This window comes from Cupressus sempervirens, chromosome 3 (assembly GCF_028749045.1).
Source record: "Cupressus sempervirens isolate cs-2001-9-10 chromosome 3, ASM2874904v1, whole genome shotgun sequence".
NCBI lineage: Eukaryota > Viridiplantae > Streptophyta > Pinopsida > Cupressales > Cupressaceae > Cupressus > Cupressus sempervirens.
In genome coordinates, this window is record NC_143120.1 from 807,376,120 (window position 1) to 807,448,208 (window position 72,089).

Sequence of the window (72,089 nt, forward strand, 5' to 3'; positions counted from 1 at the left end):
CAATGTTCTATTTTTGTTGACATCTACTATCTCATTTAACCATTACTACATTGGGTCACTACTACAACTTTCTTGGCAATAACTATCACTAGGCTTATACTATTTTGTTCAGCTCCTACTTAAGTTCCTTAATCTTCTATTCTGACTCCTTCTTTGACCAACCAACACTAATACTTAGTAAAGATTAGAGTTGAATTCAACTTCTTATCATCTCTCTTAGACATCATTTCACTTATCTTCTTTACTTCTTGTAGTGATTAGAAAACACATTATCTTGTCAGTGACTAACTTATCAAGTGTCCATTGTAATTCCATGATACATAACTTCTCTATTATCAACAACTTGACTAGCTAACCTTTCTATCTCTTCTTTTCAAATCATCTTCATCAATAAAATGATATGGTACACTACACTATTAGTAAATGTCTCTCCAGTAGGTTTGACAATGTCTCACTTGTAGGTTTGACAACATACTTCAATTATTCCAATTGTAGTTTCTAACAATATTGTATGAGGTGATTTTTCCCTTTTAATGGAAAAATTATATATTTTATGAGGCATTTTTTTCCCTTTCAATGGAAAATATATATAATGTGTTGGTGAATGTGTACTATGAGACAATGAATAAGGGAATATTATTTGCAAATGGTATGTGATTACATATGAGTCAAAGGGGGTCGTAGGGTGACCTATGACCCCCTTTGACCCATTAAACGACGACATATGTCCCTAGGGGTCCTAGGACCCCTAGGGACATATTCAAATCGGTAATATGGGTCAAATGGAGTCATAGGGTAACCTATGACCCTCTTTGACCCATTAAATGATGACATATGTCTCTAGGGGTCCTAGGACCCCTAGGGACATATTCGAATTGTTCATATGGGTCAAAGGGGGTCATAGGGTGACCTATGACCCTCTTGACCCATTAAACGATGATATATGTCTCTAGGGGGCCTAGGACCCCTAGGAACATATTCGAATGGGTAATATCGGTCAAACGGGGTCATAGGGTGACCTATGACCCTCTTTGACCCATTAAAAAAAGACATATGTCCCTAGGGGTCCTAGCACCCTAGGGACATTTTCGAATGGTTCATTTGGGTCAAAGGGGGTCATAGGGTGACCTATGACCCCCTTTGACCCATTAAATGATGACATATGTCCCTAGGGGTCCTAGGACCCCTAGGGACATATTCGAATGGGTAATATGGGTCAAATGGGGTCATAGGGTAACCTATGACCCTCTTTGACCCATTAAATGATGACATATGTCTCTAGGGGTCCTAGGACCCCTAGGGACATATTCGAATCATTCATATGGGTCAAAGGGGGTCATAGGGTGACCTATGACTCTCTTGACCCATTAAATAATGATATATGTCTCTAGGGGTCCTCGGACCCCTAGGGACATATTCGAATGGGTAATATGGGTCAAAGGGGGTCATAGGTCCTCTTTGACCCATTAAACGATGACATATGTCCCTAAGGGTCCTAGGACCCCTAGGGACATATTCGAATGGGTAATATGGGTCTACCCTATGACCCTCTTTGACCCATTAAATGATGACATATGTCTCTAGGGGTCCTAGGACCCCTAGGGACATATTCGAATCATTCATATGGGTCAAAGGGGGTCATAGGGTGACCTATGACCCTCTTGATGCATTAAATGATGATATATGTCTGTAGGGGTCCTAGGACCCCTAGGGACATATTCGAATGGGTAATATGGGTCAAAGGGGGTCATAGGGTGACCTATGACCCTTTTTGACCCATTAAACGACAACATATGTCCCTAGGGGTCCTCAGACCCCAAGGGACATATTCAAATGGGTAATATGGGTCAAATGGGGTCATAGGGTGACCTATGACCCTCTCTGACCCATTAAACGATGACATATGTCCCTAGGGGTCCTAGGACCCTAGAGACATATTCCAATCATTCATATGGGTCAAACCCTATGACCCCCTTTGACCCATTAAATGACAACATATGTCCCTAGGGGTCCTAGGACCCCTAGGGACATATTTGAATCATTCATATGAGTCAAAGGGGGTCATAGGGTGACCTATGACCCCCTTTGATGCATTAAACGACGACATATGTCCCTAGGGGTCCTAGGATCCCTAGGGACATATTCTAATGGGTAGTATGGGTCAAATGGGGTCATAGGGTAACCTATGACCCTCTTTGACCCTTTGAATGACGACATATGTCTCTAGGGGTCCTAGGACCCCTAGGGACATATTCGAATTATACATATGGGTCAAAGGGGGTCATAGGGTGACCTATGACCCTCTTTGACCCATTAAACGATGATATATGTCTCTAGGGGTCCTAGGACCCCTAGGGACATATTCGAATGGGTAATATTGGTTAAAGGGGGTCATAGGGTGACCTATGACCTTCTCTGACCCATTAAACGATGAGATATGTCGCTAGGGGTCCTAGGACCCCTAGGGACATATTTGAATGGGTAATATGGGTCAAAGGAGGTCATAGGGTGACCTATGACCCTCTTCGACCCATTAAATGATGACATATGTCTCTAGGGGTCCTAGGACCCTTAGGGACATATTCGAATGGGTATTATGGATCAAAGGGGGTCATAGGGTGACCTATAACCCTCTTTGACCCATTAAATGATGACATATGTCCCTAGGGGTCCTCGGACCCCAAGGGACATATTCGAATAGGTAATATGGGTCAAATGGGGTCATAGGTCACCCTATGACCCTCTTTGACCGATTATAAGGATTCTAATATGTCCTTAGGAGTCTTAGGACCCCTAGGAACATATTTCGTCATGTAACAGATCGAAGGGGGTTATAGGTCAACCTATGTCCCCCTTTGACCCATAAGAACGATTCTAATATGTCCTTAGGGGTCTTAGCACCCCTAGGGACAAATGTCATCATTTAATGGGTTGAAGGGGGTCATAGGTCAACCTATGACCCCTGTTGATCCATAAGAACAATTCTAGTATGTCCCTAGGGGTCCTAGAATTGGTAGGGACATATGTCGTCATTTAATGGGTCAAAGGGGGTCATTAGTAAACCTATGACCCCCTTTGACCCATATGAATGATTCTAATATGTTCTGAGGGATCCTAGGACCCTTGGGGACATATGTCATCATGTAATGGGTCAAATGGGGTCATAGGTCAATCTATGACGCCCTTTAACCCATATGAATGATTATAATATGTCCCTAGAGATCTTAGGACCCCCAGGGACATATATCGTCATGTAATGGGTCGAAGATTCTAATATTTCCCTAGGGCTCCTAAGACACCTAGGGATATATGTTGTCATTTAATGGTTTGAATGGGGTCATAGGTCAACCTATGACCCCTTTTGACCCATATGAAACATTCTAAAATGTTCCTAGGGTTCCTAGGACCCCTAAGGACATACGTCGTCATATAATGGGTCAGAGGGGGTTATAGGTCAACTTATGACCCCCTTTGACCCATAAGAACAATTTTAATATGTCCCTAGGGGTCCTTGGACCCCTAGCTATATATGTCATCATTTAATGGGTCGAAGGGGGTCATAGGTCAACCTATGACATCGTTTGACCCATATGAAGCATTCTAATGTCCCTAGGTGTCTTAGGACCCCTAGGGACATATGTCATCATGTAATGTGTCGAAGAGGGTCATAAGTCAACCTATGACCCCCTTTGACCTATAAGAACAATTCTAATATGTCCTTAGGGGTCTTAGGACTCCTAGGGACATATATCATCATCTAATGGGTTAAAGGGTGTCATAGGTCACCCTATGAGCCCTTTTGACCGATAAGAATGATTCTAATATGTCCCTAGGGGTCCTAGGACCCCTAGAGACATATATCATCATTTAATGGGTCAAAGGAGGTCATAGGTCAACCTATGATGCCCTTTGACCCATATGAAGAATTCTAATATGTCCCTAGGTGTCCTAGGACCCCTTGGGACATATGTCATCATGTAATATGTCGAAGGGGGTCATAGTTCACCATATGACCCCCTTCAAACCATATGAAAGATTCTAATATGTCCCTAGGGGTCTTAGGACCCTTAGGGACATATGTCATCGTGGAATGTGTCGAAGGGGGTCATATGTCACCCTATGATCCCTTTCGACCCATATGAATGATTCTAATATGTCCCTAGGGATCTTAGGACCCCTAAGGACATATGTCATCGTGGAATGTGTTGAAGGTGGCCATTGGTCACCCTATGACCCCCTTCGACCAATATGAATGATTCTAATATGTCCCTAAGTGTCCTAGGACCCCTAGGGAAAAATATCATCTTGCAATATGTCGAACAGGTTCATAGGTCATCCTGTGACCCGCTTCGACCCATATAAACTATTCTAATATGTCCCTAGGGGTCCTAGGATCCCTTAGGGGCATATGTCATCATGAAATGTGTCGAAAGGGGTCATAGGTCATCTTGTGAGCCCTTTTGACCCATATAAATGACTCCACTAGAAATAATATTGTAAAAATAATAATAATATAGTATAACAATCATATATATATAATTTATAGATTATTATAATAATAACATAATATATTATATATTATAATTTACATATGATAATAATAATAATAATAATATATTATAGATTATAATTTATATATGATAATAACAATAATATGTATTAATAACATATATATAATATATTACGTTATTATATTTAATAAAAATATAGTAAAAATAATAATAATATATTATAATAATATATATTATATTTATAGATAATAATAATAATAATAACATAATATATTATTATATATTAATAGATTATATATTATATCTTTACATTATGTTATATATATATCTATATATATATATATATAATATTATATTATATTATTATATAATATATGGATTATATATTATTTTATATATAATAGTTATGTTATTATATTATATATTTATAGGTTATATATTATATCTTTACATAGTTCATAACTCAAATTAGTTATATCACTTACAAATTTGTTTTTCCCTCTAATTTTTGTGCCTTTTCCCTCCAATTTTTATGCTGCCGATATCGGATATCGGATCTCATATCCGATATCTGATATGAGATCCGATATCCGATTTCATATCGGATATCTGATCTCAAATCGGATATCCGATAAGGCTTGGGCCTTACTTTCCAGGTTTGGTACCTGGATAGGTGAAAAAAAGTCAAAGCGGATTTTGAAGTGCTTTTAGACGTGTTCAAACTCTATTTTTTTCACATTGCCACTTTTTGGCACACCATGATCCTGCACATACCCAAAAATTTCTAGGCACCTAAAATTATTTATATCCAATCAACCTTCTTTCTTCATCATTGTTCATCTTATCTTTTTAGTCCCTAATCTAGTAACTTGGTATTGGTTAGTAAATTATGCTCTAGTTAACTTTAATTAGTCTATTAGTCATTACTCTATAGGTAATTTAATTTGTACCCAATTAGTCTAATTTAATTCATTTATCAATAGTTAATTGTTTCCTCCTTGTTACATAAGTCAAGAATCAAGATGGACACTCCAATTCACCTGACATGCAAATTGGAAGAGACCTAGAAGGATTTTTAAGGCCCTTGCACTAATGAAAACCTCAACTCTATTTGCAATGAAAGATGTCCTTTCATATTTCATGCTTTGAAAATAGTACTAGGCTATGAGTTTCAAGAAAATGTTAACAAGTACCATGTAAACAAAGACGTTATGTCCCACTTTTTTGGCCTCTTTCCTCAACCTTGAACGAGATTAAAGGCTTGAAATCATGATGCTCCTAAGGAATTTATTTAAAGTAGACTTCTTGGGAAATGAAATTAAAGTTTCTATTTACTCAAGATTTGGGGTGGGAATATCTTTGCAAAGTAAACTCCACAAGCTTATACAACCTAGCCAAAAATGTTACCATGCAACCATTATTATTGGGTCTAAATGTTGGATAGTTGAAGTGCAATAAGAAATGAGCACAAATTGAAAGGGATTTTCATTGAAAATAGTTTTATCTAGATGAAGTGGAGGAGGGAAACCAATGACTTCAAGAACTCACATATTTAATTATATCTAATTCTTTCTACACATGTGCAGGGGGAAATCACTAGGATTTTCCAATAGCTCATCACCCCTATTGACATTTTTTTAATTTCTATTTTGCTATATAAAATTATAATTATTGTGCATACATCTAGCTATAGATTATAATTTTTTTTAAATATCAATGAAAATTTTAGAATTCATTTTAAAATTGTGTTTTATTGTTCTATTAACTTCTTTAATATTTTGGCATTTCAAAATTTTGTTTTGAATTTGTAAGGAATGAAATATAACATTTAACATTGAATTAAAATTAAAAGGTTGAGCTTTAAAATGTAATATGTAATTACATTTAATTTAACTAATAAATCATTGAATTGATATTTTAACTAAGTTTATGGTGATATTGGCAAGGCTAGACAACCCATAGATCATTGATCCACAATGTTAGTTATATTTCAGATTGAAGGCGAAATCCAAAATTGAAATTCCCAAAACACTTTTGAAACATCTACACATGTCCACAATAACTTAGATCAATGACACGTGATGAATTCTAGGCCAATTGGAGGAAAGCTCATTCATTTTTGTAAATGTGTCCTAGAAAGAAGACATGTGTCAACTATAATAACTAGCTATGCAATCATCTTTACTTAGCATGTTATTAGTAATCACATTATATTTTTAAATTCATTAGTGAATCTATTTTCAACTAATTAGAATTTATTATTTTTTCATAACTCAATTGAGGAATGTCAAAATGTTATTCCTTTTATTCAATAAACTATAAAATTATTTGTTTTAAATCTAATTGGTTCAATTTTTTTAGGGTTATAGGGGTGAATTTTAAGGACACATATCTAGTAACTACTTCTAAATGATTTTCTTCCCTAGTTTATTAATTCTTCCAAGATTTCATGCATCTTAAAATTAGGATATTTATATACTCTCATTATGATTATAGATTTTAAGTTTTAATATATTCATGTATAACCTAATTTATTTTAAAAATTAGAAAAATAATTATATTTAAGAAAAATAATTATATATTTTTAAAAATATTAATATTATATTATATATTTTGCAAATATAATAAATTTTATTATTATTATTTAATTCTTTTAAAAGTAAATGCTGACATTTTTAAGGTCTTTTTTTGGTTTTTTGTTAATTCAATTGAAAATATGAAAACTAAATATCTTAAATTTGCAAAACAAAAATATAATAGTTATAATTATATATTAAATAATATCTATAATATTATTTATCTTATGATGAATACCAATTCTACATTTGCTTACTGACTACAACAATCAATATTTGTTCATATAAATAATTATTATTAACATAATATCCTACTCCTAATCAACCTAATTAAATTTCAAGTAATTATTGTTATACAATTTCATTATTATAATAATTATTATTATTGTTATTATTATGAGGGAAAATATCAAACCACTACATGGGCCATGACACTTGTTAATATTCATACAAATTTGATCCATGTAATGAATGATATTTTATTTTATAATTACTCATAACTTATTACTATATTAGTGTTAACATCACTATCATTAGATCACAATTAATGAACAATATACTATGTATTCTAGGAAGTTGGGAAAAATAAATTGAAATTTTGTAAAACCCTTCAAAAAATGTCACACGTGTCCACTGTAACTAATCACTATTCATAAGGATATGGTAAATATCATAAGATAAGAATATTTTTCTTTATCTATAATCTAAAAAGAAAAGGGAATGCACCAACCATCATTAGATCAGGAAAGATAAATCGCTTGAGTTGTGTTTTGAGCCAATTTGGGCAACTCTCAATTTTTTTTCCAAATGCCCCTAAATAAATGACACATGGCATAAAAAATATCCATTGTAACTCATAAATATTCATAATGATGTGGTAATTATCATGGGGACATGTGACATCTACATCATCTACAAAAGAGGTGATTCACTGAGTCATCGACCACCATTGGATCAACAAATATTAATGATTCTGGCATATTTCAGGCCAATTTTGGCAACAAATGACATTCTTCCCAATTACTCCCAGAAAGAAGACACATATATCGTGTCATAGATGTGCTTCCAAAATAATTCTTCAACTCTTTAGAAAGTAGCAAAAATTATAAAAGTTAGTAGTGAGTATAGTGCATGTTTCTCCAAGAATACAAGTTTTACAATGTGCAATTTTACTTAGTAAAACTAACAAAAATTAGTATCAAACACAATCTCATGTTTCTATAATTTGTACAAAAATTCCTTGTGTAGACTATAAAGTTCCAATTTCATTGTATAATCTTAGATCTATGTGTTTGAGTTCTATCAAGATGATAGAAAATTAGGTTTTTAAGGTGATGGTAGGATGGACATAGAAGGTCAAGGAACTTAGTATCCACTTTTGACACCATATCCAAAAAAACATGGTTATAAACCAATAATTGGAGGTGAATCATCAAGATCATTAAAAAATGGTGCATTCCTTATCTCCCATCTTCAATTTTGATCCACTATTTCCAAACACTTTGACTCAATCTAAACCAAGTGCCACTCCCACTTCCATTGGTAAGGATGACATGGGTAGTTATACTGGTCCAAAAAGGACATTAATATTAGACATGAATAAAATAGGGGATTGTGGAAAATAAGGTAGTACAAATAGCGAAAGGGTTATGGATGTAATGCCAATCATAATTCCTTCAAGACAAAACCCTTAGCATAGTCCAAATACTCCACTTGCAAGTGACAATGGAAAAAAAATAGGAAGGGGTGAGCTCATTGCTGATCCTCATAATGCAATTATTAGAACCTTGGGAATAGATGGAGGCAAGTACATTTTTAAAAGTTTTCTTTCTCATTTCCAACAATGTATTGTGTTAGAAAACCCAAATTTTGAATTCAATAGTTTCTTAAAAAGTTTTGAACAAACCAAAAAAATGAATAGATAAAATGGAAAGGCATTGAAGAAGGATGTACAAGTCATGTCTCATTTTGAATAATCTACATTGAGAAAGGTATTTCCCACATATGACCCAAATAAAGAAATTTTATCTTTCATGATTGTTACACTCACACTTAGAGACAATCATCCACCAGAGACTGAGATAAATCCATTAGATTTCATGTTAGCACCCTATCAATTGATATATCTACAAAGTAAAAAATGTGGGCAAAGTCAATATGGCAAGAAAGACTAACTTTGAATGATCTATAGTTCCATGAGAGAGAGAGAGAGAGAGAGAGAGAGAGAGAGAGAGAGAGAGAGAGAGAGAGAGAGAGAGAGAGAGAGAGAGAGAGAAGTTACAAGAAGACATAAAATTTAAAGGAAAATGAGAAAGCAGTAGATTACAAGTGCAAAGAATTTGAGAAAAGGATAGGAAATTATTCCTTCCAAGAAGTAATTGTGTAGTAATAAAATATGGAGGAAGAACTTAAAATTCTAAGGGAAAATATGGAAGAAACAAACAAAAAACAAGGTGATGTAAATATTGAGAGAGAACTAGAACTCAAGAAGCTAAAGGAAAAATTAGAAGAAAGAAATGAAAAACTTAGTGCTGTAAATATGGAGGAAGAAGTAAAATTCAAATACTTGGTACAAGAAAGAAACAAAAAACTTGAGGATGAAAAAGCCTCCTCATTAAGTATTATCAAAAATATGGAGTCTACTACACATGCAAATATTAACTTAAATAAGAAATTGAAGAATGAGAGAGAAAAAGAAAAAGAATGGGAAGAGAAAGAAGAGAAAATAAAGAAACAAAGTAAAAATTAGTTGTCATCAAAATTGGTACATTAAGAGATATATAGGATAAATAAAAAAATCACAACCTACAAAAATTGTTTGAATGAGTCAAATGAAAAACTAAAAAATTTATTCAAGCAAACAAAACAAAACATGTCGAGGGAAATTATAGAAAATGATGATAGGTTGTGTGATTGGTTTTAATTTCATGAAAGGGTTAGATTTTTGTATGGGAGTAGAAAAAAGTGGTTTGAGAAGAATAGAGACATTTTTAAGCATGAGAGCATTACAAGACATATTATACACATAATCAACACAAGCAATGATAGGCATTAGACAAGAAATAGAATTCATGATCATTCATGTCATAATAAAGATAAAAACTATCATGCAAAAATGACAAAGAATAAGGGAAGAAGACAATATTTGAACTCATTTGTGAGAAATCTTGCCAAGGTGAAGGACCAAGAAAAATTAATGGTAATTCATGGTTTTTGAATCCTTGTCCTAGTAACTCATCAATGATGTTTGTTGGAAGGGAATCTTACCTAAAAGAGTTGGACAACAAAGTGAGGTCTAAAGTAGTCAAGTTCCCTTAGGACACAACTCCTAATGGAATTGTGAATATCGTTAAACTATTGGAAAATCTTAATCCACTATTGGATTTAGCATTATTCTCAAGTAATTATTCCAAATATGGATTGTTGGAATATTTACTAAAGGAAGGGTGCTAAGAGGGCAAGAGGTGAATCAATATCCTCTAAAATTTATATACCCTTTTAAATTTGATTAGCCCTTTGTACTTTATCCACTTGGTAGCCATGGACAAATACTAAAATGGAAATAAATGTAACTAATCTACTTCAATGTATGCATGTAAACTTAATTTATAACACCATTACACATGATGCTAGAATTTTCTTATGTAGAAACCATTGGTTAGAGGAAAAACTAGTGGGGATGATAGCCACAAATACTTCACTTTTGTAGCAAGAGGTTTCCTTGTTAGGGCTTAATATGTTTGTCACTTCTAGTTACTTACTCTATTACGAGTAACACAATAGATATATAAATATATATATTTCTCAAGGATTTTACAACACACAAATAATGTGTCTTCTTAGTTAAGTGATTTCCTACCAAACTATTAAGTCTAACCAATTAAAGGATTTATCTACTACATTAGTAAGAGAATAGTACTAAAACTAATATTCTTGAATACAAATTACTTTTCTTGTTCATATATCTGATATGCTTAGTTACGTATCACCTACAATTACTGATATAACAAATCCTTCCTTTCTTGGTTGAATCTCTAATCTACAATAGAACTATTATTACATTCATCTAGCACATCCCTCTCATACCTTCAGTAGTAGTAGCTTCAATCAACTTCAACAACAACATCAATAACTTTAAACTAGTCTTTTTAGGTCCTTGAATAGAAAAACATTTTCCTCTTTTGATCCTTGACCTAATTAGGGTTTAGGATTTTTTTGGAATTTTCTTTTGATCTAAATAAATGACCTAGAATCATCTTTATCTCTTCATGTTCCTTTACTTTCCTTTCTTTTATTTCATTGGTCTCCATCCTGCCTTGGAATCATACACAATCAAATTATTCTTCCCAATGAATCTTACCAAATACTTTCCTTTATCTGTGCAAATGAAGTTCCCACCTTGGTGGAATCATTACACATAGTAATCTATACCATTTTAAACTCTTATGTGCATCCTATGTAACTTAGTGTATACTCTATTCATGTTCATTAATAATGTTTAAGGTCAACAACCTTCTGATTGATTAAGCTTTAACTAGCTTGGTAAGTTTGTGCTCAACAAGCATATAACTTCTTGGTGTACGTAGAGATCAAATACTAATGACTCATACTAATGTAATGTTTAGTCTAGGCTCAATTAAAACTATTATTTGATAGCTTCATTCATCTACTAAATATTTTCACTAATGACAATAATGAATTTGAATAGCAATAACATTCTCTCCCTTTGGCATTAGTGGAAAAAACCTTCTGCATGATATCTTGAAATTGACTTAGTGAACATTAGTTTGACTCCCCCTGAATTTTTACTTCCTTCACACAATGTTTAGATACTTAATATAGGATGCATTTTACTAAATCTTCTTCAAAATATTTTTCTATAGAACTTAGACATTTGCATTGTATTTTAATCCTTATCTCTACTGACATAGTCTATACTCCCCTATCAATACATAAACATATACATATGCATAACCATATACATAATTATCCCCCCTTTTTACACTTATGTCAAAAATATATTTGAAATTTGAGTGGTGTCCCAATTAGTCTTCAAGATTTTGAGTGTGTTTCTCCACTTTCAATTTGGCTTCAAGTTCAATCATATGATCTATAATAAATAATCTAGTAGTAGTTATCAAGGCCTTGGCCTTTTCTATATGTCTTTGCATAACCTCAAGGTGAGGTAATGACAAATCTTGCATTTCATAAATAGTATACCTTGTCTTGGCTTCTTCTACCAATAGTTCATGTTGTACACCTATGTAGAAATTCACTTGAGAATAGTGAACCATGTAGAATGTTGGGTCAAAATTCAGCCTATCTACACATGACTTCATGTTTCACCAACTTAATACCCTATGTAATATTTAAAATGTTCCAAAATTTCTTAAATAATGAAAGAATTTTTTGATCGATTATGTCCAATTCAGTAACTAAAGTGGAAAATTCCACTTATTGTAGTGAAATTATTTAAAAATCCATTTCCAATACTTTATTCTCAAACTTCTTCTTAGATCTATCCATCATCTTTCATGTGCATCTACATCAAGCTCATTCATCATTTTGACTATTTGTACAAGTTTTTACAGTATGGGGGGGTCTTCTCATCAATTGTGGCATAGGGAACAACATCCAATAACATATCCTTAATATTAAATAAAACTTTTCTTTCTCTTTTTCTTCTTTCTCAAATGGTATTACTCTTCTTTTTCTATATATCTCTCCATATATTTTTAGATCATATGGATTTAATTTTTTTGGGTCAAAATCACATATAACAATCTCTTCATTAAGAGAAATAGGATAGGAGTTGACTATTGTTGAATTCTTATTCTTAGGCTTCTTATCCTTAGAAATTACATTGCTTTCCCTTAATGATGTCTTTGGTGGAAAAGGAGCCTTTAGCTCTTGATTTATCTTGTTGGGATCATTCTATTTCTTTTATCTCCTTCCTTCTTTTCTTGATTTGGAACTAACTAATTAACCAATTTCACTAGGTGGTAAGTTAGGCTTAACCTCAATTTTATCTTTTGTTGATTCATCTTGTTTTTTCTTCTTTGGCTGACATCCTTTTCTTTTCCCTATTTTTCCATCACATAGAGTACCTTGGGCATCTGGCTAGTTTCTAGTAGAAGAATCATCTAATATATTATCCTTTATATATCCTTAAGTCTGATTAGTACCATCATTTTCATTTCCACTTTGCTTCTTAATACTTTTATTTCCTTCTAGAGTAGCTTAACCCTATTTCTTGGGTTTTGTAACATTTGTGTCCATTGGAAAAATAGTAACAAATGGATTGAAAGAATCAATAGGATTGGTATTTATATTGTGATTCAATTTATGTCCCATTCTTCTTGTACTCCTTAATTCCTTGTACTCCTTAATTTTTACTATGATAGGCATATATACTGATATGTTCATGTGATGACTCGGTAAGTGGTCGTTCAACATTGTGCTTGATGTCATCAATCACATCTTCATCCTTTTTTAGTTTATCTATTGGTTCCTCTTTGGGTAACATCTTCGATAAATACTTCATCATCATTTTTGGTCATGCCTTTAACCATGTCATGCAAATCATCAATAATATTTCAAATTATAACATTTTTAAATTCATCCTCTTAATTATCAAGTTCAAAATTTTATTTTGGCTTGGAATCTTCTACTCGTATGGTTTCCTTTGGGTCTTTAATTTGGAATATTTTCTTCCACAAATTTTGACCATTTATATCTACCATTTTCATTAGTCTAGTCAAAATTTGTAATGTCCTCCACTTTTGCACAAAACTATGCTTATGTGTCTTCATTGCATCATTAATAATTTATGTAGTGTCGAATTCTAGCATAATAGGTTAGGGCTCTCTCCCTCATATGGTATTTGATTTTCAAAGAATACTTTTATTTTTTGTCAATCCTTTTATAATGTTCATTTGGGATCATATTTCTAATTTCAATAGGTGCATACCCACATTTCTGCATCATATCAATCAAATCATCTTCAATTATCTTCTTGTCTTCATGACTCATTGTTTGATAGTTGATGTATTTGAATGTAGATAAACTACCATTTCCCCTTAGAGAATCTTCCATCTCATCAACAGTTTTAGATTTCTTATTTATAGGAAGTCTGAATTGAGTGACATCATCCAATTCAGTCTTATCACTATCCTCTTGTACTATTAGTTTCCTCATTCTCCTTATATGTTGGCTCAAGGATAAAAGAACATCCTTCCTCTTCTAATATACCTTTGTTTGTTATTATGCAACTTGGGTTATTTTAGAAACTTCTTTTTCCATAAAAGGGGTATCCAGCATAGCATATTTGGTTCTTGACCTTATAGCCTTAGGACTAGATTGATGTAGGAGCATCCTAGGTTCCACTGCTATCTTCCATGTTTCAAATTTTTGAGTCATTTTTACCTTGCTGTTGGAACTATGTTTTATGGTTTCTGGGTACCTATTGTGGGCCATGTAACTAATTTTTTGCAATGAATTAGAGGCTGAAAATTTCATTAGTTCAATAGGTGCTAGAGAACTCCAATTTTGAAAAAGCTCAAGTCCTAATTCATTATAAGTTGGGAGATATGACAATTCTCCTGGAGTATCAATTTAAGACAGTTTTGCACGATAGTTTTCTGTGCTTAACTTCTATGATGGATGCACACTTATCCTTGGAAAATTATCCCTTTCCAAATTTAAGGGGTTGTAGTGGACCTAAAGGAATACATTTAGTATGAACCACAAGTTCTAATTGAATCAAAGCGAGGAGATATCACAATTTCTCTCAGACGTTGATTTTTGGACATTTAATTTCTGTTGGATCCTAACTTATGGCTCTTCAAGTATTTAATGTTAGTTTTTAGCATTCTAGGCAAACTTGTGGCTTAGATTAGTATAAGTAGGAATATTGGGTAGATTCTTAATATAATTTTTGGCAGAGGAGTCTTAGGTGGAGTAGCTTAGACGTAGAAGTTCACATATGTGTCTAGAAATCTAAACTTGAAGTTAGATCTTGGGTTTGAATGTATTTTGTATTTGGCTGTAACCCAAAAGGCCTTATAGCTGGGAATGTATGATGATATTTTCATGAATCAATAAAGAATATTTTCCTCTCTATCTTTGGTGTTGTTCTCTTTTGTGTTTTCTTCCATTGTGTTAACTCTTGCAAGGTGGTTTGGGTAGTTAAATGTGCTAATTGGCCTTAGTTACTCACATGTCCCTATGTCAGATGGTATTAGAGCTTGATGTTCATCCTTGTGAAGATTGGATTGTGGAGAACCCTAATTTGGATTTGGTTGTAGGGTTGTAGATCTACAAATTTGACCTATAACTTGCAGAGGGTTATGATCTTGCAGGAACCTGATTTGTAAAGATGGTTCATGGAAAGGAAATGTTGATAATATCGTGTTAGATGCATTGAGACAAATTGAAGCTAGATTAGATGTTCTGGATATAGCCTAGAGGAGAAGAGGGAATCTTAAGGATGCGAGTGATGATGAAGCTATAGCACCAAACCTTAATCAAGAACCTAAAGAAGACCAAGATGAAGTAAGGTTGTTGAGAGTGTTGTCTAGGGAAAATTCAAAGCTTGTTGTAGAAGTAGTTCCTTATGATGGAAAATTGGATACCAAATATTTTTTGGATTGGATCTATGATATGGAGAATTTCTTTGAGTAAGAAAACACTCCTGATAATAGAAAGGTGAATATTGTAGTTGCTAGGCTAAAAGGTCATGCTTCATTGTGGTGGAAGCATTTGCAAACTAATAGTTAAAGGAAAGGAAATGAGAAGATCAAAACTTGGGTGAAGATGGTGAACAAGGTAAAGAACAAATTCCTTCCTACTGATTACTAATTTAGCTTGTTGAGAAAGGTGTAGAATTTGAGACAAAAGGACATGACTGTGAAAGAATATACTGAGGAATTCTATAGATTGGACATCGGATTTGGACATGTGGATGGTGATGTTGAGAAAATTGCAAGATACATAAATGGATTGAGATCTAGAATTCAAGATGAAATAAGTTTTGTGAATTTGGAAAGTGTGGAACAAGCATATCAATATTCCTTGAAAGGTGAGAAGATCTTGACAAAGAAGCATGAACAAAGACAAAGATGTAGAGATGGTAGATTCTAGAGGGACAGAGGAAGATCTTATGGTGAAGGTGGCAGATCTAATAGTTCTATGCATGATAAAGAAAAAATTGAATGAAAGAATGATGACTAAGACAATACCAAATGGAAAGGTGGTAGTTCTTACCAAGGAGGTACTAATTCTTACCAAGGAAGAGGTAATTCTTATTCTAGAGGTAGTTTTCATGGTAATTATTTTAGATGTGGTAAAGAAGGGCATAGATATTTTGAATGTAGATCCTCTAAAAGTGGGCAAGGTAATAGGAATGTTGTGATTCAAGGAGACATTGAGAGTTCACCAAGTGGACTTGAGGTTGGAGAAAATCTAACAGTGAGAAGAACCTTATGTAATAATGGAAATGATGAGGAGCCTATTTTTAGAAGTGTTTTCAAGACCAGATGTAAGATGGCTAGAAAATGTTGCAAGGTGATCATTGATAGTGGAAGTTTAGCAAATTTGGCATTAGAAAAGTTGGTTACAAAGTTGTAGTTGTAGAGGTTGAAACATACCAAACCTTATCATCTTTCATGGGTCAAAGATGAGCATGAGATATTGGTAAGTTTGCAATGTATTGTGAAGTTCAAGATTGAACATTACTTTGATGAAGTGTTGTGTGATATTATGCCTATGGATTATTGCCATATTTTGTTGGATAGAGCTTAACAATATGATAGATATGTTGTACATGATGGAAGATTGTGTAATGCCCTGCCAAGGGATCCAAAGAATTAACCTAGAATTTCACTAAGTTTGGTAACTTTTTTTTTTTACATGAAAGTAAATACCATACATAACTTATTCACAATAACAGAAGCAATAGCAATGTCCATCTAAAAAGTAAACATAACATACATAACAGATTACATTATTTAAGATCCCTTAACATTGAATTACATACATGAATCCATCTAGTACAATAATCACATGAAATAATAATGATAAGTCCAATGTTTAAATATTACATTTCAAATGCTCATTCATCCACTATACATGTCACAGGGTATGAAGACTTAAAAAAATATACATATGTGAAATAAGGTACATCATCCTATTCTAATCCATGATACATTAAAGATAATCACATGATACACATGATACATCATCATAGAAGAAATATACATCCATCATAAAGAATAAACAAAATAAACTAAGTGCACGGTTCCTCCCAACCGTTAATAGCATCATTAGACCATCATGGGCCCTAGCCATCCCTCTGTGCATAACATCCCAAATCACCAAAGGGATAATCGGTATTAACATAGTAGGAATGTCACTCCTAACATATACAACATCATATGTAGAAAGTAATCTAACATGAAAATATAAGCATAAGATAACATCATCTAACATATGTTAATCATCAAATGAAAGGATACATATCCACCATCACGAAGGACGCATCAGCCACGATGTCTCGATGAATCTCAAATGATAAGAGTGGAAAATACACTACCACCTGACCACGTGGTACCTAAGTGGTCCACTCCCACCATGCTAAGGAGATAATCTCAAGTCCCAAATAGGAAATCCATAACACATAGCACAAATATCTATAGTCCAGGAATCCTAAAAGTATACTAACTAAAAGGTTCCAATCATGAAACTGACATCTACTTCCCAGAGCCACACAATGACATGTAGGAACCTACTATGCAAGTAGGAAAGTGTCAGCGCAATTATCACATACAAGTTACCCTGGCAGTTAGCTAAACTCCACGGGTCCATACTGATTTCATGCGGCCACTGGTATCCTCTCATACTGATGAGGTATACTACAGAATGCAAGGTCGCAACCATGTGTCTCACTACTCCCATCCTAGACTGTACAAGCACTCAAGGCATGGGCGAGAACAAAACACTTATCTTTTTAGGTTCATTTTGTTACTGTTAGATGTGAATGTTATCACTTATTAATCCAACTTACAATGAGTTACCCTGGCAACCTCTTAGGGCCCCGGCCCCCAATGCAAGCCACTTCCCGTCACTACATGCAGATATCCTACCCTAATGCTCATGGACTCATAAATCTAGAAATCACAAAAGATAATCCATAAAATCATCAAATATGCATAAAAGCATCAAATCTCCATGAGCAAACATCCATAGAAAAACATGAACACAACAGCTCTTTATTAGCAACTAAAGTATCACTGATAATCAAAGTATCCAATGGTTCTCAATAACCAAAATATATATCTCAATCATACTGACTGAAGACTTCAGAAATGGTTGAGTCAAACATGTCACAACATGACATCATCAAGAATAAATCCACATCTCAGTCCCATCATGGCGACTAGAAAATAATCAAAGATAACTGATCGATAACTCAAAAATGATTACCTCAAGTGTCTCATACACATACATCTTAGCTTCACACATGAAGACTGATGAACAAATACAAATAGTAAATACAAACATTTCATAGAGCATACAATCACATTACCATGGTTGGGCTTATAAAGATTGAGACCAAATAAGATCAACATGCCAACACATCTCATAACCCTCGAGCCTTTGGTAACAACCTAGGACTGGTCAACACTAGTTAACCCAAAACCCAAAATAAGAAGCATATAGGATACACGATGCAAACACATGTTTTGGTTTTGCTAAGTTTTCAAATTTGAATTTAGAAGTCTTAGTTTATGTACTCCCAAATTATATTAAGTGGAGAAATTTCACGTTTTTCCTAACCCATGTATTTGTTTGATAGATAAAAGTTTCTCCTCAAAACTATTAGACTCCATTTGCTAATTGTACTAATAATATTTTGTCTATATAAACGTTGTTTGAAAAAGATCCCTATCACAAACCAATAAGACTAATTGTAGATTTTAACATGAATAATCTCCAAATTCTTAACATTATCATCTTCATTAAACAACTCTAAAATTGTTTAATATATATTAAATAGTATTCAATATACATTATAAAAATTTCACTATAGTAAAATCTCTTTTCTTTTAATTTTTTCTCATTTAAAAATCCATTTACTTAGATTGACTAATAATTAATTACACTTCTTCTACTATTAACTAATCTTAATTAAATTTGATTTATTTAGATTAAATAATAAACCATATAAAACTAATGCATATTAATAAGATTCTAATAAGGGACGATTGCAATAATATCTTTAATCCATTCCATGCTTTGGTATATTATTATTTTTTCTTGTGAAGTTTTAGCATAAAGAACTCTTGGTTATGGGAAATGGAGAAATATCTATCCTTAAATAAAACAGTCTTTGTACGATGGCCATATCTCCCTAATGAACTGTTGGATCGGGCTGAAATTGAAATATGTTGGAGAGGGCCAAGTCGCGCCAATTCTGATAGGAGCGATCGAATAAATTCGATCACAATAAAAAGTTATGAATGACTGAGTTCAGGTTTATCCAAGGGGCAGTGACAGGGCAATTTGTGATGAATTAAAAATTTCCTCTTAAAAATAATTGTTCTCTAAATTAACAATAAAAGGGTTTATTCATACGCATCCAAAAATATAATTGATAGAAAGATTACATCTAATCATTTGAATTTTCACCATAAAAATTCTATTTTAATTCAAAATCTTGTCTCTCTAATTTAATATAAATTCGAACCCAAATCCGATTCATATCTAATTATTTCTCCTTAATTGGATCTAGGGTTTTTCTATTGTTTTCTTCTCAACCAAATAGGATATCTAGATTCCAATTTCAAATTATAGATTCAATCATAGAGAAGTTTTAGACACATATAACAGACACGATGAAGATAGGAATGCATGATGTGGAAATAGCATAAGTAAAATCACAAGAATCTACTCAGATTCTGATGCTAATTCGCTCTTTCTTAGAAAACCCGTAGAGCAAGCTCCCTTCTTCAGAGTTCTTGAGTCCTCCAATGCTTCAATTGCTCTCCACCCTCTCTCTAAGCTTCTATGAATGCCTGAATTAAAAGAGATCTCAAGAAACCTTTGGAATGCTTCTTGAAACCTTTGAAAGGTGTCACCAACTAAGCATGAGTCTTTTCCAATTCTTTTCTATGAGTCATAGAATTCTAAACACCTTGTGCTTAATTGATGCACTAACCCCCATGTTGTTGACACATGTTAATTCCCATGGAAGCTTACAACTCCAATAATTTCTATTTAAATTTTATAACTTTCATTTTAATCTTTTATAACTTTTATTATTATTATTTTATTTATTACTTTATTATTATTTTATAATTATTATTAATTTTAATTTCTAGTTTTCTTTTATTTAATTCCTTTTCCCCAATAATTCACATTACAATCAAAATATCAAAGATCATGATATTTTATTAATTTTCTCAAATAAATAATTAATTAATTAAATCTATTTGTTAAGACTTAATTAATGGAAAAATCACCATAGACCTTCAAGACAAATATGAAAACCCATCATAGAACAAATCATACAAAATAAATCTAAAGGGTTAAAAATCACGAAATATGTCATCCGACACATTCGATGGGTATTCAACTTTGATACTTGTCCTAACTCACTAGGACAAATAGTTTTTAGGTTTTGGATTTGGACTTGAGAATTTATCTCCCTTCTCTTATCATTGAGATAATATAATAGGGTATGCTCGTCCTGGCAATTCAGGGAAGTCGATACCTGGTACCTGCAACCTGCAAAAAAACCATGCATGTACATACAATATATATAATGCTAAGTTAAACAGAAAATGACAAGAAGTGGTGCATTGTGTAGATCCTGACTAAGCAGGTGACTACGACTCCCTTCCTTAACCACATCAGAAATGCCATACAATAAGAAAACACGCACACCATACACATGCATGTATGGGGTAAGTAACCATAATAAAACACCTGAGATAATAAACCATCTAACTAATCATCATTAATAACTAAAAATAATGTAATGATCATCATACATACATGAAATGTAAAGTCTAAATGATATCATCATATATCAACTGAATCCTTATCATAATATCTGATAGTGTCAAAACAACACCACTAAACCATCAACATAAAACTAGTCTACATAGTCTGATAACAATAAGTCTAGAAAAGGTGTGAACGAGGGTAGGCGCTACATCCACCCCACCTTGAATTAGGCTTACTCTTGGAAGCCTTCAAACAAATAGGGATATAACTCCCTCAATCTAGCCGCATCCTCCCAAGTAGCTGAAGAATCATTAGTAGGGTCCCATTGGACCCTTACCTGCTTGATGGTTCGACCCCTAAGGGTCAACCCCCGCTGCTCAAGAATACGAACCGGCTCCGAAGCCAGCTACCTATCCTCTACCTACAACACATTCCAATGAAGAACATGTATAATATCAGGGATATACTGCCTAAGCACTGAAACATGGAAAACATCATGAATGTGAGCTAGGCTGGGCGGTAGAGCAAGACGGTAAGCAACTGAGCCAATCCTCTCCAAAATCTTGAATGATCCCACAAAGCGAGGTGCTAGCTTAGAACCATTTCCATACTGGATTGGACTCTTTCATGGTCGCACTCTCAAGAAAACCTTATCACCCATAGCAAAATGCTTATCAATCCTATGAGCATCGGCATACTTCTTCTGCCTATCCTGTGCCATAGTCAAATGCTCACGAATACGCACTACCTATTGCTCCATATCACGAAGCATCTCAGGACCTAATAGAATGTGATCCTTGAGGCTGTCCCAACTCAATGGTGTATGATAAGGACGACCATATAATGCCTAAAATGGTGCCATGCCAATAGAACTATGATACCCATTGTTGTAAGCAAACTCCACTAGGTAGAGATAGTCCTCCCAATGTGTCTGCCTATCCATCACAAACATCCATAACATATCCTCCAAAACCTGGTTCACCCTCTCTGTCTGACCATCAATCTCTGGATGATATACCAAATTGAAGTTTAGCTGCGCTCCAAGCTCATGCTGCAATGATGTCCAAAATGCAAATGTGAATACAGGATCCCTGTCAAAAATGATCTTTCTAGGAATACCATGTAATCTCACAATGTCAAGCATGAAGACATTAGCTACAAAAGTTGCTGTGTAGGAAGACCTGATCGGTGAAAAATGCGCCACCTTATTCAACCAATCAATGGTAACCATGATAGCATCATGATGTCGAACTGTCATAGGTAATCCTACTATAAAATCCATGGAGATGATATCCCATTTCCAATAAGGAATGAGATTAGGCTGCAATAGTCCTGCCGGGTGCTAGTGTTCTGCCTTAACTCTTTCACACTCAAGACACCTAGCCACAAAATCAGAAATATCTCGCTTCATCCCAGACCAAAAGAAAAAATGTCTCAAATCAGCATGCATCTTCTTGACACCTTGATTTGCTGAGTAAGGTGTACAATGGGCTTCTGCCAGAATCAAGGTGTGAAGCTCATCTAATAATGGCACATAAATCCTCCCCAAATGTCTCAAAAGAGCATCTGATTCTCGAACATAACCTGCAAACTTACCTTCCAAAGATCTTCCTGAATCTATCTCTCTACACACTTCCTGATACTAGGTATCCGTAGGAAGTGCCTAAAGAATCTAACTCCTCAAATCCACACTAAGAGTCATCTATGTTACCACATGTCTCCTGCGACTCAAAGCATCTGCCACCACATTCTCCTTATCCTGAATGTACTTAACCTCAAAATCATACTCGCATAAAAATTCCATCCATCGTCTCTGGCGAGCATTCAAATTAGGTTGAGTAAAAATGTACTGAAGACTACGATGATCACTATGTAGCTCAAATCTGTGCCCCAACAAGAAATGTCTCCACCTTGTCAAAGCATGAACTACTGCTGCTAACTCAAGATCATGTGTAGGGTAATTTAACTCATAATCCTTGAGCTTTTGTGATTCATACGCAATCACCTGTCCATTCTGCATCAACACTACTCCAATTCCTTGAAGAGAAGCATCTATACACACCATGAAATCACCTTCTGGATCAGGTATAGCTAAAATCAGTGCACTAGTTAAAAGCTCCTTGAGCCTCTGAAATGCTTCCTCACATTTCTCTATCCACACAAACTTCTTACCTTTCCTCTGAAGAGAAATGATAGGATGTGCTATCCTAGAGAAGTTTTGGAAAAATTTGTGATAATAACTAGCTAAACCCATGAAACTACGAATCTCTGACACATTAGTCAAGGTAGGCCAATCTATTATCACCTAAATCTTTGCAAGATCCATTGAAATACCATCACCTAAGATAACATGCCCTAAATACTGAATCTCCAATTTGAAGAATTCACACTTAGCGGCATTGGCATAAAGTTGATTGCCTCTCAAACACTACAATACCAACCGCAGGTGTTCCTCATGCTCCTTCTGAGTCTTAGAAAATATCAATATCTCATCAAGAAACACGAGAACAAACCTATCAAGATATGATCGAAAAACACCATTCATACAACTCATGAACACTGATGGAGCATTAGTCAACCCAAAAGGTACCACTGTGAACTCATAATGCCCATAGCGCGTTTGAAAAGTGATTTTGTGAATATCTGCTTCCTTAATATGAAGCTGGTGGTATCCTGACTTAAGGTCAATCTTGGAGAATACTGTAGCTCCCTTGATCTAATCAAATAAGTCATCAATCCTAGGCAAAGGTACCTGTTCTTAATAGTCACCTTGTTCAACTGTCTGTAGTCAATACAAAGGTGCAAAGAACCATCTTTCTTCTTCACAAAGAGCACTGGAGCTCCCCATGGTGATACACTAGGTCGAATGCTCCCTTTGGCCAGAAGTTCCTCTAGCTGAAGACGTAGCACACCCAGTTCCTGAGTAGTCATATGATAAGGAGCTTTAGAGATAGGCTCCACTCCAGGAATTAGATCAATGCTAAAATCAATGTCCCTCTTTGGAGGCATGCCTAGAATCTCACTTGGAAAGACATCTGCGTACTCCTGTAAAATCAGGTGATCTAAAGTCTTCCTCATAGGATCTTCCTCATCAAGATCATTTACCACAACAGAAAATATCTAACATCCCTTACGAAAACTTCACTTCAATTGCATAGCAGAAATCATCCATAGAGATATAGGCCTCAGTATCCCAACTATCCTCACATCATTCCCTTGGTCATCTTGGCACAAAATAATCTTCTTCCTATAATCTATACTGGCTCTATGAAATCCAAGCTATTCCATGCCTAGAATCACATCATAGGAACTGAGGGGTATGACTCAAAGATTCACTGCTATATCAAAGCTCCCTAAGCTAAGCCCACACTTATGAACTATAGAATCCGTAGAGGCCTTAATCCCTAAGGCTAGTTCCACTTGCCAACCATGATCTTGCTTCACCGCATCTAGCTTACACTTAGAAACAATAGATGGTGAAATAAATGAATCTGTAGCTCCTGAATCAAACAATACTAAAAGAGATATACCTCGAATAGCACTTGTGGTCTCAACCACTGTTCCCTGATGATCTGCCTATCGCTGGTCAACTACTACAAAAACTCTATGAGCTCTCCTTGCGTCACCAACTGTGGGTTCTGAAGCTGTAGGCCTAGGTCCTAAAAACTGAGGTGCTCATTGTGGACACTGAGCTACATAATGTCCAATTTGACCACATGAAAAACATTCTGTATTCCTACCAGATCCTCTTCCCATAGGTGGTACATTAGATTTTTGGCGACTATTCATGCTTACAAAAGACTGGCTACTCTGAGCTGGCTGATTGGACTGATTCTATTTATTGCATTGAGCATTGCAGTTGTTCTTAAAGTTAGAACCTTTGCCACCACCTTGAGCCTAAGAATTTGATCCCTTCTGCTACTGTGTCTGCTGAGACTGCTACTGATACTATTTCCCCTTCGAAAAGAAAGGCTTCTTGTTACCACCTGAATTGAAGTTGCCTTTAGATCCTGATGCTGCTGGTGCTCCTACAAAACCACCTTGACCAAGATTGACACTTTTCTCAACAAGTATTTCTCGATGTACCGCATCCTTGAGAATTTTTGGCTCAAATACCTTGACACCCCCAATTATACGGTTATTCAAACCCCTAATAAAGTGTTGTGTCAACTGAGCTAAATTTTCATTGAACCCTGAAAAAGGCATAAGCTCATAAAACTTACGCTCATATTTAGTCACTGACAAAGTGTACTGCTTGAGATTATGAAACTCATCTGCCATTTGTAGTTTCCATTCCTCTGGTAGGAATTGTTCACAGAAACTCTCTAATAATAGTTCCCACATGACACTGTTCATATCGATTCCCAGCTTCTTCTCCTCAATCGTCCACCAAGTGGCCCCAAAATTCTCTAAATTAGTGATCGCAAATCTTGCCTTAACATTGTTGTCAAAATCCTGCATGGCAAAAATCATATCGAGGGAAATCAGCCACTGCTCGGCCACATAACCAGAACCTTGCCCATTGAAAGGCTTGACCTTGAATCTTGAAAGATCCTTCATCTGAGTAGACACAATGGACCTCTGACGATCCTTTCGAGGACTTCTAGATCTAGGTCTACACTCTTGTTCTGTCTGATGCACTTTAGGCTGTTCTTGAACAGGAGGTAGATGTTCTAAAATAGTCTGCATCATCTGTCTCAAACCAAACTCTTCAGACTCAGCTTGGTCCTCTCTATGACTCTCTTCCTGCTACCTATGAGAGTGCTCTTCACTACTCTCTACACGAGCCGATCCCTCATGGGAAAACTCATGGGCACTGACAGCTCTGCCACGACCATGACCTCTTCCTCGGCCTCTACCATGGCCTCTAACAGAAGACCCAGTCCTAGACACCATCTTACTACAAAACAAGGTACTATTACAATCAAAAGACACATGTTTGCAATAGACTAAGTTCAATTCTATGTTTAGGTTTAACTAAAATCTCCAATTTTGAAAACTAAGTGTTGAAGTATGAAAAATATTCAAGTAATAGTTCAGATTTTGTTTCAGTTCACCTAGTGTCAAGTTGAAGAGATACACTTAATAGTTCACAATTCTAGTTGTTCCAAAATACCCAGAGCTCCCAATGTAGAAACTCGGGCTCTGATACCAAATGTAATGCCCCGCCAAGGGATCCAAATAATTTACCTAGAATTTCACTAAGTTTGATAACATTTTTTTTTTACATGAAAGTAAATATCATACATAACTTATTCACAATAATGGAAGCAATAGCAATGTCCATCTAAAAATTAAACATAACATACATAACAGATTACATTCTTTAAGATCCCTTAATGTTGAATTATAGACATGAATCCATCTAGTACAACAACCACATGAAAAAATAATGATAAGTCCAATGTTTAAATATTACATTTCAAATGCTCATTCATCCACTGTACATGTCACAGTGTATGAAGACTTAAAAGAATATACATATGTGAAATAAGGTACATCATCCTATTCTAATCCATGATACATTAAAGACAATCACATGATACACATGATACATCATCATAGAAGACATATACATCCATCATAAAGATCAAACAAAATAAAATAAGTGCACGGTTCCTCCCAACCGTTAATAGCATCATTAGACCATCGTGGGCCCTAGCCATCCCTCCGTGCATAACATCCTAAATCACCGAAGGGATCATCGGTATTAACATAGTTGGAATGTCACTCTTAACATATACAACATCATATGTAGAAAGTAATCTAACATGCAAATATAAACATAAGATAACATCATCTAACATATGATAATCATCAAATGAAAGGATACATATCCACCATCACGAAGGACGCATAAGCCACGATGTCTCCATGAATCTCAAATGATAAGAGTGGAAAATACACTACCACCCGACTGCGTGGTACCTAAGTGGTCCAGTCCCACTGTGCTGAGGAGATAATCTCAAGTCCCAAACAGGCTATCCATAACACATAGCACAAATCTCTATAGTCTAGGAATCCTAAAAGTATACTAACTCAAAGGTTCCAATCACGAAACTGACATCTACTTCCCAGAGGCACACGATGACATATAGGAACCTACTATGCAAGCAGGAAAGTGTCATCGCAATTATCACATAAAAGTTACCCTGGCAGTTAGCTAAACTCCACGGGTCCATACTGATTTCATGAGGCCACTAGTATCCTCTCATACTGACAAGGCATACTACGGAATGCAAGGTCACAACCATGTGTCTCACTACTCCCATCCTTGCCTATACAAGCACTCAAGGCATGGGCAAAAACAAAACACTTACCTTTTTAGGTTCATTTTGGTAGTATTAGGTGTGAATGTTATCACTTATTAATCCAACTTACAATGAGTTTCCCTGGCAGCCTCTTAGGGCCCCGGCCCCCATTGCAAGCCACTTCCCATCACTACATGCAGATATCCTACCTTAATTCTCATGGACTCATAAATATCAAAATCACAAAAGACAATCCATAAAATCATCAAATATGCATAAAAGCATCAAATCTCCATGAGCAAACATCCATAGAAAAACATGAACACAACAGCTCTCTATTGGCAACTAAAGTATCACTGATAATCAAAGTATCCAATGGTTCTTAATAACCAAAATATATATCTCAATCATACTGATCGAAGAATTCAGAAATGGTTGAGTCAAACATGTCACAACATGACATCATCAAGAATAAATCCACATCTCAGTCACATCATGGCGACTAGAAAATAATCAAGGATAACTGATCGATAACTCAAAAATGATTACCTCAAGTGTCTCATACACATACATCTCAGCTTCACACATGAAGACTGACGAACAAATACAAACATTTCATAGAGCACACAATTACATTACCATGGTTGGGCTTATAAAGATTGAGACCAAATAAGATCAACATGCCAACACATCTCATAACCCCCGAGCCTCTAGTAACAACCTAGGACTGGTCAACACTAGTTAACCCAAAACCCAAAACAAGAAGCATATATGATACACGATGCAATCACATGTTTTGGTTTTGCTAAGTTTTCAAATTTGAATTTAGAAGTCTCAGTTTAGGTATTCCCAAATTATATTAAGTGGAGAAATTTCACATTTTTCCTAAAACAAATATGTATTTGTTTGATAGATAAAAATTTCTCCTCAAAACTATTAGACTCCATTTGCTAATTGTACTAATAATATTTTGTCTATATAAACGTTTTTTGAAAAAGATCCCTATCACAAACCAATAAGACTCATTGTAGATTTTAACATTAATAATCTCCAAATTCTTAACATTATCATCTTCATTAAACAACTCTAAAATTGTTTAATATATATTAAATAGTGTTCAATATACATTATAAAAATTCCACTATATTAAAATCTCTTTTCTTTTAATTTTCCCTCATTTAAAAATCCATTTACCTAGATTGACTAATAATTAATTACACTTCTTCTACTATTAACTAATCTTAATTAAATTTGATTTATTTAGATTAGATAATAAACCATATAAAACTAATGCATATTAATAAGATTCTAATAAGGGAAGATTGCAATAATATCTTTAATCCATTCCATGCTTTGGTATATTATTTTTTTTTCTTGTGAAGTTTTAGCATAAAGAACTCTTGGTTATGGGAAATGGAGAAATATTTGTCCTTAAATAAAATAGTCTCAGTACGAGGGTCATACCTCCCTAATGAACCGTTGGATCGGGCTAAAATTGAAATATGTTGGAGAGGGTCAAGTCATGCCAAATTTGAATGGAGTGATCGAATAAATTCAATCACAATAAAAAGTTATGAATGACTGAGTTCGGGTCTATCCAAGGGGCAGCGACAGGGCAGTTTGTGATGAATTGAAAATTTCCTCTTAAAAATAATTATTCTCTAAATTAACCATAAAAGGGTTTATTCATACTCATCAAAAAACATAATTTATAGAAAGATTACATCTAATCATTCGAATTTTCACCATAAAATTTATATTTTAATTTCAAATCTTATCTTTATAATTTAATATAAATTCGAACCCAAATTCGATTCATATCTAATTATTTCTCCTTAATTGGATCTAGGATTTTTCTATTGTTTTCTTCTCAACCAAATAGCATATCTAGATTCCAATTTCAAATTACAGATTCAATCATAGAGAAGTTTCAGATACATATAATAGACACGATGAAGACAGGAATGCATGATGCGGAAATAACATAAGTAAAATCACAAGAATCTACCAAGATTTTGTTGCTAATTTGTTCTTCCTTAGAAAACCGGCAAAGCAAGCTCTCTTCTTCAGAGTTCTTGAGTCCTCCAATGCTCCAATTGCTCTCCACCCTCTCCCTAAGCTTCTATGAATGTCTGAATACAAAGAGCTCTCAAGAAACTTTTGGAATGCTTCTTGAAACCGCTGAAAGGTGTCACCAACTAAGCATGAGTCTTTTCCAATTATTTTTGATGAGTCATAGAATTGTAGACACCTTGTGCTTAATTGATGAACTAACCCCCATGTTGTTGACACATGTTAATTCTCATGCAAGCTTATAACTCCAATAATTTCTATTTAAATTTTATAACTTTCATTTTAATCTTTTATAACTTTTATTATTATTATTTTATTTATTACTTTATTATTATTTTATAATTACTATTAATTTTAATTTCTAGTTTTCTTTTATTTAATTCCTTTTCCCCAATAATTCACATTACAATCAAAATATCAAAGATCATGATATTTTATTAATTTTCTCAAATAAATAATTTATTAATTAAATCTATTTGTTAAGACTTAATTAATGGAAAATTCACCATAGGCCTTCAAGAAAAAATATGAAAACCCATCATAGAACAAATCATACAAAATAAATCTAAAGGGTTAAAAATCACGAAATATGTCATCCGACACATTCGGTGGGTATTCAACTTTGATACTTGTCCTAACTCACTAGGACAAATGGTTTTTAGGTTTGGGATTTGGACTTGAGAGTTTATCTCCCTTCTCTTATCATTGAGATAATATAATAGGGTACGCTCATCTTGGCAATTCAGGGAAGTCGATACCCAGTACCTATAACCTACAGAAAAACCATGCATGTACATACAATATATATAATGCTAAGCTAAACAGACAATGGTAGGAAGTGGTGCATCGTGTGGATCCTAACTAAGAAGGTGACTACGACCCCCTTCCTTAACCACATCAGAAATGCCATACAATAAGAAAATACGCACACCATACACATGAAAGTATGGGGTAAGTAACCATAATAAAACACATGAGATAATAAACCATCTAACTAATCATCATTAATAACTGAAAATGATGTAATGATCATCATACATACATGAAATGTAAAGTCTAAATGATCTTATCATATATCAACTAAATCTTTATCATAATATCTGATAGTGTCAAAACAACACCTCTAAACCATCAACATAAAACTAGTCTACATATTCTGATAACAATAAGTCTAGAAAAGATGTGAACGAGGGTAGGCACTATAGATTGGATCAATATACTATTTGGGTAAATGTGAAGAAGCAAATATTGGTACCTTTGATTGAAAGTCCAGATAAGGTTAGTTATACTACAATAAAAGTTTGCATGGTTAATGGGAAACAATTTGAAAAAGAAGTAAAGAAGAATCAAGTTTTTTTTACTATAGTTCCTAGAGGATCAAGTGTTGGTAGTAATGACCGAACAATAGATAGTGGTAGATGAGTATCAAAAGAAACTACAAAATTGCTAAACAAGTATAAAGACATTGTTGCTGAAGATATTCCTAATGGTTTACCACCAGTAAGAAGCATAAGTGATTGTATGGATATGATTCTTGGAGCTAGTTTTCCAAACAAACCACTGTGTAGATTGGCACCTACAAAGAATGAGGAACTTAGTAGACAAGTGCATGAGTTGTTGTAGAAAGGTTTGATCAAAGAAATTTTGAGTCCATGTGTTGTACTTGTTGTATTAGCACCTAAAAAGAATAGAGAATGGAGAATGTGTGTTGATTCCAGAGCTATTAATAAGATTATAGTGAAATATAGGTTTCCTATGCCGAGGATGGATGACATTAGGGATTGTTTGAGTGGAGAAAAATATTTTACCAAGATTGATTTAAAGAGTGGCTATCATCAAATTGGAATTAGAGAAGGTGATGAATAGAAGATTGCTTTCAAGACAAAAGATGATTTGTATGAATGATTGGTTATGTCTTTTGGTTTGACTAATGCACCTAGTACTTTCATGAGGTTGACGAATGAGGTTTTGAAAAAAAATTTGGGTAAATTTTTCATTGTGTATTTGGATGATATTCTGATATTCAGTAAGACTAAGTGAGAACAACTTAAGCATATCAAACTAATATTGTAGAGATTGAAGGAGGAGAAATTGATGATTAATCTGAAAAAGTGTTCTTTTATGCAAGAAGACATTGTGTATTTAGGATTTTTTATTTCAGTTGATGGTTTGGGAATGGATCTAGAGAAGGTTAAAGCAATTTTGGTGAGGTAATATCATTTCATGGTTTGGCTAGTTTTTATAGAAAGTTTATAAAGAATTTCAATGCTATTTGTAATGCTATGACTAAGACAATGAGAGGAGATGAAAAGGAATTCAAGTGGACACATGGAGCTAATAAGAGTTTTGAAACTTTGAAACAAAAGGTTGTTGAGTTAGCCATATTGGCTCTACCTGGTTTCAAAAAAGTATTTCAAGTTGCATGTGTTGCAAGTGGTAGTGCAATAGGAGTTATATTAAGTCAAGAAGGTAAACCTATTGCTTTCTTTAGTGAAAAGTTGAATGATGCTAAAATAAAGTATTATGTGTATGGTCTAGAATTTTATGCTATTGTCCAAGCATTGAAAAAGTGGAGACATTATTTGATTCCTCAGGAGTTTGTGTTGTATACTAATCATAAAGCTTTATAGTACTTGGGACATCAATATAAATTGAATCAGAGACATATGAAGTGGGTTGACTATTTGTAGAGTTTTATATTTGTGACTAAGCATAAGAGTGTTGTTACTAATAGAGTTGTTGATGTCTTGAGTAGAAGACATTCTTTGTTGACTGAAATGAAGTTTGAAGTTCTTGGTTTTGATGAGATGAAAGAGTTGTCTGATGTTGATCCTAATTTTTCTGAGGCATGAAGGGAGTGTAAAGCACCAATCTAATAGATCACATCAATAAGTATGATGAATATTTTATTCAAGAAGGTATTTTGTTCAAAGGTATTCAGTTGTGTATTCCTAGAAGTTCTATGAGGTTGAATCTGATTAAGGAAAAACATAGTGGTGGATTGGTTGAACATCTTGGAGTTGATAAGACATTGAGTTTTCTGAAAGAGAATAATTATTGGCCACATATGTATAAGGATGTTCAAAAATTGGTAAAGAGTTGTGGAGTTTGTCAAGTTTCCAAAGGAGTAAGTCAAAATACTAGTTTGTATACATCTATTACTATTCTTGGGAAACCTTGGAGTGAAATTAGTATGGATTTTGTTCTTGAATTACCTAAAACAACAAAAGGGTATGACTCTATATTTGTTGTTCTAGATAGATTTTCAAAGATGGCTCAGTGTATACCATGTAAGAAGACATCAGATGCTAAGCATGTTGTTAAACATTTCTTTAAAGAGATTGTGAGATTGAATGAACTACCAAGAAGTATTATTTCTAACAAAGACAATAAGTTTGTTCGTTATTTTTAGAATACTTTGTGGAAGAAGATGGGTACTGAGTTGAAGTTTAGTTTTACATTCCATCCATAGATAGGTGGACAGATAGAAGTTTTGAATAGAAGATTGGGTAATTTGTTGAGATGTTTAGTTGGGAATAAGCCAAGTAATTAGGAGATGGTATTTGCACAAGCTAAATTTGCATATAATAATTATGTGACTAGGAGTACAGGTAAGACACCTTTGAGATTGTTACTAGAATGTAGTCTAGAGGTATATCAGATTTGAGAGATATTGTTGGTGAAAAAAAGAGAAGTGATGCAAGAGAAGAATTTGCTGATTTTATGAAATTTTTACATAAGGAGGTGAAGTTGAGGATAGAACAAAGTAATCAAAAGTATAAGGAGAATGTTGATTAGTCTATGAGACATCATGATTTTGAAGTTGGTGATGAGGTGATGGTTCATTTGAAGAAAGGGAGATTTCCTATTGGAACATACACTAAGCTAAAGATGAAATGAAGAAAATCAAAGCTATCAGATTTTGACAATCCATGAGTATGGTATATGATTTCTGGGAAAGATTGTGTAAGAGTTTTTTCTTTCATCAACATTTCAGATCATACTACATGATCCATCATCACGATGCCAAAAAGTCAATGAGAAAAAAAATCTCATTGACTTTTTGTCATCCTGATGATGGATCATGTAGTATGATCTGAAGCATTGATGAAAGAAAAAAACTCTTACACAATCTTTCCCAGAAATCATATACCAATATCTTGAAGAAGTTTGAGAGTGGAAACACTTATGAAATTGAGTTACCTAATAACATGGACATATCCCCTCTATTCAATGTTGCTGATTTATACAAGTATCATGAGTCAAATGATGAAGTTATTGTATCAAAGGATTATCCTAAGAAGTAGATTGAAGAAATTGAATAGATATTGGATCAGAGAGCTAGTAAGAGCACAAGGGGAAAAGATTATTATGAATATCTGGTGAAGTGGAAGAACAAACCTATGGAAGATGCTTCATGGATCTCTCAATCTAAGTTGGATTCAGCTTATTTTGTGACACCTAATGATTCAAGAGAATCATTTCTTCCAAACCTAGTTTTCTGATGCAAGAGAATCCTGGGTTGCACTACTATCCTATAGGTTTCAATTTTTTGAGTCATTTTTACCTTGCTAGAACTGTATTTTCTAGTTTTTGGGTGCCTATTGTGGGCTATGTAACTAGTCTTTTGTAATCAATTAGAGGCTAAAAATTTCAGGAATTAAAGAGAATCCAGACTAATTTCTTCTTTCAAAGGAAAAATTCCTAATTCATTATAAGTTGGGAGATATGGCAATTCTCCTGGAGTATTAATTTTTGACATTTTTGCACCACAGTTCTATGTTCTTAACTTCTGGGATGGATGGATACTTATCCTTGGAAAATCAGCCCTTGCAAATTTAATGGATTTTATTGGATGTAAAGTACTACCTTTAGTTGAAGTGTAAAATCTAATTCAATTAGAACTAGCAGATATCATGATTTTTCTTGGGCATCAATTTTTGGACATTTAATTTCTATTGGAGGCCACTTGTAGCTCTTCAAGTATTTAATGTTAGTTTCTAGCATTTTGGGCTGACTTGAGGCTTAGATTAGTATAAGTAGGGGTCTTGGGTAGAGTCTTAATATAATTTTTGGTAGAGGAGTCTTAGGTGGAGTAGCTTGGAGGCAAAAGTTTGCATATGTGTCTGGAAATCCAAACTTGCAGCTAGATCTTGGCATTGAATGTATTTTGTATTTGGTCATAACCCAGAAGGCCTTATAGCTGGGCATGTATGATGATATTTTCATGAATCAATAAAGAATATTGTCCTATCTATCTGTGGTGTTGTTCTCTTTTGTGTTTCGTTCTATTGTGTTAACTCTTGCAAGTTGGTTTGGGTAGCTGAGTGTGCCAATCGGCCTTAGTTACTCACATCTCCCTATGTCATAGATGGAGTAGAAACTTCTCTCTTCCTTCATTTCTTCTCCTTGGGTACTCCAAAAATAATTTATTTTCCTTTATCCTTTTCTCTTCTTTGAAATCTTCACCTTTTACCTTAGTAATGGTTAATACTTTCTTTTTCTTTCCTTCATAGAGTGCACACTCTAGAGTATCTATCATCTTCCTAATTTTCCTTTCTATCCTAGGGGCAATAATGTCCATATTGATTCTTTCCTTTTATTTCTCATAGGTGCCAAAAGTTTTCACCAACTTTTTCATAGGCTCATTCAGTAATACCTCTATGGATTCAGTAGCTTGATCAATGTTAATCTTGCATTTCATAGGGTCTATCTAATAAACTCTTGGGCTAATAGTTTGAATTAGTGTAGTATCAGTGTTAAAAAAAAAACATATATAATCATGATAGTTATCAACCAATTGAAGTGGAATATTGTAAATGTTATGCATTCTCTCTTAAAACTAATTAAAATAAGTAGACCTAACACTTCCAATTTTTTCTCCTAGCCTCTCAATCTATTCTTTTATCTAGAAAATATAAAATCTTTTCACATCCCAATTAACATTTCCAATTATGGGAAAATAGTTTTGCATGTGGGAAAATGTACATATAGCAATATTGACCCAAATTTGTAAGAATTAGTCTTTACAACTTAGATAGTCTTCACATTTTTTTCTAATCATCTCAGTTGCAACTCGACAAGGTCTAATTTGAATTCTTTCTTTAATATCTTGTAGGATAAATCTATAGCTCCAAATAGTAAAATAGTTGGCATGCTAGATTGATATATTTGTATGCAACAACATATGTGCCGAATCTTATTTTAGGGTTGGTAATGGATAAAATTTCAAACCTCTTATGTCCTATTCAACTCTAGTATTTTATTCAATTTCCTTTTTAAATGCATCCCTGATTGCTTTGACTTTCTTAGTGGTGGGATACCTAGTTACCATATGAATAACATTTGTCATAATTTTGATAGGCTGATCAAGCCACATTTTGAAATTGTGAGTGTGACTTAACATGATCCTAATCTACTTTGTTTTGAAAAATTTATGAAAATACAAGATTTGATTTAACCCCTTCATCTCCAAATGCTTGTGTTTTTCCTTCAACATCCCCATCAATGCATAATTTTTTATAAGTTTCTTGCAACTCATAATCACCCACATCATCAATTTTGCAATGGTAGAATGCAAAAATATCATAAACTAATAAAACCCTTGGGGGAATTGAAGATAGTGCTCCAATATTATCAATTTGTAAAACATTTGGATGCAAATGGTATTTGTGTTCCTCACAATATTCATTTTAAATTAACTTGACCTTAATAACCTTTCCGTTCTTCACTGATATAGAACTCAATACCATTATGAAAAGTAGGGTTTGACTAAATATGAAATAAATAGATTTGATATGATCTTTTCTATGAAATTATCAATCAAATATGTTATCTCAAGCTCTAGATCTCAAGAGCTCACATAAATTACTCAATTTTACACAAATAGATCTACAAACTTGTAAGTATATGGTGAACAAATGAATACTTCAAACCCTAACTTATAGAAGAAATAACTTTCAATATTAGGTAGGGTATAATAAATTCTCCATACCACAACCTTAGTTAATATATTGGCATTCCCAATCTTCACTCAATTTCCATAGGATGTTTAGTTAAGAAACACTTTCATCACCAACTTGGTTAACACACTAACATACCATCCACTTCACTTACTCAGTTAATGCTCAATGTCCATTAACTACTCTTCTTGGTGTGACTCACGAACTACACTAACTTCTAGAATCTCATTAGTTGTCCTATTGCATCATACATTATGTTGATAAGAACCTCACTTCAATTCAAGGAATTGATGTAAGATATGAAAATAATAATGTGATTCCATGCCCCTTTGCATGATTCAATGGGTAGTAAAGGTTTCACTTAATCCATTGGATGATGTTCCATCAACTTTAGCGTTTGATTTTTTACTCTCTTCTCTCTTCTTTCTCCAAGTCCTTCCCATTTGATCATGAATCTCCTCAACATTAACTTTTCATTTTTCTATGGTATCTTCCTCATTAGGTGTTGATACTTGGTACCTACAATCTCTTCTTAATTGACCAATCTTGTAACAATGATGACATGCCATTTGAGTATTCATCTAGTTGCTACATCTTCCTCTAATGTGAAATCTCAAATATTTGGCTAGAATGTGACCATATCTTCCACATATAGCACAGGGGTATGTGCAGGATCACGGTGTGCCAAAAAGTGGTGATATAGAAAAGTTGTAGTTTTAAAATTCTTAAAGCATTTAAAAATCGATTGAATCTTTTCCCACCCATCCTAATACCAAATAAAAAAGTTAATACCTTATTTTATTGAGTACCCAATGTCATATAAGGTATCCAATATTATTGGGTACCTGATATGCTATTGGATAATAGAAACCTATGTGTGGAAAATAAAATAAAAAATACTCAAGCATCATTGTTCATTATTTGATCTAGTTATTTGGGCCCTTGTTTTGTGTATATGATCCCAAATTGAGTATTAGTTCAATGTCCACTTCAATCCATCAAAGGAAAGTTAATTTTTTTTAATGGTTTTCATTGTTTTCTATTTAAATTTACATTTTAAATAGAAATTACTTTTTTTTAAAATAAATTATACACAGTGAAAATAATTAGTAATATTTGAATTATTTGAAATTCAATAGGATCACCCAACCCCAAAGATGTTAATAACACTGAGCCACAAAATGATGTTCCTCAAAACCCTCTACCAAATATTCCACAACCCTATCAAAATCCTCAACCTCTGCCAAAGAATCCATTACCTCCTCGAATTGAAGATTTAATACAAAATAATCTTATCAAGCTAGGGGGTTTTGAAGCTACATATAACAATATACCTACATTGGCTCCCATGTTATCCATGTTAAACACCATAGTGGATAATATCCAAACACTTACCAAACAATAAAATGTTGCCCTTCACTAGCGTAAGAAAATGCATGTCCTATTTGATGATGAGTTGGGATATGATGAGGTTGTGACCCTTAGCATAACCAAAGATAATATTTTTAACCTATTTGTGAACCCAAAAATTAGTAAAAAAGTGGGACGTACAAAACTAAAATCATCGATTAAATTGTGCACAAATGAGGCTATGTGTGCAAACTTTTGGGATCACTGGTGGATGGTTTTTGAAAAATGACCACATAGAAATTTAGAGGTCCCATTTTATTTCATTAAAAGAAACTATGCTAAATTTGTGTTGGGCCTCAAAGTGAACTACTACAGCATAAGGCAAAAAATGGGCATAGGAGGAAGATCTCCTTAGGATCGACCATTTTCCTAGCAAAAGAAAGCTGGTACTTTTGTCCCCCTACTGATGTCTTCCAACCTCCTCTAGTGCATTATCCCAATATCATTGCAGAGTCTCATTTAAACTATTTGATCCATCCACAGATTAAGTAACCTATTGATCTTCTTGACTAGGTCAATGTCTCATCCCTATGTTGATGATGTTGGAGCGAGTTCATCATCAGTGAGTACATTGTAATGCCCCACCAAAGGATCCAAAGAATTAACCTAAAGTTTTACTAAGTTTGGTAGCAATTTATTTATTTATTTTTTAAACATGAAAATAAAACCATTCACAACATAGTAGCAAAAGCAATAACAAAATTCCACTGAAAGTAAAGATACATAATAGGTTACATTCCTCAAGGATCCCCTAAGATTGAATCACATCTAATATAACTAATTATGTTTCCATCTAGCACTACATCCACATGATATAATACTAAAAAGTCCAACGTTCTTAAATTACATTTCTGATTGCTCGATCATCCACTATACATGCCATAGGGTATGAAAGGCTTAAAAGAATATACATCCGTGTAAATAACCTATGTCATCATACTAACTCTAATCCATGATGCAATAAAGTAAATGAAACCAAACACCATACATGATACATCATCATAACCATAAATCATCAAACATAATTAACTAAGTGCATGGTTCCTCCCAACTGTTAATAGCATCATTAGACCATCATGGATCCTAGCCATCCCTCCATGTGTAACATTCCAAATCACTAAAGAGATCATCGGTATTAACATAGTAGGAATGTCACTCCTAAATCATACTACATCATATGCATAAATTAATCTAACATGCAAAGTAAAGCATAAGATAACATCATCTAACATATGAAAATCATCAATGTGAGGATACATGTCCACCATCATAATCCATGAAGATAGATGCCAACAAAGAATGCATCAGCCATGGTGTCTCAGATGGATCTCAAATGGTAAGAGTGATAAAGCACTACCACCTGACCGTGTAGAACCTAAATGGTCCACTCCCACTGCGCTAAGGAGATAATCTCAAGTCCCAAATAGGGTATCAAAATTATATAGCATAAATACTCTCTAAGTCTAGGAATCCTAAAAGTATACTAACTCAAAGGTTCCAACACAAAACTGACATCTAATCCCAAAGGCACAAAAAAGACATGTAGGAAACCTACTATGCAAGTGGGAAAGTGTCATCACATAGATCACGCTAGAGTTACCCTGGCAGTCTCTCAATAGACCCTAGCCCCCTAGTGATCCCTGTGTAGCCACTAGTATCCTCTCATACTGAGAAGGCATACTATGAAATGCAAGGTCACAACCAAGCATTCTCTCTACTCCCATCCTAGTCTATACTATCACTTGAGGCATGAGCGAGAACAAGCAATTATCTTATTAGGTTCATTTAATCCCCATTTAGTGTAAATGTTTTCACTTATTAAAACAACTTAAAATGAGTTACCTTGGCAGCCACTTAGGGCCCTGACCACCATTGCAAGCCACTTCTTGACACTACAAGTAGATAACCTACCCTAAGCTCATGGAATCATAAATCAAAAAATCACCACAGTCCTATACAAGCGACTGAAAAATACCAAAAGTATAATCCATAATAAGAGCATTAAATCTCCATTAGCAACTAAAAAGAATCCATTAATAATCATGACCACAATAGTTCTCTATTGGCAACTGAAGGTATCACTGATAATCAAAAGTATCCATTGGTTCTCAACAAGCAACCAAAAAGTAACTCAAAGTAATACTAATCGAAGAATCCAAAATGGTTGAGTCAAAACATGTCACAACATGACATCATCAAAAATTAAATCAACATTTCAGTCCCATCATGGTGACTGAAAAGTAGTCCAAGGATAACTGATCGATGACTCAAAAATGGTTAAGTCAATTGTCTTAGATACATATAACTCAGCTTCACTCAAGAAGACTAATGAGCAATAACAATCAATAAATACAAACATCTCATAGAGCATACCATCACATTACCATGGTTGGGTTTATAAAGAATCGAGATCAAAAGACATCATCATGACATCACAATCATAACCCTCGAGCCTCTGGTAGACATCCTAACACTGGTCAACACTAGCCAACCCAAAAACCCAAAACAAGAACCATAGAGAAAACACAATGAAAGCACATGTTTTGGTTTGCTAAAATTACATAGTTGAATTGAGGGAGGTTTCAATTTCTATTTGCAAGTATACTTCAAGTATATAATATTTATCATTTGATCTACAAGTCAACCTGTTTGTACCCTTGATAGCATTATCCTTCCATTATTTAAAATTACATTCTAAGAATAACTGAAGGATAAATATTTACTCACTAAACTAATCTTCATTGTCCCTTAAATAGTATTATTTGTTTTATTAATTAATCTTAATTAAATCTATTAATAATGAACATAGGTATGACTCTTTATCATTCTAACAATACTTAATTAAAATTCAACTAAATATTACTAAAATTTAGGTCTCTTAATTAAATTGTCACTAATAACCATTAAAATATCTAAAGTCATTATTCAAGTCATTAGAATAAGACTTATCAACTTCGATGTAAATACTTTACAACTTTGTTAAAAGAATCATATCAATTAAAACTCTAATACATAACTTAATTATTCATTAAATTTAATTAACTCTAATTAATTAATTTAATTAATAATTACATATCCATATCAAAGACCCAATGAATATCAGTTGATTCATAACTAACTATAATTTGTAAGTTAAAAGTCAACTATAATCCAATTCTCCAATATTAATAGTTCAATAATGACTTGTTATTATTTAATAACAAGTTATATTGGAAATCTTATTAATAAATCTATAATAACCACATTCGTCATTCTTTTCAATGAATACTAAATAAACATTAATATCTCTTTCTATAATATCAATAATCATTTCAATTAAAAATTCCCATTACATAACTTAATTATCAACTAATTTAATTAAGTCCTACAATCCATTAAATTAATTTATAACTAATTAACTTATTAATTATCTCTTTTTCTTAAATAATAATCAACAAATCATTAACAATTTAATAAGTACATATTTATCACTACTTATAAAATCATTAACAATAATTTACATTAAATAATAATAAAACATGTACTAATGTCAATATATACTATTTTATAAAAATGATTATATAAATATCGTACCTTTTAATAAAAACATGGTATAAAATTAAAACTATACAAAAAACAATTATAAAAGAAAGTTTTAAAGTGATTATAAATCACTGTCGGCATCTTTAAAGAGCCATGTGTCCTGCCTTTGTCGCAGGGCCTGTGATGACAGTTGCAGTACCTATGACAACAAGCTTGTGGCTGTCAGCGGCTGTAACTAAGAGGGGATGGGGTGGGGTAAAAACCCCCCTCCTAACCACATTAATAAATATATATTTTTATAACATTTTTCATTAAATGTTTTTTCAAACGCGTGATTCAGATTTTCAATAATATATTTCCTTTGCAATTTCTTTTAAAATGAATATATATATATATATACATGCAGTTTGCTATCAAATATTACTGCAATTTTTATTAAACATGTATGTGTGTGTGTGTGTGTGTGTGTGTGTGTCTATATATAAGAACATATATAAAACTTTTAAACAAAAAGGGGGCTTTCTAATTCTTTAAATTAAGAATTTTCCCTTTAAAATAATTGTTCTCTAACTTTACCCATTATTCCATCTAATAGGTTTGCCTATAAAATTTAAACCCTAGCCCATATAATTCTCAAATCTACGTATGTAGGGGTTTTCTCATATGGCAATTTAGATATCCATGACAAAATTTCATATAATTGGAACATTCACGTATAGAAACCTTAGAAGGCATTCAAAAGACATGAAGAAGATAGGAAGTGCATGAAGCGAAATATCTTAAGCCAAAATCACAAGTGTCTACCTGTACACTGATGCTAAATCACTTCTCCTCAAAATCTGCAGAGCAAGCTCCTTCCTTCTCCCACATTCTTGGGTCCTCCAAACACACTTTAAATGCTCTCCAAAGCTTCTAGGAGTGCCTGAATATAAAGAACTCTCTAGAAGCACCTAGAATGTCTCTAGAAACAACCAGAAGGTGTTGACAACTAAGCACGAGTCTTTTCCAACCTTCTAGATGAGTCATAAGTTTGAAGACACCATGTGCTTAATTTGTGCACTAACTCCTGTGTTGTTGACAAAACGTGCATAATTAGAGTGCAAAATCTTGTGTTGTCTACATGACAACTCACAAGAGTTCGCATACTCCTATGTGAATGAATATTAAAATAATGCACATTAATTAATTTAATATTCACTTTACTCTTTCCAATTTAATTTATTAATTTTTAAATCTCATGCACTCACTTTAATAAATCCACTTTTTTTATCTTAATATATTTATATTTTAATCACATGCACACATCATGCAACCTATAATCTTTTAATAATTTTAATATCTTTTTCACTTTTAAATTCATTTTTGAAACTTAATTGATAAAATATTTAATAACTTAAATAAATATTATCACATTCCAACTTTAAAATTATAACTTTTATCTTCAAATTTAATTATTTTATTTAATTAATTTCTCAATTAATTAAATAAAATAAATATTAAAATATCATATTAATTTTCCATTAAATTAAACCATTAATTAAATCTTTTAATTAGGCTTAATTAATAGAAAATACACCAAAGACTCATAAAGTAAAATACAAAAACCCATCATAGCAAAACACATACAAAATCAAACCAAAAGAGTTAATATCACAAATTACATCATCTAACGTATTCAAAGGGTTCTCAACTCAGATACTTGTCCCAATTTTCAATTAGGACAAATGATTTAAAGGGTTGAGATTTGGACTTGAGAATTTATCTCCCCTCTCTTACCATTGAGATAATGTGATAGGGTACGCTCATCCTAACAATTCAAGGAAGTTGATACCTGGTACCTACGACCTACATAAAAACCATGCATATATATATATATGCTAAGCTAAACAGACAATGGTAGGAAGTGGTGCATCGTGTAGATCCTGACTAGCAGGTGACTACGACTCCCTTCCTTAACCATATCAGAAATGCCATCCAATAAGAGAAAAAATACACACACCATACACATGCAAGTATGGGGTAAGTATCAATAAGAAAACACATGTGATAATAACCATCTAACTAATCATCATCAATAACTGAAAGCAATGTAATAATCACCATACATACATGAATGTAGAGTCTAAGTAATCTCATCACATATCAACTGATTCCATAACACAATATCTGATAGTCTTTAAATAATGCTACTATTAATCATCAACACAAAACTAACCCTAAAAGAGTTCAACAATGATAGTAAAAATGTGAACTAGGAGCAGGCACTACATACACCACATGTTTGTGTGCTCTATACTTGCATAATGTACAATCATTTATGTCTATGTCCAATTGGTGATCATACTAATTATCAATTTATATTCAGGGATTTGGAAGATACAACACACACAACTACAACGACTATAGACCCTCATGTAAGAGAGGAGGAGATTCATGCAAATTCATGGGCTCCTTTTGTGTTGGTAAGTTTGTACATATATTTTCTAGGGAATAGTCTTTTAAAGTTAATCTTTATAGTAGAATAATTTTAACAACTACACACTTATACATGTGTTTGATCTTCATTCATGTTTGGTTGATGACTGAGGATGAGCTCTACTAGGTTGATGATGTCACACTCTCAAATATATAATTTGATCATGAGACATCTATCGCACATTATATTTTGTTCTCATTCCTTTTCTATTTGATAGTGGAACATACATGGTTTCTCATCTTTCTCTTCTCTTGTAAGTGTCACATACTAGTGGGACCCAAAGTGTGGGGAGTGAGCCACAATGCATTGCTAAGGGAAAGGTAATTAGGTTCTTTTAAAATGATTAAATATAGATGCATAGTCATATCTTTTTTATGTCAATGAAATTTAATTAAACATTCTTTATTGTATAGGGTATGGCCACTAATGATGACTCCAAGAATATTTGGCATCCTAGACCCTTTGGCATTTCCATTCGAAATGAGAGCCCCATCATATGTATATATATCATTGATTTTTTATTTTCCTTATTTTCATAAATATTTTCAAAACACATTTCCATGATAGCAATGATTATGCTTTTGTCTCTCATAGGAAACACCTAGTGCCCAAGACATTGGATGTCAAAGTTATGTATCTTTGTTGTTGCAGCCAATGCTTATAGAGGAGGGATTGATAAAGGTAAGTTTAGTTTGATTTATTGATTAGATGTTATAAATTTAGTATGATATCAATTATAATGTTATAGTTTAAGTTGTGGAGCCATATCACAACCATATTTTAACATATGTAGGCTAGAAATGGCAAGCTTCCTGCATTAATGAGGACATAACAGATGACCGTTGGATGTTATAGGAGGTTAACATGAGAGGTACATGATGAAAGCTTGAAACTATAAATATTCATTTTAAAAATAATCACTATGCATTTGAGAAAATTAATGTTACATATGTAGAATAATATAAATTTAGTAGTTTAACTTTGGGTTTTCTTTTTCTATTTATGTAGGAGGCATCTAATCCACATGATACATCAAAGAGGCTACATTTTGATGATACACTAGTAGCATAGGATAGTATAGCTTTTTAGAGGTTATTGAAAATAGATTGAAACAAGTATGATAAAAAAATTTCAATCATTATTTTGTCACTGATGTCAAACCTGCTAGTTGTTGGTAAGACAATTGCTTATATGATTTAAGAACTATCATTTATTTGATCGATGAAGAGGATTTGATCAAATGAGGTAAACATAGCACCTAGAGGAAAGGTTGAGTTATGACATGGAAAGGCACACAAGAATTAGTTAAGATAGTTATATTATAGTTCATTGATAATCTACTTAAGGTTGCAAAGGTTGGTTACACTAATTAAGTTTAGAAAATAAGTTAAACAAAGTTTGTCTATCAAGGTTAACATTGTGCATAGTGGGTGTCGAGAAAATTTAGTGCAATCCAAGGAAAAAATTAGTTAGAGATGAGAAAAGACAATTTCAATGTAAGCTGAGTGAAATATTGTAAGTAAAGTTTAGTTGATGTCAAGCACTAGTAAACTTTAGTTCATGCAAAATTATTTAATAGAGGATGTCAAGCAACATAGTTTGTGTTGAGCATCAGAAGCCAATTAATGTCAACTGTCAAAATTATCAGAAAGATAGAGAATTTGATGAATTTGAGATAATAAGTTTGATTTTTTGGATTGTGTGAACCATGTGGAAGATTAGATTGATGAGCTGGTGGCATAGAATTCATAGTAAACCATTTTGAGGTGAATTCAAAGAGGATTGAAGGAGAAGTTTCTAGACAGGAATGTAATGAAATGAGGGGTAGATTCATTAAATCCTATCTAATCTGATCTAACCCTAAAATGGATGATGGAGGATGAATGACAAAATATCTTAATTCTCTATTTATAGAGATGGTTCGTTAGAAGCAAGGGTTATCATGGGCAAGAACCTAAGGAAGATGAGGAGTCTACGGTACTTGCTTCATTTTGTGACCTAAGAAAAGAAACTACATTGACAAGAAAAGAAAGAAGGCTTAAGAGTATGGATGCTTGTAGAGTGAACAAGCTATCAGAGCTTAAGAGTGTGAAAGACAAGAAAAATGGATGACTGAAACAAAGATCTATAATCTACAAATGGAGTTGTAAGTTGTTATTAGATCAAGCCTTACTATTATTCTCTAATCACTATATCATTCTAGGGTAAATCCTTTGGATTGACGTTGACATAATAGTCATTTGCAAATCCTTTAATTAGGTGACATTCCAAGTGAATGATCTAAAGTTCTCCAACAAGGCTCACTCCTAACAGGGTGATTGAAATCCTATAACCAAGTTACATTTAATATTGTGCATTGTAACCTTTAATAGGACTGGCCTTTCAAAAGGCATCACTTTAGAAGAGTGAGAATGAGTAGCATGTTACTAGTGATTTTTCCTAAATTCGGTTTCCATGTCAAATTATTGTGTAAAATGTGCTATTGAATCTATTATGTTTCATGTTTACATTTCTACAAATTTATTTGATAGTAACCTAAAAGTTTAAGTGATTTCATAATCTAATGGATGCATGCATGATGAAAATGTTTTATGGATATGTGTTCACTAAGATGTTAAATGCTTTATGGATATGGGTTTACACCCCCTCTCTATTATTCTAAAGAATTCTAAAAATTGGTATCAATACCATTTTCTTAGGAGGACTAGTTTGAAGGTACTAGAAGCAAAAAGATCAAGATGTCAAAAAGAGAAGTACCAAAGCTTAATAGAGATAAATTTCTTGCATGGAAAAGTCTGATGAAGCTACACCTAAGAGGTCTTGGAGATCATGCACAATCTACCATTACTGTTGAGCATGTTGATCTTATTAGAGCCCTAACTACTGAAGATCTGAAAAAGAAGAAAGAACACAACTAGACAATGTTGGAGATTGCCTCTTCCTTAAGCTATGTCGAGTTTGATGATATAAAAGGTTGTGATAGTGCAAACAAAATGTGGGATGCTCTACACAATATCTATGAAGGTGACAAGAATATTCTAAGAGCAAAAGTTAAAAGTCTCGGAGGTAAGTTTGATGATATGAGAATGCAAGAAGGTGAGAATATTTCTCAATATTGCTTTAGGATAAAATATGTTGCTAATGAAATAAGAGGAGCTAATGGTAAAATATATGATGATATTGTACTAAGTAAAGTTTTAAGAATACTACTACCTATTTATGCTATTAGAGTTTTTGCAATACAAGAACAGAGAGGTATGTTAAGGAATGATCTAACTCTTCAAGTTATAGTAGGTAGGATCACTATTTTTGAGCTATCTAACTTTGATAAGTATAGACCTAAAAATATTTAATGTTCTTTCAAAGATAAGTTGTCATTGAAGGAACCCGATGAGAAGAAGAAGAAGAAGAAAAACAAAAACTATGTGTCTAGTGACAATGATACTGATAAGGAAGATGTAGATCAACTTGAAGTACTATTTTGAAGGAGATTTCATAGAGGTAAAGGAAATTTTAAAGGTAAGTTACCTATCATGTGTTTCAATTGCAATGAGTTTGGGCATATTCTTACTAGATGTCTAGAGAAGAATTATAGAGGTGGTGACAAGTACAAAAGTAGTAGAGATGAAGATAGAAAAGACTACAAAGACAAAGGAAAGATGTATTTATACATTGTTGAAGAGGAAACAAAAGATGGCTCTAACAATCATAATGATGAAGTGGTGTATGTTGTAATGAAGGATGAGGCAACTGCACTAGTTCCTTATGTGAACAAGAATGAAAGATGGATCATTGACAGTGGGTGTTCACATCACATGACTAGAGATAAAAGTAAGTTCATTAACTTGAAATATTATGATGGAAATAGTATAAGGTTTGGTAATGATGCACCATGTCTGATAAAAGAAAAATTTTCTATCAAGCTCATAGAAAATATTTTATGTGACAATGCTTACTATACTGAAGGACTTAACTATGATTTTTTGAGTGTGTTACAATTGAATAATTTAGGATGTAAGGTTGAGTTTGGAAATAATATTGCTAAGATATATGATACTGATGGAAAACTAATTCGAAAAGGTGATCAAACTAGAGGTAATCTATTCTACCTTGATATAGAGGACACTACTTGTTTAGTTGTAAAATTTCATGATGTGTGGCTATGGCACAAGAGATTATGTCATGTTAATTTTGATACCTTGGTTTATGTCAAATACATGAGAAGAGTCAAAGGTTTTCCTAAGTTGAAAAAGCTTGACAATATAATTTACAAACAATGTCAGTTATGCAAAATGAAAAATTCAAGTTTTAAGAATAAGAATCATACATCTAAAGGAATAATAGAGATTGTTCATACTGACTTGTGTGGACCAGTTGAAATGAAAATATACAAAGGAGATAAGTATGTTATGTTTCTTGTTGATGATTATTCTAGAATAATGAGGGTTATGTTTCTGAAACAGAAATCTAATACTTTCCAAATGTTTAAGTGGTACTTAGCAAGAGTTGAGAAGGAAATAGGTAAAAGTCTGAAATGTTTGAAATCTAATAGAGGAAAAGAATTTACATCAAATGAGTTTGAGATGTTTTGTAATGAAAGAGGAATAAAAGATAGACATCTACACCTAGAACCCCTCCACAAAATGGAATTGATGAAAGGATGAATAGATTTGTAATAGACTATGATAGGACACACATGATGGAGAAGAATGTTGCTTTGAAATACTAGAGAGAAGATGTAAGTACAACTATTTATACCTTGAATCATGTACAAGTCAAGAAAGGTACTCATTCAACACCTTTTGAACTATGGTATGGATGCTCACTCAATGTAAAATATTTTAGGTTATTTGGAAGAAAATGCTATATTCTCGAATATTTTAGGAATGGTAAACTAGATGCAAAAAGTGAAGAAGGCATATTTCTTGATTATTCCACAAGAAGTAAAGCTTATAAGTGTTTAAATAATAACACTAACAAAGTTGTGGAAAGTGAAAATGTGAAATTTGACAAATATACAAAAGTATATGAGATTGAACCTATGAAGGAACCAAAAGAATACAAATCATTTGTATACTTTTATGAATGTATGCCTACTAATGAAGATGTTGTAAATCAAGTTGCAAACCAACAACAAGTTTCGGTGACTATTGAGTCACATACTATGAATGTCAAGTTGCATTTAGGAACTGAGTTACATTTAGGTGTCAAGTTACAGAATGATGTTGAGGCACATTCCGATTCTAAAATTAGAGTACATGAAAGAGATGTTGAACTATCTAACAGAGATGTACATAGTGATCCAGAAGTTGAGAGACCAAATGTAGAAGCTAGAGATGAACCAAAATTGTCTAAGTATGTCAAGAGACATCATCCTACTACAAAAATCATTAGAAATAAAGATGCTAGACCAATGACAAGGAACAAGTTGAAAATGATAGATGTTTGCTAAGAATGCAAGGACTCGAAATAGTGAAAGATGCCTTAGAAGATATGGACTAGAGTAAAGACGTGGATGAATAGATTGAAAAAACTAAGAAAAATAAGACATGGACTCTAGTTCCTAGACCAAATGACAAAAATGTGATTGGTAGCAAGTGAGTCTACAGAAACAAGTTAGATGAAAATGGCGAAGTCACAAGGAACAAGCCAAGATTATTTTGTAAAGGATATGCACAAGAACAAGGGATTGACTATGAAGAAACATTTTCCTATTTCAAGATTGGAAGGAGTAAGAACTTTTCTTGCTTACTTTTCATACAAAGGTTTCAAAGTTTATCAAATGGATGTTAATCTACATTTCTAAATAGTATATTGGAGGAAGAGGCTTATATAGAATAGCCAAAAGGATTTTTTGATGCTAAAAAAAAAATCATGGTATGTAGACAACACAAAGAATTATATGGTTTGAAGCAAGCACCAAGAGCATGGTATGAGAGGATCCATAGTTATCTAGTGAATATTTGATTTGAGAGAACTAATGATAACAACAATCTATATTTGAAGACAAAGAAAGGTAAAGGCATTTTGTTATCTGAATTTTTTGTTGATGATATCATATTTGGAGCTCAAGATACTTTATGTAATGCTTTTGCTAATGAAATGAAGAAAGAATTTGAGATGTCTATGTTTGGAGAGATCAAGTTCTTTGTGGGTTTATAAGTACATCAGATGAAATATGACATACACATCATTTAGTCAAAGTATGTAAAGGAGATACTTAAAACTTTTGGATTGGAAGATTCCAAGCCAATAAGTACACCTATGGTGACAAGACATAAATTGTGAAAGAATGATGATTCAACTAAGGTGAATCAAACATTATATAGGTCTATGATTGGCATATTACAACATGTAGTACATAGAAGACTTGATATTGCATTATCTATAGGCATAGTTGCAAGATTCTCTACTAATCTTGGGGAGAATCATTCGATGGATGTTAAGAGAATTATGAGATATCTAAAAGGAATAGAAAACAATGGTCTATACTACAAGAAAAATGAGAAATTTGAATTGAGAGCCTATATTAATTATGTAGAAATATTGATGATAGAAAGAGCACTAGTGGAGGAGAATTTTTCTTAGGAAAAAGGATGGCTACATGGACTAGCAAGAAAAAAAACTACATTTCTCAATCTATTGTTGAAATTGAATACATTGTTGTTGCAATAAATTGTACAAACATTGTATGGATCAAACAGCTACTCAAAGGTATGAGGGAGAAAATCACTAAACATGTGATACTTTATTGTGATAATACAAGTGATATAAATATATTAAAGAATCTTGTGATGCATACAAAGACTAAGCACATTGCAATAGAGTATCATTATTTGAGAGAATTAGTTCAAGATAAAGAGGTGAAGATGGAATATGTTAACACAAAAGAGAAAATGGCTGATATCTTCACAAAAGCATTACCTAAGAATGCACATGAATATCTAGGAGGTAAACTAGGGTAATACCCCTATCAAAGGCTATCTAAGAAGCATGAGGAGTGCCCTACATCAAACAAGTTGAATGACATATGTTACACATTGATGCAATGGATCTTACTTTAGGAGCTACCTAAAGTAATCAAAGAGCTAGAGCTATAAACTAGTCATGAGAAAGGTGACAGAGGGAGAAACTAAAAATATTCGTATCTGCATACAAAGATGACAAGTCCTTGGCATTGTTGTCATAGAGGGAGAAAGTGTACTAAAAGATGAAAGTTGAGAGAGATGAAGGAGAAATATTGATCTATCTAATCTTGACTGCTAAGGGAGTAAGTGTGTTGAGGGAGAAAGTGTACCTACTAATTACATCTACCTAGTAAGAGGGAGATAATTTTGAAGGAGATATAAGAAGTGATCAAGAGAGAGTCATAAGGATAAGTTGATTGATTTCTTGTTGATCAGAACATAATTTTGTAACCTATTTAGAAGATGAAATTTGTTGATAGAGGGAGAGATTTCAATACAAGGAATTTTTTTTTTTTGGTATTTTGTTGGTCTTATAGATTACTTCTAGTTAGTTTGGTTTCCCATCAATTCTAAAGAGGGAGATTTTTTAAAATAGATTGATACAAGTATGATAAATGTGTTTCAGTCATTATTTTGTCATTGATGTCAAACTTGCTAGTTGTTGGTAAGACAATTGCTTATATGATTTAAGTACTATCATTTATTTGATTGATGAAGAGGATTTGATCAAATGAGAAAACAATAGCACCTAGAGGAAAGGCTAAGTTATGATATGGAAAGGAGTACAAAGATCAGTTAAGAAAATGATATTATAGTGCATTTATTATTTACTTAAGGTTGCAAAGATTGGTTACACTGATTAAGTTTAGAAGAACAAGTTAAATGAAGTTTATCTACCAAGCTTAACATTCTGCATAGTGAGTGTCCAACAAAGTTAGTGAAAGTTGAGTAGAAAATTAGTCAAAGCTGAGCAAAGTCAATTTTAGTGTTAGCCAAGTGAAACAGTGTAAGCCGAGTAAAGTTTAGTTGATGCTGAGCACCAATAAACTTTGATTCATGTTGAGTGATTTAATAGAGGATGTTGAGCAACACAATTTGTGTCAAGCATCAGAAGTCAGTTAATGTTGAGTGTGAACATTATGAGAAAGATCAAAATTTGATGAATTTGAGCTGACAAGTTTTAATTTCTGTTAGATTATGGTGACTAATCAGGAAAGTACTGTACATACTTCATAAATAAAGTCTGACATGTTGTAACCCTAAAATGAATAAAGTCCTTGTATAAAAGGGTTTAGGGTTAAGTATTTTTCATTATAATGTGATGCAAAATTGGTTCTTGTGGCAGTATTGAGCTGTAAGGGATTACAGATTGTAATCAAGTTGTAATCACTAGATTGTACTAAGATCGGACTTGCTATTTGGTGGACGTAGCCCAGGGATTGGGTGAACCACGTTAAATCTTGGTGCCTTGTGTTCATTTCTGTGTGATCTATTATTTTGTATTATTGATTATATTTTCATATAGTTTTAATTTTTGTCCCTGGTTTATCCTAACAAGTGGTATCAAAGCAAGGTTGTCTTTTAGTTATCCTCTACAGGAAAGTCTCACGGTTAAGTGGGAGCAATGGCAGATGAGGGTAAGCTGAGGGTTTACAGGTTTAATGGACAGAACTTTTAGTTATGGAAGATGCAAATGGAAGACTATCTATATCAGAAGGATTTATGGAAGCCATTGGAAGGCAAAGCCAAGAATTAGGGAACTATGTCAGAGGCTGAATGGGATCTTTTCGATAGAAAGGCACTCAAAAGCATTTAGTTATGCCTGGCACCATCGGTGGCATCTAATATTACAAAAGCAAAGACAACAAAAATTTTTATGAAACCCCTAACAACACTATATGAAAAGCCCTCCGCTTCAAACAAGGTATTTCTCATGAAGCATTTATTTAATATGAAAATGCCAGAAGGTGGATCTGTTGCAGATCATTTAAATGAGTTTAATACTATTACTAGTTAGTTATCTTCTGTGGGTATCAATTTTGATGAAGAAATTAGGGCTCTCTTGTTTTTATGTTCTTTGCCTGAAAGTTGGAATGGCTTGGTAATGGCTGTGAGTAATTTTGTTCTTGGATCTAGTACCCTAAAATATGATGATGTGATTGGTGTTATTTTAAGTGAGGAAACTCGTAGAAAATCCTCAGGTGGATCTACATTAGGAAGTGCTTTGAATGCACAAAGTAGGGGCAAAACAAATGAGAGAGGAAATAACTCTAGAAATTGTGGGAAATCAAGAGGAAAGTCAAAGGGGAAGAGGTCTCAATCAAGAGGACTGAACGACTATTGGTACTGTGGCAAACTAGGTCATAAAATGAAAGATTGCTAGAATCGAAAGAAAAATGGAGATAAATTTGATGGAGAGAATGAGGCAAATGTGGTAAGTAACAAATCCGAAGAGGATGCTTTGATTTTTTCTTTAGAAAGCTTTGATGATTCATGGGTTTTAGATTCTGGTGCTTCATTTCATGCTACACCTCATAGAGGTTATTTCATTGATTCTGTCCAAGGGGATTTTGGGGTTGTTTATTTGGGGGATAATGAACCTTGTCAAATTGTTGGAAAGGGAAAAATTAAGATTAAGTTGCAGAATGGGAATCATTGGCTACTACATGAGGTTAGACATGTTCCAAAACTAAATAGGAATTTAATTTCAGCAGGGCAACTCAGTGATGAGGGTTGTGTAGTTACTTTTAATGATAAAAATTGGAAGGCTTCAAAAGGTTCCATTGTAGTAGAAAAAGATGTGAAAGTAGGCACCTTATATCTTTGTATAGGTCATATTGTTCCTCCTACTTTGATTGTTTCAGAGAAAAATGAATGTTCAAGAACAATTGCTACAATTGAGCAGGGAGAACAAATAGCTGCTATAGATTTTGATACAGCACTGTGGCACAATAGACTTGGGCACATGAGTGAGAAAGGTATGAAAGCACTTCATTCAAAGAAAGTTTTACCAAGTCTGAAATGTGTGATTATGGATTTATTTGAAAGTTGTGTGTATGGAAAACAAAAGAGAGTGAGTTTTGTAAAGACTGGGAAGGAAAACAAAAAGGAGAAATTAGAGCTTGTGCATATAGATGTATGGGGACTAGCTCAGGTATCTTCCCTTGGTGGCTCTCATTATTATGTTATATTTATTGATGATGCAACTAGAAAAGTATGGGTTTATTTCCTTAGACAGAAATCTGATGTATTTCAAACTTTTAAGAAATGGAAATACTTGATTGAAAATGAGACTGGTAAGAAATTAAAATGTCTCAGATCTGATAATGGTGGTGAGTATTGCAGTCATGAATTTGAAGATTATTGCTCCACTAATGGTATTCATAGATAGAAAACTATTCCAAGGACTCCACAGGAAAATGGAGTGGCTGAATGCATGAACAAGACTATAATGGAGCATGCAAGGAACATGAGGTTGCATGCTGGGTTTCCCTTACACATGTGGGTAGAGGCTATCAATACTATAGTATATTTGATTAATAGAGGTCCCTCTACTCCTTTGGGCTATGGTATTCCAGAGGAGGCATGGACTAGGAAGAAGGTGAGTTATTCTTTTCTCAAGACCTTCAGTTGTGAAGCTTTTGCTCATATAGACTCTGAAAATAGAACCAAGCTAGAAGCTAAATCAAAGAAATGTGTCTTTGTTGGATATGGCATTAATGAATTTGGTTATGGGCTTTGAGATTTTGAAAATCATAAAATTATAAGAAGTCGGGATGTCATATTCAATGAAAAAGTGTTGTACAAAGATCTGTTGCAGTGACATGAGAAGAAAGAAGATGATTATGTAGTGCTAGATGATACTCCAAAAGCTGATATTTCAGCCATTCCTCATGATGTGCAATAACCGCAACAACAAATACCACACACACCAGTGAATGTTAGATGGTCAACGAGGAAAATTAGACCTCCACAAAGGTTTTCTCCCTCTTTGTATTCTATTTTACTTACTGATGTTGGTGAACTTGAAAGTTATGATGAAGCTATGTAGGTGGATACTAAGATTCAGTGGGAGTCTACAATGAAAGATGAAATGGACTCTTTGCTAAAAAATAAGACATGGGATTTGTACAAGTTGCTTGCAGCTAAAAAGGCTTTACAGAATAAGCGGGTTTATAGGTTGAAAGAAGAGGAAGGAGGTAAGAATAGATTTAAGGCCAAGTTAGTTGTAAAAGGATTTGCACAGAAAAAGGGAATTGATTTTGATGAGATATTTTCTCCTGTTGTTAAAATGACTTCTATTCGTACTGTTTTAAGTCTTGTAGCTACTAAAGATTTACATTTAGAGCAGCTGGATGTTAAAATAGCCTTTCTTCATGGTGATTTGGATGAAGAAATATATATGGCTCAACCACAGGGTTTTGAGGTCAAAGGTAAGGAGAACTTAGTGTGCAAATTGAAGAAAAGTTTATATGGCTTGAAGCAAGCACCTCAGCAATGGTATCTGAAATTTGATAGTTTTATGCACGAGCATGGATATAACAGGTGTCATTCTGATTACTATGTTTATTTTAAGAGGTTAGATGATGATAGCTACATTATTTTATGTTTATATCTTGATGATATGCTTGTAGCTGGGTCTAACATGGATCATATTAAGGGGCTAAAACGCTAGTTAGTACATGCATTTACTATAAAGGATTTGAGGGCAGCAAAAAAAATCCTTGGTATGAAGATTTGTAGAGATAGGAAGAACAGAACCTTGATGCTATCTTAGGCTGATTATGTTGAGAAGGTGTTGCAATGTTTCTCTATGGAGAATGCTAAATCTGTTAGCACACCTTTACCTGGTCATTTGAAATTGACTAAGGAGATGTGTCCCAAGACATAGGAAGAGGAGGATAAGATGTCCAAGGTACCCTATGCTTCAGCTATAGGAAGCTTGATGTATGCTATGGTATGCACTAGGCCAGATATTGCACGTGCAGTAGGAGTCATTAGGAGGTATATGAGTCATCCAAGATTTGAGCATTGGAATGTTGTCAAGTGGATTCTCAGATATTTGAGAGGAACATCCAATAAGTGTTTACACTTTGGGGGCTCTACTATTGATTTACAGGGCTATGTTGACTCAGATTTGGCTAGGAATATTGATACCAGGCAGAGTACTACAGGTTATGTCTTTACTGTTGGTGGGACAGATGTGAGTTGGGTTTCTAGGTTATAGAAGATTAATGCTCTATCCACTATAGAGGTAGAGTATGTTGTTGCTACAGAGGTAGCCAAAGAGATGATCTAGCTTTAGTTCTTCTTGGAAGAATTTGGACATCCTCAGAAGGATAATTATTTGTTCACTAATAGTCAGAGTGCCATTCATCTTGCAAAGAATTCAGCTCTGCATTCTAAGACCAAACACATACAGTTGCAGTACCATTTCATTCGGTCCATTTTGGAGGATGGACAGTTAAAGCTAGAGAATATACATACCAATGACAATCTAGTAGATATGTTGACAAAGGTTGTAACACGAGAGAAGCTGAACTCCTCTTCAGCTTCGGTTGGTCTTTTAGACTGACCATGAATAAAAAAATAGTAGAGTCCAAGGTGGTTTGATCCAGTGGGAGCCCCATGTGGTAGTGGTATTGGTATAGGATTAGTCTCCAAGTGGGAGATTGTTGTTTAGTGTGGAGCCTGATCAATCCCCAAGTGGGGCATTGTTAGATTATGGTGACTGATCAGGAAAGTACTGTACATACTTCATAAATAGTGGGGTTCGGGGCATCACCTCAAAAAAAAAATTTGGGTCGTGGCCGACATGGTAGCCAACATATTATGGACAACATGTTGTAACCCTAAAATGAATAAAATACTTGTATAAAAGGGTTTAGGGTTAGGTATTTTTCATTATGTTGTGATGCAAAATTGGTTAGATTGTGACAGTATTGAGTTGTAAGGGATTACATATTGTAATCAGGTTGTAATCACTAAATTGTAATAAAATCAGACTTGCTATTTAGTGGACATACCCCAGCGATTGGGTGAACCACATTAAATCTTGGTGCCTCATGTTCAATTCTGTGTGATCTATTATTTTCTATTATTGATTATATTTGCATATAGTTTTTATTTCTGTCTGTGGTTTATCCTAACAATTTCTAGGATTGTGTGAACTGTTTTGAAGATAAGATTGATGAGCTAGTGGTATAGAATTCATTGTAAATCATTTTGAGGCGAATTCAAAGAGGATTGAAGGAGAAGTTTCTAGAGGGGAATGTAATTAAATGAGTGGTAGATTCATTGAATCCTATGTATTCTAACTTAACCCTAAAATGGATGATAGAGGATGAACAAAAAATATCTTAATTCTCTATTTATAGAGATGGTTGGTTAGAAGCAAGGGTTGTCATGCGTGAGAACCTAATGAAGATGAGGAGTTTAGGGTATTTTATTCATTCAGTGACCCAAGAAGAGAAATTGCATTGGCAAGCAAAGCAAGAAGGCTTAAGAGTATGGATTCTTGAATGGTGAACAAGCTATCAAAGCTGGAGAGTATGAAAGATAGGAAAAATGGAGGACTAAAATAGAGATACGTAATCTAAAAATGGAGTTGTAAGTTGTTATTAGATCAAGCCTTACTGTTACTCTCTAATCACTGTATTAGTTTAGGGTAAATCCTTTGGATTAAGGTTGACCTAATAGTCATTTGTAAATCCTTTAACCTAGTAACATTCCAAGTGAATGATCTAAAGTTGTCTAAAAAGGCTCACTCCTAATAGGGTGATTGAAATCCTTTAACTGAGTCACATTTAATAGTGTGCATTGTAACCTTTAACAGGGTTGGCCTTTCATAGGGCATCACTTCAAAAGAGTGAGAATGAGTACCATGTTACTAGTGGTTTTTCCTAAATTGGGTTTCCACATTAAATCATTGCTTCAAATGTGTTATTGAATCTATTATGTTTCACGTTTAGATTTCTACAAATTGATTTGACAGTAGGCCACAGGTTTAAGTGATTGCATAATCTAATGGATGCATGCATGATGAAATTTTTTTATGGATATGGGTTCACTAAGCTGTGAAAAATTTTATTTGTACATCTAGACCTTGAACAACTAATTCACCCCCCCTCCTTATTCTAAAGAATTCCAATAGAGGTGTGTCATTAGAAAGTTTGAGATGAGATATGCCATATTGTATATAGAAACTTTTATATTATACACATTTCAATTGCATGATTGATCACAGTTTGTATATGAATCTATGTATTTTAATATATATTTTTGTAATTTATGTATGGACATATATATTTTGATATATATATATATATATATATATATTTGTGTCATTTATTTGAAAATTGATATAAATTTTAATATCTTATTCTATTACTCAATTTATTATGCATCATCTGTATTATTCATATTTATGGAATATCATTCATTTTGATCATGTTTAGTATATTCAATTCAAAGGTACTAATTTCTAAAGAACATTTTATCAACCTTTAATATCAAAATTTAATCCAACATTTAATTTGAAATTATATCATATGTTTAATTTGAAGTAATGTTTAACTTTTTGTCCATATTAGGACCCCTGTGTTTAATTATATGAGTGATTTTTCAAATTAAGTTTATGAAATATTAACTCCTAGATCTTGAAACTACAAAATAGTCTCTTAAGATGCCTCTAATCAGCCAAATCTAGAGCTAATTTGGTTATAGGAGTCCATCTACTATGAAAGCCTCAAATTTCACTTAGGACACCTTAGAGGATGCTTTAATATGTAGTGGTCATGAATGCTATAAGGGCTTTATGGTCAAAATAGAAGCTTCACTAGGGTTGATTCACCCACCTAGAGCTAATGGTGTCGATGATTTGATGCCATGATTGGTGGTTTAAAAGTTACCGAGTGATGCACCAATGAAATGAGGTGCACTACATGTTTTGGCACCAAGGGAGATCATTGTGCCAAATCCAAAAAAAATGTGATCTCTCCAAATTGAGAGATATTATTATAGACCTTGGCATTACTATCTTGTAGCATTTGATAGTTTACTAATAGCCTAATTGAGCTTTGTGTTATGACCTTTGGGAGATTGATCTCCAAACACACTTAAGGAATCTTAGAGACACTTTGATGAAACATGGTAGAAAATGTTCTAGGATATCAATCGTAAAAATAGGGGTTTCACTAGGGTTCACCCACCCATCCAAATCTAATGGTATTCATGATTTGATACTACAATCAACAATTTGAAATGTATGTAGTGATGCACCAATGAACTAAGGTACACTACAAGTTTTGGCATCAGATGAGTTTGTTGTGCCAAATCTGACTGAAATGTGATCTCTTTGAACTGAGAGAGGCTATTGTTGACCTTGGCATCAAAATCCTATAGAATTTGTGTTAGAGTAAGGAGTTAATTTCATTTCATTTATTAAATTACCTTTACACCCTTCTTAATATTCACTTTATGAACTTTGAATTTTCATTTAATAATTAATTAGTAATTCTTAAATGTCATTTACCTCTTAGGGTTTCCCTTTAAGGTTTTTTATCTCCTTCTATAAGGATTGATCCTTTTTAATCATCTCCCATTTTTTCAATCAAATAATAGAGTTCTCAGATTTTCAAAACAAAACCCTTGCCTCTTCTTTGCTTTTTCTTCTTTATGACACGTTCTTGCATGCAGGTGTTCTTTGATTTTTGTGGATATGTATTACTCAAATCCTTCGTGGTATCAAAGCCTAACCTACTATAGCTTCTTTAGTATTTGGAGAAAAAAATGAATGAGCATTTGACAGAACAAATCTGGTGTTTTTTAGGTATTTGCTGTGAAAATAGTGGTCTCTAATTTTTGGAGCCCTTTGAGGCCAACAAACCTCACAATTGGCTTCATAAGGTGTCAAAACCTCCATTTTCATATAAAATTTGTCAAATTTAGACATGGTTGGAATCTAAGGAAAAATAATATTGCTTCCAGATTTGACATGTTTTTCGAGGTGTCAATTTTTTGATTTATGACAAGAAAATAGAGATTTTGGGGCTCAAAATCAAGATTTTTGGTAGGCAAATCAAGATATTTGTATGCAAATTGGGATTTTTAGAACACAAATTGAGATAGTTTTGCACAAAAATCAATGCATCTTGGTAGGGATCCTAAGGCATTTGGTACTTATTTTTTCTCAAAGTTAGATGATCATTTTTATCTCCTGGGAGGCATAGCTTGCTTGTTTTAGCTCCATTTTTTGACCTGAAAAAAGCATCAGAAAGCTATTCTTGAGCCCTATCTAGATTCATTATTATTTTAATCATTATTTCTCAAAGGTACATATGTTTCTCAAACTAAAGCCTTTTCTCTCTCTTCTGGTTTACACATTCCTACTAGTAGCTAGGGTTCAATTTTTTGCATTATGGGGGGTGTTTTGTATTATTATTTACATTATTTACATCAACAAACCAAAAAAAAATTAAAAATTAATTTAAAACCTTCTAAAGCAATGTAAAAGGCATCTTCTTCTCTAGAACTTCTGACCCCTTGTTAGTATCACACATGGAAGACATTGATGACATTAGTTCTCCTATAAAAAGGGTTGTTGCCTTATTTAGATGCAGTGTAGCCTATTTAATGGAGGCCTTTTAAGATCATGCAGCACATGAACAAGATGGATGAGGAAATGGGGTTAATTATTTTATAAGTATCTAATAGTCTATAGTTTTATCTTGATGGGTCCAATAGGCCTCTAGATATGTGGACCAAGCTTGATGGCTTGTTTGGTAAATTGAATGAGTTTAGGGCACTTTACATCAAGGAAAGTCTTACCTCTCTTGTACTAGACTCTTTTGTAATGCCCCACCTGGAGATCATTGGAACAAGGATTAAATACAAGCCAAGATATTTCTTTTTTACAAGTATGAATGCACATGACAACATCATATAGGGATCACAAAGATCACAATGGAAGACTTAACCACAATCCCAACAACCAACGAATCTCCAAATGCCACTAGCAAATTGACAGACACAAACTTAAGAATGAAAATCAAAGATGACATTAGAACACAAAATCTCTAATATAACAAAGCATGGAACCACAAGAAATCCTAAAGGGTACTCAAAATTCCAAATTGAATTCTCCAAAGAATAGCAGAGAGGCCCCCTATTTTTCATGCAAGAGAATAACAACTGATAGTATCATGTGAGGAAGTAACTCTTCACATAAGAAAGTACCCCAAACCACATGAGGAAATACCATCTCATGTGAGGACATGCTAGGATCAATAGTCAAAAGCACTACCCTAGTGTAGGGTTTCATGTGAAGATTCACCACAGGCCCCACAAGGAACCTAGCGCACCATGCGAACAAATCCATTCTCGCACAAGAAAGTAAAATTTTGCACGAGGATACAAATCAGTAAGATAGAAAACATAAAGGTAAAAAGCTAGGAAATAAATTTCCTCTACTCTAGGGGGTACCAGATCCACATTTTGAGGCATAGATAGTAAAAAACAATAGCTACTAGACAGATTTGCACCTAACCATCTTATATAGTAGTGAAGGTAAATAACTAAAAATAGCATCATAGTGTATAGAAGCAACATCACAATGTATAGAAATAACATCACAATAACTGAATAACCAACTAAGTACATAGTTCCTCCCAGCTATTAATAGCATCATAAGGCCATCATAGATCCTAGCCATCCTTTGTGCGTAACATCCCAAATTACTCACTAGATTGTTGGAGGTATCTTATGAGGATGTCACTACTAAATGTTCTACAACATAAGAATAAGAAAATCTAACATGCTAGAAGTAAAGCATAAGATAATCCAATAAATCAACCACATCATTTATCATATTCTAAACATAATACAAATAGGAAATCTAACATGCTAAACCAAAGAAATAGATACTCCAACGAAGAAATTCACATCAATGAATCATATGTTAAACATCATACAAATAGGAAAGCATGAAATAAACTAACATCACCTAAACATGATATCCAAGCATTCCAATGAAAGAATAAATCACAAGAAAGCATACTCCATAACTTGAAGTACCAAGTGAAAACATCCAACAATGGTCACATTGGGATAGTAGACCATCTCTATACACCAGTCTCCAGTAGTGGTATAGGTAGCTATGCCTCCCAACCATGTGGAACCTATAGGTCTACTCCCACTGTGCTAATGGAGATAAAGATCCAACCACAAATAGATAAAGCACAATGTCCATGGCTAACACTCACTTCAGATAGTAATGATGACTGAAACCAAGATCATTAAAAAATGCAAGTACAATAGGTCCTAATTAAACACTCAATGGGCTACTATGTAACGGATGACACCATGGAGAGTCACTTGGTATTGGTAATCCCAAGATAATATTGGCAGCTACTCTTCCCAATGAAAGGCACACAACCTAGGAAGCAACTCTTCTCAAGGTAAGGAGCACAACCTAATTTTTTTATTATCTTAAGTTTTATTACCACTCACACATTTTCATTTAGTTATCACTTGTATTAACTTGCTTTACCAACCAATGGGAAATAGTCACCAAGTTGCAAGATAGAAGCCCCTCCATGTGCTACCCTACCCTACCCATGCTCATCCAATGATGAGTGCTCATAAGCATGCATATTCCCAACCCAACTCCAATGATCATAGCTTTTGGAAATACAACAAAATATTAGGCCTCACAAGTTACCTGACAAGTGTACACAAACGTAGTTGTGTGTGGTGCACCACCATCACAAAGATCATAACACAAGGATTGGATGAGAACACAAGAAAAATATTACTCAATTGAAATCAAGTTTGGGAGGGCAGATTCTACATGAATCCCAAAGAACAATAAAATCATACATCATGAAATCACTCAACTGACCTCAATCTAGGAGTATGGATTCTACATGAATCCCAAAGAACAATAAAACCATACATCATAAAATCACTCAACCGACCTCAATCTAGGAGTATGGATTTTATATGAATCCCAATGATGCAACAAAACCAAACATTGTGAACTCACTCAACAAGCCTCAATCCAAGAGTATGGATTCTACATGAATCTTAATGTCCACAAAATAATAACGAAGGTGCAAAAGAAACTATAAAACCAAGTAAAAATTACTCAACCAAACATAAAGTCAAGAGTATGGATGTGACATTCATCCCAATGCAAACATAAAAGTGAAAAAATGGTTTGACTAACATCCTATGGATAATCCAACTCCACAACCAACACAATGCCAAGAAAATCCAAGAAAACTAGAGGTGAAAAACCTCAAAACTCAAAAACTTTAAAATTTAAACCCAGTTGGTCTTTGGGTACAAAAACCTCAAAAATCCAATAAAATTTGGGTTTGAACACCATATGCAAAAATAACCAACATAACAACATGAAACCCAAATCCCCATCCCAAAAATAGGGAAAATGTTCATACCTGACCAACCAAATAGAACCAACAAATAAAAATGGAGGAGAAAACTACTTCTTAGCCTCCTAACAAATGGCTACCAAAAATAGAAGCTTAAACAAAGTAGAAACAATAAAATAGGAGAGCCCTACCTCACAGCCAAAATGAAAAAATAGGAATCTGAACCATAAAATAAAAATCCCACAGAAGTAGTTGAAGATCAAGGCAATCCAAGGTCTCCCCAAGCTAGATCCAATGAGATCAATCTTGCAATGATCCCATGCTCGTAGCTCCCACATTGAACAAAACAGTAAATCCTCATGAAGAGGATTTTGGGTTTTACTCTCAAACTTTCTAATTCAAAAGTGAGAAGTGAGTAAATTTAATTCCTTTTTGGATACTTATTCACTTGTTGAGTGAATAATCAATTACAAAAAATAACCAACGAACCTAGTTAAACCCTAAATCGACCCAAACAAAGATAGGCTATTCCTAGTAATAGGAATTTATCTATGGAAAAGCTGCTAGAAATCAAATTCAATAAAATTAAAAGCTCAAAAACCCAAAAATATAGAAATTTCCTTAACAACTTTCATGCTGATGTGAACCTCTAAATGCACAGACATGTTTAGAGGTCTAATCACATAATGCAAATGAGTTTAGATTTAATAATCATTGAAAGGATTAATAAAACAATTAAAATAAGGATACGTCAACCATACAGGGATGATATTGTAAAATATGAATGGTTGAATCAGTAACTCTAGATGCCACTGCTGGGTATATAAATATTGCACACTAAACAACATGATCACATGCAATTGCATATAATAACATAGTTGAAGCAATAAATGTAATAAATGGCTAATTTAACCATTTATTCAATTATATTGAAATAGTCCATTTACATCACTCATGTTCGCATATAGCATAATGAAGAAAGAATGAATTAAATAACCATAGCATTAAATCCATCACATAACATAATAAGAGATATGTCAAAATACTAGATAACCAGATATCATCATAAAATGCACTGTCATCTCAAAATGGCATCATCATGCAATATAATCAACTAAACAACTTAGTAGTCTAACATCTATGATATTAAAATCAAAGTATAACATCTAACCCTCAGGTCATCTTAAACATAAAACATAACATGAGTCAACAATATCTCTCAGATCAAAATATAACAAAGTAAATATCTGTAGCACATCACCAAAGAATCCAACATGGACAATCCATTTCTAATTATTTAAGAATTTAATAATGGTAGTTTACACAACATGAAAATGTACTTAAAACACATAAGTGAACATAATCATAAACATGACTAACCACTGCTACAAGAACCTAGTCTAGTGTGGCAAGGTAATAGTACATAGTGCAATCTCTGTACACATCTATGGGTAATCATAGAACAACATCATGATGCCTCATCAATCCTGGTAACCACTCGCACAAACCTTAGTGAACCATAAATCACATCATAATCTCATAAACCAGCCATAACCATAAACAAAGAAACTAATACAATAACATAAATCCAATCACCTCAACAATGTAGACCACTCATGGTCACAATCATGATCCCTTCTCATACAGATATCAACAAGGTTGCATCCATCAAGATGACTTATAGAAGTCAAATGGGAGAGGTACTACATTGTTTCCTTCCATTGAGGAATTTTTTATGAAGTTCAAACAATAGAGAACTTTATTACAAGGTTGTGGGAAAATCAAGAGTGACACTATGTGTATTTACCTGATTCTTTCTAAACTTCATGGAAACTTTTAGATTTTTTCTTCTACCTTCTATTTCACCAAAGATTCTTTGGGAAATAGATTTACTATACCATCCTTTGATTTTTTTGTGATCATTTGACTTGAGAAAGCATTATGCTCTCTCAGTTGGATTCTCTCATAGGCTCATAGACTTATTCATTGGTAGCTCAACCATCTTCTATGATGAAGGAGAAGACATAGAAATCACATTATATAGAGTCATAGATTGATTCTAACCCTCATAGTTCATTAGGGCCACCTCCTCCTAAAAGGGGTAAATCAAAGCTACAAAGACCAAAGTTTTCTTATTCTAATAAGCCTAATCATGATGAGTCATGCTTCTATGAGAAGAAGTTAGATGGCTATGCCAAACAAGTTTTAGATTTGACTACTCTCCTTTAGAAGAGAAACATTGATATTCCTTCTACTTCTCACAGATCATCTTCATCATCATCATTTCATTTAGATGGTAAAGATATAGGAAAGGGTCATGCACTATGTTCAACTACTACTCCACATTCTTATAGATGGTTACTATGTTAGGATTAACCATGGACACAAATAATTATTACATACAAATATAACCAATATCATAAAATAATAGATCACACAAAAGAGAACACAAGACAAAGATTTAATATGGCTCATCCAATCCCTAGGCTACATTCACCAATAACAAGTCCAATATTATTATTATCTAGTGATTACAATCCATAATCCATTATAGCTTAATACTATCGCAAGAAGCTACAATATCACCATACATTTTAAAATCCCTAACCCTAAGCATTTTTATACAAGCTTTTTCCACTTACAAAATTAGGACTAGAATAATAGAAAAGTAGTGGTCGATGCCTTTTAAAATATAAGGTTATTTTTGGCTTTGCAGGTGTTGCCCTTGAAAAATCCCCATGGGGGCATTGCCCCTAGACCCCACCCTATACTATGATAAGGAGCACACCTGTGGAACGACCCCAGGACCCATCAGGGGCACTATCCCAAACCCCTATAGAAATAATCTGGAGGGAAACTACATTCAATAAACCTCTAAGTATGATTAGGCTCTAAATCATAGCAATCTCCCACGTGGAGACTAATCAAACTCCATAATAATAACCTTCCACTTGGAAACTAATCATAGCACTACTAAACCTATAGATCCCACTAGAATATCAAACCACCCTGGACTATGCTACTCTTTTATGTTGTTCAATCTAGAAGACCAACTAAAGCTGAAGAGGAGTTCAGATTCTCCCTTGTTACTACCTTGGTAAACATATTTGTTGGATTATCATCTATACATGTATCTTCTCTAGATGTAACTATCCATCATCCAAAACTATTTGAATGAAATGGTACCACAACTATATGTGATTTGTCTTTGAATGTAGAGAAAAATTCTTCAAAAGATGAATGGCACTCTGCCTATGTGTAAACAAATAATTATCCCTCTATAGGTGTCCTAATTCTTCTATGAATAATTGAAGCCATATCATATCCTTGGTAGCCTCTACAGTAGCAACATACTCTTCCTCTATAGTGGATAAAGCACTAACCTTCTACAACCAAGAAATCCAACTCAATGTTGTCCCACCAACAATAAATACATAACCTATAGTACTCTTCCTGGTATCAATATTTTTTACCAAATCTGAGTCAACATAGCACTACAAATTAGTAGTAGAGCCCCCAAAACATAAACACTAGTGGATGTTCCTATTAATTATCTTAGAATCCATTTAACTACATTCCAATGCTCAAGCCCTAGACAACTCATATACCTGCTAACAACTCTCACTGCATGTGCAATATCTAGTGTTGTACATATCATTGTATACATCAAGCTTCCTATAGCTGAAGTATAAGGTACCTTGGACATCTTATACTCCTTTTTTGATGTCTTTGGTTACATCTCCTCTGTCAACATCAACTCACTAGGTAAAGGTCTATTGAGAGCTTTATCATTCTCCATAGAGAAACATTGCTACACCTTCTCAATATAATCAGCCTAAGATAGTGTCATTTTTCTATGATTACTATCTCTGTAAATTTTCATACCAAGGATTTGGTTTGCTGCCCCAAATCCTTCATATGCAATTAATGTGCTAATTTTTCTTTTAACCCCTTAATGTGATCTATGTTAGACCTAAATACAAACATATCATCAACATATAAGCATAAATCAATGTAGCTATCATCATCTAACCTCTTAAAGTTAACACAATAATCTGAATGACACTACTATATCCATGCTCATGCATAAAACTATCATATTTTAGATACCATTTCTGAGGTAAGAGTGATTATTGTATAGAACCCCAGGCTCTCTACATTAGAGTGGTACTAGAGCCAACTATTAGTTTGGTTTATGTATTATGTGGAAGGTAGCCAAGAGATAGAAAGTATGCCACCCAAGGAAATGAGAAGGGGTACTATAGTGGATTTGGTCAAGGATCTATTGGCCAAAGCCAATCAGGGAAACAAAAAGAGAAAAAATAAAATCACAGAATGGGGGGGATGAGAGTGAGGAAGAAGATGAAAGCCTCATAGGGGAGACATTTGAAAGTAAGGAACCTAAGGTGGACAAGGATAAAAATTTGTTTTTGGATGCTTTTAAGTCTCTTAACAAAGACAGTATGTAACACATCCCTTACTACAGGGGTAGCTTGAATTGGGAGGAATTTCTAGATTGGTTGGAAGCCATTGATAACTAGTTTGGTTAGAAGGAAGTATATGAGAAAAAAAGGGTCATCTATACCAAGGCTAGACTTAAGGGATCAACACTAGTATGGTGGAATATGATGCAAGATGACAGAGTAGAAGCAAGGAAGAATAAGATAGTGTCTTGGGAGAGGATGACAATTAGGTTGAGAGCCCAATTCCTACCCATAGACTATGAGATTTAGATCTATCAGAGGTTGCAAAACCTAATGCAAAGAGACCTAATAGTGAGTGCTTATACTAAAGAGTTTAAAAAGCTAAACCTCAAGGAAAGAAAACAAGAAGAAGAAGTTGAAAGAGTGGAAAGTTATCTTAATGGGCTAAGACAAGGGATTTAGGATGAGATCAACATGATGGCTCCTAAGAGTATGCACAAGTGTTTTCAATTACCCTAAATGGAAGAAGAGAAGGTAAGAAGGAGGGATGATTCCCAAAAAAGGGGTAGAGGTAATAGTGGTTTTAGAGGCAGGGGCAACTTTGGCAGAGCACCAAGATGAAGTAGGCTAGAAGAAAACAAATCCAATGACAACTATGGAGGTAACCAAACTAGGAACACTTTTCAAAGAGGGTGATATAGAGGAAGGGGAAAATATAGAGGTAGGTTCTAGTCCAAAGGTAGAGGAAATACTATTTTTACTAGAAAATGTTACAATTATGACCAAGTGGACCATATTATGGGTAGATGTCCTCAAAAGGCTTCCTTTTCATCTATGGGAGAAAGAATAACATAATTAGTGCAAGAAGATGACACTCAAAGTTTTACATCACCTATTTCTAAGGTAGGACCAGTAGTAGATTGTGAAAATATGATGCTAAGGAGGACCTTTATTAAGGTACCTAATGTGGTTGAACCACTATAGAGGAAAAGTTTAATTAAGACCACTTGTAGGTCACATGGAAAGATTTGCAAGGTGATAGTGGACTTTGGCTCGACTAATAACATAGTGTCCACTGAGATGGTAGACAAGTTCAACCTCAAGAAGATACCACACACCACTCCTTATAAGGCATCTTGGTTGAACAAATTCTAAAAATACTGGTGGATGAGGAAACATTTGTGGAATTTGAGATAGGAGAATACAAGGACAATGTGTTATGTGACATAATGCCTATGGATGCTTGTCATCTTTTGTTAGGGAATCCATGGTAGTATAATTATAAGGCTATACATGATGGAGAGTATAATAGCTATGTGATAACCAAACAAGGTAAAAAAATTTGGATGGACCCTTTGATTGAGCCTAAAGAAGAGAAACATGTAGGGTCAAGTGTGATGTTGCTAAGTGGGAAGGAGTTCCTAAAGGCTATAAAGAAGGAGGAAGGAATATGTTTTGTAGTAGTGGTAAGACCTAGAGAAGATACCAAAGAGAAGGTTCAAGTGCCTCAAGAAGTGCACCAATTTTTGGAAAGGTACCATGAAGTAGTGGACAATGGGATACCTAATGAATTTCCACCTATGAGAGAGTTAATTAATTAAATAGATCTAATACCAAGGGAAAATGTACCTAACAAGGCATCCTACAAAATGACACCAAGTCAGAATGCTAAAATTGCTAAGAAAATACAAGGTTTATTAGGAAAAGGCCTAATAAGAAAGAGCTTGAGCCCTTGTGTTGTAGTAATGATCCTTTTACCTAAGAAGGACGGAAAATGGAGGATGTGTATTGACTCTAGGTAAATCAATAATATCACCATTAGATATAGATTCCCTATGTCAAGAATTGAGGATTTACAGAACAATTTGGGAGGCTCTTGCTACTTCTCCAAGGTGGATTTAAACTAAAGGATATCATCAAATTAGAGTGAGGCCTAGTGATGAATGGAAGATAGCCTTCAAGAAAAATGAAAGGATGTATGAATGTCTACTAATTCCCTTTGGCCAGAAAAATGCCCCAAGTACCTTCATAAGACTAATGAATGAGGTGCTAGTAGATTTCATAGGTAAGTTTGGTATAGTGTATTTGGATGACATTCTAATCTTTAGCAAGTCTAAAGAGGAGCATATGAAACACTTAGCAATAGTCTTAAGGAGGCTACATCTAGAGAAGCTGATGATCAATCAATAACAAGTATGAGTTCCTAAAATCTGAATTGGTATATCTTGGGTTTTTTTTCCCAATGGATATATTAAAATGGATCCTAAAAAAGTCAAGTACATATTAGAGTGGCCAAAACCTAAATGCATAGGAGATGTTAGGAGTTTCCATGGTTTGGCATCTTACTATAGAAAATTTGTGAGAGGATTCAATCATGTGTGTGCACCTATCATCAACACCATTAAGGGAGGTATCAAATGTATATTTAAATGGACAGATGTAATAGATAAAGGATTTGAGCTTTTGAAAATAAGGATTGCAGCCCTACCTACCCTAAGGTTTGTAGACTTTAATCAACTCTTTGTTGTAGAGTGTAATGCTAGTAAGCTAGCTATTGTAGCAATACTAAGTCAAGAAGGACATCCAGTAGCATTTTTCTTTTAGAAGTTAAATGAAGCAAAATAGAGGTATTCTATCTATGACCTTGAGTTATATGCAATGGTCTAAGATTTGAAAATTTGGAGGCACTACCTCCTTCCAAAAGAATTTGTGTTTTATACTTACAACCATGCCCTAAGCTTCTTGAATGGGAAGGAGAAACTCAATCAAAGACACCTCAAGTGGGTGGAGTATTTGCATGCATTCACCTTTGTGATAAAGCACAAGAAAGGTGTGAGCAATAAGGTTGTTGATGCTCTAAGTAGGAGAGTCCTATCCATCCAAGAAATTTAATTACAAAGTGTGGGAATGGAGGATCTAAGAGACCTATACAAGGAGGATAAGGATTTCAAAAAGGCATATGAGGTATGTCACAAGTTCAAGAAATGTTTTAAAGTAGATTTTACTGATTATATATTGTAGGAAGGCTTGGTATTCAAAGTGCACCTATTGTGCATTCTCCAATTCTCCACGAGGGAGAACATCATTAACAAAAAACACCAAGGAATTTTAGGAGGAAATTTTGGGGTAGACAAGACACTTGAGAAAGTTTCTAGGTACTATCATTGGCATAGATTGTAAAGTAATGTAAGAAGATTTTTTGAACAATGTCATGTATGTTAGAGGGATAAAGGACATAGTAGCAATGTAGGATTATACAAACCACTCACCATACCACAAAGGCCAAGGGAGTGCTTGAGTATGGATTTTGTTTTAGGACTCCCTAAGACACTTAGAGGACATGATAGTGTATTTTTGGTTGTAGACCATTTCAATAAGATGTCACACTTCATCCCATGCAACCAAAAAAATTATGCTTCACATGTACTAGGTCTGTTCTTTAGGGACATAGTGAGAATCCATAGTTTTCCACTCAACATAGTGAGTGATATAGACACTAAATTCATAGGACACTTTTGTAGGACCCATTGGAAGATGCTAGGCTCTAATATATCCTTTTCTTCATCCTATCACCCTCATTCTAATGGGAACATGGAGGTGGTGAGAAGATCTTTAGGAAATCTACTAAGATGTTTGACCAAATAGTATGGTCAATCATGGGATCACATCATAAGGCAAGTAGAGTATGCTTATAATGACACTATTAATAGGAGCACTAGAAGGAGTCCATTTGAAATTGTGTATGGGACTCATTCTAGGGGGATTTTGGAGTTGAGGGATCTCAGCCTACATGAAAAAAGTAGTGCACAGGGTGGGTCATTTGTTGAATAGATGAAAGAGTTGCATGAGAAAATTAGAAAGACATGCAAAATCAAGTGGACAAGTATAAGACAAGGGCAGATAAAATAAGGAGGGATTTACAATTCAAAATGGGGGATTTGGTACTTTTTTATCTCAAGAAAGAGAGATTACCAAAATGACATCCAACCAAGTTGTTGATGAAGATGATAGGACCTCTAAAAATACTACATAGGTTTAAAAACAATGCATATAAGTTGAAATCCCTCCTAACTTAGGAATATCACCTATTTTCTATGTGTGTGACTTATTTTCTTACAAAGGTATTCATGCTAATACTGATCAGCACACTCTTGTAGACGTGGAAGGGATAGATTGGGTTCAAGATTGCCAACTCCCAAACCTTTGAAACTTGACAACATTGTGGATTCTAAGGTGGTCAAGAATAATAGGAAGGGAACCTACAAGACCTACCTAGTGAAATGGAAGGGACTATGTGATGTTGACGCTACTTGGATGACTAAAGATGATAGTCTAAAGCATGGGGTCACCCTTGAAGACCTCCTAACTCAAGGGACTTGAGTTCTTTGTCCTAGGAGAGTATGGTGTAGGTCACCTCCCTAATTTTTATTTTTGGAGTGATTAGATATTAGTTAGGTGTTTTTTTGTGGGTGTTTAATAAGTTCCAAGTGTCCTTGGAATGAAACTAGTTAAATTGT